The 64,948-nt window shown below is 33.2% G+C and overlaps 1 protein-coding gene and 1 long non-coding RNA gene across 9 annotated transcripts; both read right to left on the reverse strand.

The window, feature by feature from the left end:
- Positions 1-33,791: 33,791 nt before the first annotated feature.
- On the reverse strand, positions 33,792-41,789 carry LOC143229301 (hemocyanin AA6 chain-like). The gene is made up of 9 exons (XM_076461436.1): positions 41,464-41,789; positions 40,363-40,580; positions 39,715-39,920; positions 38,584-38,980; positions 36,803-36,931; positions 36,227-36,361; positions 35,440-35,626; positions 34,743-34,966; positions 33,792-34,107 (listed from the first exon to the last, which is right to left on the reverse strand). The coding sequence occupies exons 1-9, from the start codon at positions 41,657-41,659 to the stop codon at positions 33,916-33,918; spliced, it is 1,884 nt and encodes a 627-aa protein (XP_076317551.1). The 5' UTR covers positions 41,660-41,789; the 3' UTR covers positions 33,792-33,915.
- A 7,199-nt stretch (positions 41,790-48,988) lies between these two features.
- On the reverse strand, positions 48,989-56,640 carry LOC143229302 (uncharacterized). 8 transcript variants are annotated; one of them, XR_013015779.1, is made up of 4 exons: positions 56,278-56,597; positions 55,827-55,972; positions 53,195-53,568; positions 48,989-51,354 (listed from the first exon to the last, which is right to left on the reverse strand). It is a non-coding gene; the product is annotated as an uncharacterized LOC143229302 (long non-coding RNA). The 8 variants fall into 8 exon arrangements; XR_013015782.1 differs by having other exon boundaries at positions 53,422-53,568; positions 56,278-56,591; XR_013015781.1 differs by having other exon boundaries at positions 53,195-53,335; positions 55,705-55,972; positions 56,278-56,586.
- Positions 56,641-64,948: the final 8,308 nt, after the last annotated feature.

Here is a 64,948-nt window from a genome sequence, read left to right on the forward strand (position 1 = left end):
TTCATTAAAAATGTTTAAACAACGTTATTTCAAAATTATACATACATATTAACATTCATAATACATTATTGGATAAATTGAGGAAACATTAGTACTTAATTTGCACAAGTAAATAAGTATGGGAATTAGTAAATTAACTGCAACTATTTACATAAAAATATGTCTTTGTTTTGTTATTTAACATGTTAATTTTTACCTTTGAACCAAATGCTTTATAGGATTGCAGCATTTTTCTACGTGAAAGTTCATGAATTGAACTCTGCTAAGGTCCCCCGCTGGGACAACTGTAAGTCTTCGGATGTACTGTCCTAAAATCGGAGGTTCGATTCCCCTCGGTGGACTTAGCAGATAGCTCGATGCGACTTTGTTATAATGAAACACACACACTCTGCTAAGTTCTTTAATAGAACAGAATATCTGATTACAGAACTTTTTTTTCTCTTAAATACTATATGCAAACCTTACACATCTAATGATGGTTAATGTTTCTTATAACCCTTGTACGAAAACTTTCTTATTAAGAAATTAATGTTAGTATACACCTAAGAAAGTAGAACCAGATGCGGTTTATAGAGGAATTAAAAAAAAAGAACGTAAAACAAGCGTAGGTAACTAGAATACAGTGAAAGGTACATCAGAATCACAACGTAAAGAAAACTTGTCTAAGATAAACTGAGGATGCTAGAAAGTAGTATTATAGATAGTTAACTAAAAGTATATTATTAATGAGTTCCAACTCAGTATTGGAATGAGGGAAGCAAGAAGAGTTTACTTGTCCAATCTTAGGTGAAATGTAATTGAGTCTGCCAGTGCCCAACCTCAGTCGAGATAAAACAACATTATTTCTCCTAGTCACTTCATCAAACTAATGAACATTTATATACAGTAAACTAATGAACATTTTTATACAGTAAACTTATATATTAACTTCAACAATATCCGAATACTTAAGTCCTCTAACTTTACCACTGTAAATAAATTTAGTTTGTTTGTTGGCAACTAAGAACAAAGCTACACAATGATCTATCTGTGCTCTGCTCAACACGGGTATCGAAACCCGATTCATAGCGTTGTAAGTTCGAAGATATACCACTGTGCCACGGAAGGGCTGTATGTTTGTTTGTTTGTACACGAGAGCTATCTGCTCGCCGTCTGTAATTTAGTAGTGTAGAACTAGAGGAAAGACAGGTAATTATCACCACCCGCCACCAAGTCTTGGTCTACTCTTTTGGCAACGAATATTGGGATTGAACGTTACATTATAACGGCTGAAAGGACGAGCATGTTTGGTGTTACAGGGATTCGAACCCGTGACCTTCAAATTACGACTCGAGCGCCCTAACCACCTGTCCATGCTGGGCCTTTCATTGGTTGAAGAGGACAGGACTACATATGTATACGGTGTCACTTCGTGTCTTCCAATACACTAACCAGATCAGCTAAGCATGTATTGAACAAGACAGGACTTAGTGAAGATCCTTGTGGCAAGTTGATGCTGAAATAAAAATGTTTAAATCTCTATAGAGGACTGTCAATAAATACTAAAGCAAAGATTTATTACAAACTACTGTATATCTTTTAAGTTGTGAAATTATGGCATTCTTAAGATAATTATGTAGAAAATTAAAGAAAAGCTAAACCAAAATTCAGTAACTTAAATTTAGTAATGGCTGTCTGAAAAGTTCATGGCCCAACCTGAAAAAAAATGGAATGTATTATCTTTTTCTGATAAATATCAAGTTTCCTCTATTTTATAATGGGTGAAAAACAAGTAAGATATAACTGAGGGTATTTTTTGTGTTGCGGAGTAAAAGAAAGAAAAGAGCAGAATAAAATATGATGGAGAAGATAACAATAAACGAACGCTACAAAAATCCACTAGGATGCATAAACAGTGTTAGCAGAGAGTTCTCTGGTATATTCAAGAATGAAAAAATAGCGCACTGAGTTTAAGAGAGGTAGACAATCATGTGAAGATGATTCAAGGTAAGATCAGCTCTCGACAATTATTACGACAGAAACTGTGAATAAAGTTAATGAGTTGGTTACATGTCATAGAAGAATTGCCACTAGCAAATAAGGGAAGTGAAAATTGGTAAGTGTTCTGTGGCAAGCATTTTAAGTGACAATTTGGGAACAAGATTAGTGTTAGATGGGTTCCAAAATTATTGTCACAGTTCGGTTTTATGTATAGGTCTGTGACGTAATGATGATAAATTTTAAAAGTAAAGATATGACACTTGTTTTAAAATAATGTAATAAAACAAGTCAAATGTATATAAAAATGTTTGTTATACTCTTGGCTATGACAGTTGTATACGGAGCTTTATATAATTGTCTCCTTTTTGTCAAAGTTTACACAGGCTCTTTATTACAATACAGTCTCTGATAATTTAACTTTAAAATCCCTACTGTAACTGTTGGTTGCCACAGTTGTATCCAAAGCTTAAAAATATGGTCTCTTTTTCGTCAAATTCCAGGCAACCAGTTAATTACTTTATAACACAGTTAAAAAGAAGAATTGTTCTTCTATACTCTGTTATTATAATACACGTTATTATAATGATCAGTTTACTTTAAAAATCGTCGCTTTATGCTCTTTATGGCTAAATTCACAATCATGCAGTGTAGATCTGCATATCGAAATAAAGTTTCGACACGTATTTGTACCCCAAAAGAGGTCTAGAATGTTCCGTACACTATAGATATTATGATGCAACAATACGTAATTCAAACAATGAGAAAAACTTGGAATGTTCTAGTAAAAGATGCAGTAACATAACAATCACCAACTCATAACTATTGAACTACGCAATGTATGATTTATAAACAATTATATAAGTGAACTTATGATAAACTATTGCTCCTAATAAATAACTAAATTTAACATATGAGCTATATAATCTATCTAAATAATAACTCTCATATTAAACTGAAACAATAAGCTCCTCTTGTACAATATTTTTATATACAAACACTGTTTTCAGTTCATACACAACGTCTACTCATACAATCTACACAAAGTTTTGTAGTCCCTTGATACCCTCAGTGTGGTTAAAGCACTCGACTCGTCATCTGAGGGTCGCAGGTTCGAGTTCCCGTCACACCAAACATGCTCGAACTTTCAACCGTGGAGGCGTTATAACGTGACGTTCAATCGCACTATTCGTTGGTAAAATAGTAGCTCAAGAATTGGCAGTGGGTTGTGATGATTATCTGTCTTCCCTTTAGTTTCACACTGATACATTAGGGACGGCTAGCGCAGACATCCCTCGGGTAGCTTTGCGCAAAATTCAAAACAAACCAAACCCTCTTGTGCCAAAAGTATTTTTCTGTTTTATTTCTAATTACGTAATTCTCTCCTGAATTCTCATCTTTATAATCTTTTATCATAATTTTTGGGATTGTGTTTCCAACCAAAGACACTTTTTCGTTTGTTTATGTCAACTTTTTTTGAGTTGTGAGCACCTTTCAGGCGCCAAATGCTTAACTACATATCACATTCGTAGCGTAAAAAATAACTTTATATTAAAAATTTAATAAAAATACCTTGGAATTTTTAACATGTTATTTTGTAACATTTATTTAATTCAAATTACAAAGAAAAACTACTAAAATATCGAAACATAACTTTCTGTTTTTCTGAATATTATTCGTAATGCCTTTAGGATTATGAAACTTAGCACTTAAATTAACTGCAGGCAAAATGTGAATATTATTAGTCAGAAAAGATAATAAATTATTTACGTTAATATAGAGGGAATGAAGTGATGTAAGAATTACTTTGTGGTTTCGTGGGAAAAAAACGACTGATTTGGATTCTGCAAAGAAAAACAATATAATTTAGTTGGAGGTTTAGAAGATTGGGGATCACCACAGACCTAAAATTTGTAGTTTCTTTAAGTTATTTTTTTATCTAAAAATGTTTTTATGTTGCATAATATATTGAAAGCTACAGACATTTTATTTCATAACAAAACGTCTGGTAAGCCTAGTTAGGTTTACAATTTACAGTAGGTGACATTAGAATATTCTGATGTATTCCAGTGATTCAAATATGACTGAAACCTTTATTTAGTAAAAGCTATTCTTAGTTGTATCATGTTCAACAACATAAATAAGTAAAATAACTTGTTACTTATTGATAATAAACTAAGTTTATTAGATATAAATTTATCTGGAATAATAGTATTGTTAGCAAAAATATTTTTATCTAGCATGACTTGACACATTTTTAAAAGACTAGGTCCTAAGTCACCGAAAAATCTTTCCAAGCTTCAACGATGTTTTTATGACTTTTAGCCAAAATTAAAGAATATTGCAATCGGCAAAATGAAGTATCAGTATATATATATATATCTTAATGGGTAATGCAAATTTGGATAACGGTACTAAAACAACTAATTCTAAGATGAAATGAACCATTTCTGATGCTTATTTAATTTTATTAACTATGCCTCCCAGTAACGTCATGGAAATTTCTCAAAATAGTAAATGATAAAAATGAGTAAATCAAATAATACATTTTTTTTAGAATTAGACTGGATAATATTTAAATAGTTGTTCTAAGGTTCATGCAATATAATTATTTGTTTTCACTGTGAGTGGGAAATGAATCAATTGATATCAATCTTAACCCTAAATAAAGCGTTTATTCAGTGTACACAGATATTACCTTCACTAATTCTTAAATTAATGCTATTTGAAACATTTATAATAGAATCTTTCATTTGCGCAGATATAATACCTTACGGATGAGGACTTTAATAGCATTATCACAATAGTAAGTAAGTCACAAACATTATGGTACTGTAACAAAATGCTTTTTAGCTGGTAATCAGTTAGACGTTTATTTAGTCTAACACTTTGTTTCGCTTGATAATTTATTTTATTTGTTTTTTTCTAGAGTATATAAATCATGATCCACTTCCAGAAAAACACACCAACGTTGAAAAACTGGACATATTCTAGCCTGTGATTGTGATTAGCGGAGGATAGGTTATAATATTTGTATTTCAGGCCATGAGACAATCCTATTCTGTAACAGTTACTCTGTCACTCTTCCAAATGTCTTCTTCTGACCATGAATATCAAACCATTAAAAGAGGTATATTGTAGTTGCCAACATTTTCAACCAGCTAAAATACAACAAAGTGAAGGAAAATTAACCAATTATAGGAATTTGCTTTGAGAATGAGAGATTGGAGCATCCTAATATCACATAGGAAGATTCATTCAGAATTACAAATTGTCAGAATCAAATATCTGATATCCACCCCCGAACTAATAAAATCGAGCCGTGACCTAATGATGTTAGTGTGGTTGACACTTGAAAACTACATGATTTATCTCTTAACAAAGAGATATCACAAGACATGCAGTTCTCGATAAAAATGACACCACAGAGCATACACTTGGCGCAGCAATACATGATTCCTCTGAGACAGAACTAGAGTATTATACTTGAGGGTATACATGTATGTCCAGTTGAACCTCTATAGCACCACTTTGGAATGAGAAATATTCTTACTCTGGTTGAGATTCAGTGTATTAATGTTGAATAAAATGCAAGTTCAGAAAAACAACAGTGACGACTGCTATAGCTTTACTCACATCTGTACGTCTTAAGGGTTTTATGCGTCATATAGGAAACAAACAGTCAATGGTAGCACAACAGAGTGCCACAATTCAACAAAGATGAATACTACCACAGAGAGGGCAGGTTTATAGTACCCGTTGCACCCATTCAACTGTCAACACTGTAAGAGGTGTACTGTGAGTAATATTTTGAGCCACTAGAGACGCGTGTCATCAATACAGTGATGTAAAGCAAGGAGGCTATGACTGTTTGCATTTAGCTGGCAACAAAATAACAGTAGTTTTCCCTTAACTTTACAACAGCGAACAAACTGATAGCTATCTGGCCAGTTAGTCTAAAATAACTATACAAAATTAAATATAGCTCTAACCCAGGAGGAAGCACTTGACATACTCATAAGACAGGTAGTTTTATTACATAAGGCACTGGCTATGTCATATCTGGATTATTTTTCTCAGTCTTTGGTTTCTTATTTTGGTATGGAAAATGAAAAATTATTTATTGGAAATGGTTGTTAAAAAGAGTTACGAGGATGATACCTGGAAGGGAAAGGATTCCATGAGAGGACAAATTAAGATCTCTGAAGTTATTTTATCTTAAGAAACGAAACGTTATAATAATATGTATGAGTGCTTAAGATTGCTAAAGAACTTACCGCATTGTTGAATGGCTCTTTTTTATACTTTAAGGCAAGAATGGTGGAACTAAAGGACAAAAATAAAATTTCATCAGAGTAGAAATGTTTTTATTACTTTTAAAGGATAGAAACCATCTCGAATGAAAACGATAAACAGATTTAGATATATAGTGTTTTTATTTTACCTACCGTTTCGACTTACGTCATTTTCAACGGTCTATGAATGTCACGGGTTATAGAAGTGATTTTAAAATTATAGTAACCAAAAGAATATAAAACCACAACAATATTATAGAACAGTCATACGTAGCCCTACTAACAAACTCAGGGTTGAGTGTAACAAGTGCAGTATACTGTTTACTGTGTAAGCACAAAACTGCTTTTGCTACAATTATAATATCTCCCTAAACAGGATATTATATACTAGTAGTATGGAGTTATTCTGGATAAATACCTGTGAAGTTTTCAACTGGTCTGATGCTAGACACCATGTACAATAGAAAATTAAGTGTGACTAATTGCATAGAGGCTGCTAATTCTGTCACTTTTCATCCAAGAATTTCCATAACATCTGAGTAAAACGGATATAATCAGACAACATAAAGACACCACTGTATAGTTACTACTAATATACCCAACATGAAAAGCCTTCCCTAAAGTATTAGGTGCATAGTCAGTGCTAAAATAGCGTAGGTTTTGAAAGACAGAATTGCAGTACAAAAATAATTGTATGGTCATCATTATTAATCACTATAAAAAAGAAGGAAGGATACTAAAGTTCTGTAAGCCATTCACATGGGGAAAAAAGGGTAATTTTGTCAACATGTCTATGCTCCTTCATGTCTAAATATTTTAGTGTTATCACTGTGTCAGCATACTAAATATCGTGACTAGGTTAAGGGTAAGTTTAACAAGATGATCAAAGGAAACCGAAAAATAATTTTAGTAGTGGTCAACCACACAAGTAATGTTATTTAGACACTACTGTGCAAGATGATTTCAAGTGACATATTTGAAAGTTACCTCACATAATCTGCAAAGGAAAGTATGTCCAATATATGCATAGAGGATAATTTAATGTTTGGTTGCACATTTCAGGCTGATGTTGAAAGCATAAACAATGAAAATAAGGAAGGTCAGTCAGTATGAAATTGAAGTAAAATTTCTGAGACACAAAGTAAGTTAGTAAAGACAATGTGTTAAGCAATCAAGCTAAATTCAAACCACAACACAAGTAGCACCAACCTTCAACTAAAAGGGGAGCTTAACACTTTTTCCAACATACTGTCATTTGTTGTACAAAATTAAATTCCAGTGGGAAAAAGGACTTCTCGCAAGAAAAATGTCATGAATAATTAGCTGGTGAGGGTGAAAAATAAATAATTTTGAGAATAGCATTTAAATGCCTTGATTTAGCTTTAGTGCTAATTGTCGTGAGGCAGGCAAACCTAAATTACACAAGTCACAACTAATAAGTAAACTTATAAATTCAATCAATTATAACAAAAACTGAAGGTATGACAGAGAATACTTAACAAATGCTATGCTTCACAGATACATGGTGTATGTGTTCCTTGATGTAGCTAATGGTTCCAAAAGTTCTAAAGAAGGATAATATGCATAATACATGAGTCAAAGGGAATCCATTGTGTGACAATACCACAGCTAAATTTCAGAATCGGCTCTATTGACCAAATTTCTACAGAGACATTAAATGATGATGGTCTACTGTGTATGTGTGTGTGTGTGTATGCTACTAAACAAAAAATATAATCATGACAAAAAATTGAGATAAAGAATGATTCATTCTCTCATCCACACATTTATACGAATATATCTGGAGAGAGATTTTTTTTTCAATTTCACGCAAAACTACACGAGGGCTATCTGCGCTAGCCGTCCCTAATTTTGCAGTGTATGACTAGAAGGAAGGCAGCTAGTTATCACCACCCACAGCCAACTCTTGGGCTACTCCTTTACCAACGAATAGTGGGATTTACTGTCACATAATAACGCCCCCACGACTGAAAGGGCGAGCATGTTTGATGCGACAAGGACTGGAGAGAGAAAAGAACTTGATAAATTTTAACGCTTATCAATAGTTTTCTTAAATGAGCCAAAGGGTGTCCAATAAGCAACACTTCAATAAAGTCTGTCATGAATAAATTCACTAAGCAATGAGCAATTCGTCACAGAGTACTAAAGAACGCACTCAAGGAGATCAAGGAGCAAGATTAAATATTTAATTGTTCGTGGAATTATGTCACTTTGTAATAATGGTGAAGACTTCTAGTTCTCTATGTCGTTCCCAGGTTGATAGTTTCACTGAACAAATATTACAAACTGTTAAGTGTATGCTTGCAAAGGTTGAAAGCTTCAATCAGGGTAAATATGACGATAACTTTTCATTGTTACTTTTCATATATAGTGCTTTCCACACGAATTTACTCTCTACAATTTGGTAAAATTCAAATAATGCTGTAGGACTTTTTAGATAGATCTCCCCCACCTTTGCACAAAGGGTTAATGTAATTTTTACCAATCCGTATTGCCAAAATTGCTCCAGTTCTGAAAAGTTCGTCGGGAATTGTTGATGGACTACAATCTTAATGTCTCACCTCAAATTTTCTATTGGACTCAAGTCAGAACTTTAACTGAGTGACTCCAAAACATTCACCTTTTTCTTTTGAAACCACTCCAGTGAGGCTTTAGCCTTGTGCTTCGGGTCATTGTCCTGCTGAAACGTGAATATGCGACACAGTTTTTAAATTCTTGGTTGACTCAAGCATGTTTTCGTTTAGGATTTGCCTGTACCTCGCACCATCCATCTTCCCCTCTATTCTGGCAAGCTTTCCAGTCCCTGCTGATAAGAATCATCCTCAAAACGTAATGCTGCTACCATTATGGTTGACAGTTGTGATGGTGTTGATTAAACAATATGTTGTTTTGGGCTTGAACCAGCTATATCGCTTTAAATTTAGATCAAAAAGTTTACTACAAACTCTTCTGTATCGTATCATTTATATGCATTTTCGCAAACTATATACGAAATTTAAGATGATTCTTCTTTAGTAATGGCTTCTTTTTGTACACTCGCCTATAGAGATCAGCTTTTTGTAGGAAAGGGTATCGTTGGTGTATGAACACTGACTTCCATCTGGCACATGAAATATTGAAAATCTTTCAAAGTCATTGTTGTCTTCACAGTGATGTCTTTAACCAGATTTTTGCTTGCTCGGCTGCTTCGTTTGGAAGGACATCCTGATCTGCGTAATAACTGAATGGCATGAAACACGTATCATTTCTTTATGATTGAATAGTAGTTAAATACTTTTATCTAGCTTTAGTGATAATTGTCGTAGAGGAGACAAAACTAAATTCCACAAGTCTCAACTAACAAGGAAACTCATAAACTGTACTGAAAGATATAATCAGCAACTTTGACATTTTCTTTTAACCTTCTACTGAGTGTTCTTCTCTGCAGTTTCATCCCTGACTTGTTTGGAAAACTTCTTTGCCTTCATAACTGGTTTGTCATATCATTATGTCATTTGCGACTTGAGCAGATACATTTACTCTGAAGTTAAGTTAAACCACTTTGATTAGCACAGCCAGAGACTATTGAAATAGTTTTGTGACCTTTCATACTAATGTTTTGCACCTGAACTGATTTAAGGTTGAAGTAGCAAAGAAGTTGAGCACTTATACAAATGAGAATGTCCTAATGTTCTTTGAACATCTAACGTATTTACATATCATTTTTATTTTCTCAGTTTGGACTAAATTATGGAGACTCTAAATATAAAATTTCATGATTGCAAGCTTAGATGGCTACAAAATGTAGAAACTTTGCAGGGAGTTAATACTTCTGCAAGGCACTGTAGAATGACAGGATAACTATTTACTGACTTTACCCTAAACGCGCTGAACTTTCACTCGGAGGTTATGCTTTCTATGAATTCAGTGTATAGCAGCACGCGAAATCTAAATATCCCTAAATACTCACAAGAATGCATGCAGTGATTGTGAACCACTGTTTCTGATATATATATATGAGTTTGAATGGCAACATATAGTGACAGAAAACATAAAACCAGAGTGAGGTCATGATAAAATTTTCAAAACAAATAGTTCTAATGCAGAAATTGAATTTTGATGTAGCATATGCTCGCACGAGGACAGCGTTCCAGAATGAGGTAGACCACACTAAGTACTTCAACAACTTAATTTGTCGAACTACAAGCGTCAGCGATTATGTATTAAGTAAACGTAATTGAACACTTCAATAGGTTGACATGTTACACATGACCAACAAACATATGGTCAGTGTGATGAACCAAAACAAAATAAGAGAGGCAGAGAAAAAGCATCAGGTGGCAATTAGGAAGAAGAGTCTAATAACGTTTACTGTGGTAATGTGGACAGTCATACCATGAGTACTTTATTTTGCCTTTCTTGACTAGTTTAGAATAGTAAGAGCCAGTACCGGAATACCTGTGTAGCCCAAAAGTTCGGAAAATGAATACAGTAATGATATGTTAGTAAGCCTGCAAATAATAATTGGAAAAACTATACATGGGCAAGCTAGAAAGTTTAAAAGAATCTGATATACAATACCTTGAACATCTTGACATTGGAAGGGCTTTTCACTTGTTGTTAAATCACTCAAGAAAGATGATACTGAAAATGACATGAGAGATATTTATGAACAGAAAATGAAAGTCAGAAAACACACCCATTTAATGATATACATATATATACATGTCCCATTAACTTTTATTAAACTGTACCTTTGTTTTTTAGTTTTATACTAATGACTTCCCACTTAATATTTATCACTGGACAATTAAATTATCATAATAACTATCACGTATAATCTCTAAAGCACTAGTAAGTTTAGAGATATTTAAGTTTTCTTTAACGGCAGTTTAAGCGAGTAAAACTTGTATGATGACAGCTATACTCTTCAAAAAAAGAAACGCAAAAGGGATATTTTTGTTATTTTAAAGAGAAATATATGTAATAACGTTACAAGCTCAGAGTATGTGATGTTACACGTTTTAAGGCACTGATTGTCAGACCAAAATGACAATAAAAGTTGTGCACTTTGAAAACGGAGGAAAACATCGGATTTTTCGCCAAAACGCATTCGGTCCAATAAATTTGTTTGAGAGATCTGCATGTTCTGCAAGTGCAACATGTACAAAATCCCTATAAAAGTGACGGGTTCTTGGTTCCCATAGCTCAGTGTTAAGCCACCGACACGCAATACAGTTACGCCAAGACTGACTGAAGCACAACGCAACAACGCCATTGGTTGCTTGGAAGCAGGCGAATCTCGATCAGATGTTGCCAGAGCTGTGAATGTCCACCCAAGCACCATCACAAGGCTATAGAATCGTCACCTACAACATGGATCAACTTGTGACCGTCCACGATCTGGCAGACCTCGTGTGACCACGCCCGCACAAGATCGCTACATCCGGTTACGTCACCTTCGGGATAGGACCACCACTGCGATGTCTACTGCCTCAACCATACCAGGGCTTCGTAGGATTTCCTATCAGACCGTACGCAACCGTCGACGAGATTCTTAGGCCCCATGTGCAACCCATCATGGTGAACGTCAACGACGTTTTTCAACATGACAACGCCCGTCCTCAGACAGCCCGACTCACCACTGTCTTCTTGAGACACCAAACATCAACGTTCTTCCCTGGCCCTCCAGATCACCGGATTTAAACCCCATCGAACATCTTTAGGACGAGTTGGACCGACGTCTGCGACGGCGACAACCTCAACCGCAGACTCTACCTCAGCTTGCAGCAGCTTTGCAGGCTGAGTGGACACCCATTCCACAGGATGTGATTCGTCATCTTATCGCTTCCATGGGCAGGAGATGCCAAGCAGTTATTGATGCTCACGGGGGGCATACTCGTTATTGACGTTGAGTGACGTTAAACTTCAACTAGTGAGCGTGGACTTCGCCTTTGCAGACTTTGGATGTTCAGCAGTGAATGTGCAAAGTTCCACACATGTCATACAGAACTATCCGGAATAAACTTGTTAACAATATGTCTCAAATTTTGACTTTTACGTTTCTTATTTTGAAGAATATATAATCTCTTTCAGACATAACTGGTTTTCTTACTATACTATAGTACAATGCATTTAGGACTCAATAACCATAGAAAACTTTCGGTCAATCGTTTAGAACTGCCATATTTTTTCATCTCTTGTAATCGATACAAGAAATGCACAAATAAAAACAATATAATTTTTTTCCCTCACACATAGTGTAGCATTTTATGGTAATCAATATTTAACGAGTTCTAAACATAAGCCCCCCGCTAGTACAGCGGTATGTCTCTGGAATTGCAACGCTAAAATCAGGGGTTCGATTCCTCTCGGTGGGCTGAGCAGATAGCCCTTTGTGGCTTTACTATACGAAAAACACACACACTCTAAACATAAACGTTCTGCAGCTACATTTATACCAATCTGTCCTAGAAATACTAAAAAAAATACACAGATAAAGTTTTAGTGTAAATTCAAAATGTTTTAAGAGCCAGTTAAAATAAAATTATTTTAAAGTGGAAAGTCGTAATTAATCTCAGATGTTTTAAAGAATTTGCTCCACTTATTTGATGATCCGTAAAGAAGATTCCAAGAAGTAGAAAATTTTTGTTCAGATCTTTAAAATGTTAGTAGATGCAAAAAACTGAGATCTCCAGTGGCTCAGCAGTAAATCTGAATGCTTATAACACTAAAAACTGAGTTTCGATACTCCTAGTGGATACAAGACGAACAATCCAATGTGTAGCTTTGAGGTTAACAAATAACAAATAAACAAGTGAAAATTAATACCTTGATGAATTCTAACCGGAACTGGAAAAATTTAAAACTCGTGAAGCAGTTTAACAGTGCAAAGTAACTATAGTTTAAGGACAATGTAACAGCTCACAGTTTGAAGTTAAGCCCTTCTCTCTGATTCGTCTCTTCATTTAAACGTTACACAAGTACAACACCAGAAACGATTTGGTGAAGTCAAGACAATTAAAACATAAAACAGTTTTAAAATATACAAACTCGCACACACACACATTAGCTAGCAGGCTCTCATTAGTTATTAACTTCTCACAGCTATAACATGTTTGCCCAGCATGGTCAGGTGGGTTAAGGCGTTCGACTCGTAATCTGAGGGTCGCAGATTCGAATCCCCGTCACACCAAACATACTCGCCCTTTCAGCCGTGGGGGCGTTATAAAGTACGATCAATCCTACTATTCATTGGTAAAAGAATAGCCAAGATCTGGCGGTGGGTGGTGATGACTAGCTGCTTTCCCTCTAGTCTTAAACTGCTAAATTGGGGACGGCTAGCGCAGATAGTCCTTGAGCAGCTTTCCGCGAAATTAAAAAACAAACAAACAAAACTATAACATGTTTTACATTTACCCATGAAGATAACTCTGACTACCGAATAATTTTCAAAATATGCGCGAGCAAGAACAGTGATGTGGTTATATTTGTGTCTGATCAAAATCGATAATGTTCAATTCATTGAAAAATAAAAAATACCGAGGTACGTTCATTTTATTTATTTCACTTCTTCTACGAATATTAGTTGTTTGCTGTACGTTCCAGTTTCACGACTCTATTGCTAAACAGTTATGTATCTAGAGTTTTACTTCTAGAACAGATAAAAGATTGTATTTCGTTACTACGTGTTGTTAAGAAGGCTTACATAACGTTTTCTTTTACTGATATCACACTTTTCTAGAAGCACAAAATCAGGAACAATGTATGGATCTTAGAACTAGTTTCTTTATGTGTATTAATCCTTAAATGGTGGCCATCATCAATTGATGCTTCTACTTGCAATATTCCCGCTGTTTAGGGTTAATGTAATTAAAATAGCAGCCTTTATCTCCATAATGTACCCGTATTTGCTCAATATTTCACCACTAAAACTTCCTCGAGAGCGATCGATAAGATAAACATTCGCTGATCTAAATGAAACTGAACCGAAACTCTGTCTTCATTTTGTCGAACATTTAATAAAACGTTCTGGACTATATTAGAAACAATTGAAAACATTAATGATATTAAATTGTTCAATCAAACCGAACCAACAACAGCAAATAAACAATTTATATATATGTAAATCAATAGGTGAACTATAGGTGATGTAGAAGAGAATATGTTTCATATATAACGGAGAAGTAAATACTTGTATCTAAAATCATGTTTACAAATATATGCATTTTTCTATCCGATTATATCAATGCGTACACATTCTAATATCCATGTTATACATATATATCAACTATATATAGAAAATTCATTAACACTCAAACACGGTAAAACATTGATAATACAATCAACATCCTGACATTAAAAGTCAACATTTACATTTCTTTATTCTAGATTTAATTTCCTGGGTTCAAATGGATTCTTTAATTTTTCAGTGTAAAAAAACGAACTAACTTTTATATTCGTTATTAACATCTGATAACGTATCATTGATTTGTGGATTGAATACGAAGTATGTAAAAGAGAAAGGAAAAGTTATTGATAAAAAAATATATGAAACTGTTAATCCAGAAATCTAGTGCTAATATAGTCGAAATTTTGTGGTTCCAGTCAGAGCTGTCGCTTGGCATTGGCACACTCTTGTGCCCCAGTTCTGCTTAACAATGTCAAAAATCTCCCGAAAAATCAGAAAAGCCATGATCGATATCATACTGAAACGCCAAACGTTCCTGCATCTCAGGGCTCGAGCTCCGAATCTTACAAGCACCTAACGACACCTCTGGTTACAGTTGAAAAGCAATGTTGCAAAGGAAAAGCTAGATAATTTATAGCAACACTGATTATACAACAAAAACGGAGGAAAATATTGGTTGATAAAATTAATAACACTGGTAGTAAACGTGTCTCATCAGTATAACCATATAGACATGGATAGAGGAGAACACCCTAATTACTGGTTGTTCACACAGTTGTGCCAAATGTATATAGATACTATGTAAAGTTTCGTCCATTCTATAATTTAAAAGAAAATGCTAGTACTCAAGCAGTCATGCTATGTACAAATACGAAAGATCTTTTATAATTGTTCATTTCTTTTGCAAAATATGTATGTGTGTGTGTGTCACCAATAGCACCCATTTAAACAAAGATAAAAACAAGAGAATTAACTACGTGTAGTGAACATTAATTGATCCACAATAGTTGTAGCGACATCTATCACAAAATGTTACCAGGAACGCCCACTTGTAAAAAAGATAATAACAGGTGAATTAACAAGATGTTAACATTAGTGTATCCACCAAAACTGTCACACAGTGACATTAATCACCAAATGCTACTAGGAACACCCACTTGTAATCATGATTATAGCAGAGGTGGCGGCCATTAGTGTATCCACTAGAATTGTCACGGAGTAACATTAATAATCAAATATGCCAGGAATACCCACTTGTAACAAAGATAATAGCAGGGGTGGCGACCATTAGTGTATCCACCAGAACTGTCACACAGCGACATTAATCACCAAATGTTACCAAGAACACCCACTTGTAACAAAGATAATAGCAAGGGTGGCGACCGTTAGTGTATCCACCAGAACTGTCACACAGTGACATTAATCACTAAATGCTACCTGAAACACCCACTTGTAACAAAGATAATAACAGGTGAAATAACAAGGTGTTGCCAACATCAGTGTATCCATCACAGTTATAGTGCTGAAATTTGACTAAAGCTGTACGTTAAGAAATACAATGTGGGTCTAACATAGCTCTACAGTTGTTTCTTTTAAAATATAGTTTAATATTTGATGTCTTACAAGCAATAATTGAATTGTTTTCAATTGCGTTAGCAATATTTTCCTCAACACCACCTGTACAACACTAACTACACCATATGTATGCTAAGTTTCTCCATCCAGTAGTGTAATAACTTTACCCACCCGAGTGTATAGTAACATTAGCCCCACCCAACTGTATAGTAACATTAGCCCCACCCAACTGTATAGTAACATTAGTCCCACCCTGTGTAATCTTTCAGTTTCATTTCTCTATTGCAAGGTCATTGGCAGACATCTTAAGAAACATCATTATAACACAAACTTTATAGTTGCACGTGACGTCAAGGCTCTCTCAATGCGATCTTGCACATCTATTCATTTCTCTCCATCTGTCTTTCTTCAGCAGAAATATAAAAAATATAAATAAAAAACAAACGAGACTTGTTAACTTAATTGTGAACGTTGATAGGATAGACCTGATTCAACAACTTGTTACCCTAAGTGCTGGAATACCTTCCAATTATCGTTCTTTCGAGACGCATAACATTAGCAATATTACCTGACAACCTCAACACACCCTGGCGATAATAGCACCCCCTACTGTCTAAAAACCATAAATTGGGTGGGTAAACTTTTAAATTTCTTTCTTTGAGCGTCAGAAAGGGAATAATTTTCTGAGTTTTTTTCATCATTATTTTTGATGGTCAATGTTTTATGTCAACTACATGAGTAATCTTATACCACAAAGTTTATCAGATATACCGTAATGTAGAGAAAGGTAAAACTTTTGCTTAACTCTTACAGCAGGTAAAAACTAGACATTCAAGACCAACTTAAACATAAAAATACGTCCATAAATGAGTTAGGAAAATATATTTCAAGCACGCAGTCTTGAAGTTTTCTTTATTTTATATAAAACGTTTGAGTCAAAACGACCTTATTTCTGACGAATTTAACTTAATATCATATAATCTACTACAGATCACAATCATACGTATGAAAAAAAAATCTAGTTTTACTCAACCAATTACATAAGACATTATCGGTTATACATATCAATAAAATCAAGCGAAAACCCAGTAAGTAATTTTAAGTTTATCTGATCAAAACCATTTCTATTCAAATAACAGTCTTCTTCTCCAACACGCAATTGATAAATCATTAGCTCAAAATCACTTGTGTAACGGAAACTATTACTTTATTGTAACATAAAGCAAAGGTCAGATAGACAAGAAATGATAATGTTTATGTACTGATACTTTACAGTCTTTAACACCAGTGCATGCTTTCCTTAATTATTCTACTATTAAAGGAATATTTATTTGTCATATATATCAACCAAATAATAACATCGTGACAACATGTTTCTGGAAAGTATAAACATTAATTATCTTTGTTTAACAGTGGCTGCATGGACGTCAATTGTGGAAGTGATGGGTTGGGAAGAATGAACACAGCTCTCCCCCCCTTCAGAGCATAAGAAGAGCCTGACTGTAAAATACCACTTATACTATGTGTGTCGTAAAACTACAGTTCAAATCATAGTCACTTTAGTGTGCGTGTTTCCTTATAGCAAAGCCACATCGGAATATCTACTGTGTTATAGCTCCGAAGACTTACCGCTGTTCCTACGAGGACGATTTACTTTAGAAAAATATCATTTGTAGTACCAGTAACTTGCCGCCTAAATGTTTTATCACATTTTCTAGAATATTTTTCTACTTAAATACTTTGTTGCTATTATGCTTTTTTAAAGCTTTCATGGGGTGAAACGTGTGTGTAGGGATCAGTTATTATAGTGTAAGTCAGTACACTGAAAGAACATGTATTATGTGTGCTTAAACGCAAAACATAAATTCAGAGTTTTAATGAAAATTACCAAAAATAGTTAGTTTAACTAAGATGTTCAGTTTATATCATAACACATGCAATGTTTTAAATCAAAGGTAGAGGGGAAGCAAATGCTCCTCTTATCCATTCTAGTTAGCACACATGACTCTCAATCAAAAATTATTATTAATAATTATATGTATTACATGTTAAAAACTGTTGTTGTTTTTGAAATTAAATAAATCTGCATCATGGGCTATTTGTGCTCTACCAATCACGGGTATCGAAACCCGGTTTCTAGCAGTGTGAGTCCACAAACATACCGCTGTGCCACTGGGAGATACATATTGAAACAAACCTCAAAAAGTAATGATACACAGAGTCTCTCTGAATAATTGGTGAGGATTAATGCAGTACTTAAAGCTTCTATTCTCTGGTCACCTCTCGGAATGGCCTGGCATGGCCAAGTAGTTAAGGCACTTGACACATAATCCGAGGGTTGCAAGTTTGAATCTCTATTACACTAAAGCCTTTCAGTTGTGGGGCCGTTAAAAGCGACGATCAATCCCACTATTCGTTAGTAAAAGAGTAGCCCAAGCGTTGGCGGTGGGGGGTGATGACTAGCTGCTTTCCCTCTAATCTTACACTGCGAAATTAGAGACGGCTATCGCAGATAGTCCTGGTGTAGCTTTGCGCGAAATTCAAAAACCAAACCTCTCGTGATTCTTCCAAGCATAAGAATGCATGTGAGTGAATAGCATCACAGAAGGGACTGAAGTTTCCCAAAGTATAAGATACTGTTTGATTTGGCCTCTTTCGATGAACCAGTTTGTGAAGTCGCTTGATTAACTGAATATTAACAAAAAAAAAAAACAATCTTAAGCCTTGTACAAGCTGAGCAATGAGAATGAACACTATGATAATTCTGGTGTGTCATCTATAAAATATCATAATCAACTCTGAAGCACGAATTTCTTTCCAACACGAACAAGGAACTTGAATCGTGACAATGCATGTTTTACGCCCACGAGTGACCAGTAATTTTCAACATTGGTTTCTGACTCCTATATGTTTTAGAACACCTGAACCACCCTATAAATTTAACTTATTTTTCTAGAAATCTAAAAGTAAAATAACATGAGAGACGTTTGATCTTTCACCTTAAAATAATAATGTTTTCATAGGAAGATGGCGTAATTCTGACCCTTTTACAGTTGTTTATGAATGAATAAACAACAACTGACGGTTAGAGCTTCGACTTCGCTAACTTGATAAAATAATGTTTATCTCATTTAAGCATAAAGCTGCACAATGGGTTATCTGCGTTATGTTCACCGTAGCCCCCTGCGGACTTACATACTAAAAACCGGGTTTCTATACCCGTGGTGGGCAGAGCACAGATAGCCCATTGAGTAGCTTTGGGCTTAATTCTAAACAAACAAACAGAAAATGTTCATCGTTGAGATCAAACCATAAAGTTGAGCGCTATAAATCCTCATATTTACTACTGAGCCACTAGAGGACGTGATTAAACAATAACTTCGCGAAACACTTCAAATTCTAAAGTGAAACAAATTACAATATTCATACGTTATGAGTGTGTCAATGAAAAGTCAAAGGATTTTGTAGCTTGTACTGAACGACCATTAATTTGGTATAAAGATAAAATATATGTGTGCATTACAACATCAAACACTTAAACTTCACGTTTCGCACCAGTGACTTCAACATGAAAAGTCAAAGGATTTTGTAGCTTGTACTGAACGACCATTAATTTGGTATAAAGATAAAATATATGTGTGCATTACAACATCAAACACTTGAACTTCACGTTTCGCACCAGTGACTTCAACATGAAAAGTCAAAGGATTTTGTAGCTTGTACTGAACGACCATTAATTTGGTATAAAGATAAAATATATGTGTGCATTACAACATCAAACACTTGAACTTCACGTTTCGCACCAGTGACTTCAACAAATGTGTTTTGTAGTTTAAGTTTCTACGTTGTTTAAGTTTTATTCGTAAACTGTTTCGGGTGATCTCTCTGCCCTTCTTATTAAACTTGCGTTAAAATTATACGATCAGTCTGTAATGAATGCTTTCCTTGTGACATTCACCTTTTAGAAAACACGAAAACGAAAGGTAGGATTCTAAAATGTCGAGTTCTACGTAACGATCCTACTTGTGATTCTTAAAGGGGTTTTTTTGTCGAACTGTTCATCATCTAAGCAAGAAGCAGAGGACGACCACGTTCTACCCACGGAGTGGTCACACCTGCAGCCAGACGTGCAAGCTGTGCTACAAAATGTGACCTAAAATTATCATCTACGGCGTTGTTCAACGGGTTAGAATGCTACAGTTCCTTGCCACCGTTCAAGTTCAAAGGTCGTATTATCTACAGCTAACTAAAGAGCACGTAGCTGAGGTGCAATTTGGATTGAATCGCGATTACAAGCTTGAGGCACACTTCATCTTGTTAGACCCAGCCCCCACCAGAGGGAGACGGCGCCTGAGCAACTCAGAAGGGCGTGTTCTGGTATGTCTTCGCTTAAGATCAGGCCACAGATTAACTCAGCAGTTAAAAGAATGTTTGTTTAGTGGAGACTAATTGAATCCGCCATTTGTAAAAACCTTCGGCGTTAGGAAGGGCCTGTTCTTTCAGTTATCTCATCACGTGATTCTGACTCTCCCCCTCGCTAACCTGATAATTCGAGTTTGTTTGTCTGTTTGTTGTTGTTTTTTTTCTAATAAAATTACTGCGTTACAAACCTTTCCTGATAATTTTAAGGGCATCTTTCTACAAGTATAAAATTCTAAGGCATGATTTGTTGACGAAAATATTTTACTGCCTTTAGTAACACATAACATAATGTTAAATACTTAAAGAGCCGGTCCCTGGAAGGGCAGTGATAAGTGTATGGACTTACAACAATAACATTCGGCGTTCGCATTTCTGCAGTGGGTACAGCAGATATCTCAAAGTGGCTTTGCTATAAATCATAAACAAAAAACTTAAAAAAACTAGTAGCATGTCTAAGTTTTAAAATAAGTTAACTGGTTGAACTATAAATTTGGCACAAAGGTACACAAAAACTATCTTTGCATGCCCATCTCCAGCTTTGAACCGAAAGCCTAGTGGGAAAGCATTCATTCTTATAGTGTAAGCTTGCCCTAAAATGCGGGGCGCATTATGAGGGTAACCACGCAAATTATGAATTCGTTTATTGACATCTGAACACGTTAACCACTTAATTGCGTTCAACCCATTTTTTAAAGTGAAATACTTTCGGTGATTATTAAGAATTGTGAACTCTAAAAATCCCTTTATTCAATTCACTTTAGTGACTCCACTTTCGTGTTCGTCCGTTTTGTGTGTGTGCATACGTTTTTTTAGTTACTGTTAGTGGTTTGCGTGCTAATCTGTTGATCCTAGGTCCTGGAATCGCGCCCTGTTCCCGAAACAATTGTGAATATCTGAAGCAAATAAATAAGTCTTTTTTTTTGTTGTTGTTTTCAATAAATGTGAGCTCTGTGTTAGTTCTATGTTATCTCTAAACGTTCATTTTAGTTCATAATTACTCGAAACCTACACCTAACTAAAAAAAAAGAAAGAAAATCACATTAGGTTTGATAATGGGGAAGATGATGAGACAATCAAGGCATATTTCTTCACGATCAGTAGATTAAGGCAACTTTTATATTTACCTTGGTAAGTTACGGCGCCTCGTAGAAACGAGCAGTCATTTAAAATGTCTGAAATATGGTGGCCCAGTCGGATGGGGCAACTAATAAATCATTGTCAGCCACGCACTCTGGTGTCGAAGAAGATAGTATCACACAAATTTTTCTTTCATGAAGGAAAATTAGGTCTAATTAATCTATCGCATCAAGAATACATTGAAGCAAACGGATCTTTTAGATCTCCTTATCTTCACCCAAACTTGGTAGGTTCTAAGCAAACTGAAGAGGGTATCACACGGTGATTTATTTTCAAACTCTGTGATAAGGCAATCATTGGCAAGATTTAGAGGAGGTCTACCAATGATTTACTTTTATGTTTCAAAACTACTCACGTAAGATATACAGCTGTTCTAGAAACAGATTTAAATTTGAAACAAAATGTCTTACACCAGCATGTATTTTACAAACTTATAATTTATGTAAAAATTAATAGACTTGTTTTTATATTTTTCCCTAATCATATTTTATGCTTTAAAATCAAGAGACAACTTAAGTTTAAGTTTATATATTTATTGCCACCCAGTAGCTCAAGGGTAAATCTATGGATTTATAACGCTAAAATGTAGAGTTTTCGATATTAGTGCTGAGTAAAACTTATATAACCTATTGTATAGCTTTGTACTTAAAGAGAAACTAATACATTTATTACACTAAATTTACTGTTGGTAATATTGTTATAGATAATTTGAATGATAGAATTGTTATTGTTTTCGTTCCATTTATTTACTTAAATAAAATAAACAAGTTTGCTTGTTTGTTTTGAATTTCGCGCAAAGCTACACGAGGGCTATCTGCGCTAGCCGTCCCTAACTTTTCAGTGTAAGATTAGAGAGAAGGCAGCTAGTCATTACCACCCACCACCAACTGTTAGGCTACTCTTTTACCAACGATAGTGGGATTGACCGTTAAATTATAATGCTCTCACGGCTGAAAGGGCGAGCACGTTCAAATAAACAAGTCTTTTCTAGTAATTGAACAAAATAAAAATATTTGATGTAAAAAAAACAACAAAGGAGTAAAAGGCAAAGAACTATGTGAGTATATTAACATATTAGGCTTACATTCCTATAGAATTTTTATTTTCAGAAACAATGATCGAAATTTCAAAACAAAAATTTTAAAAAGTATCTTACAAATTATATTTTCAATTTTCTTACTATTTTAATACGTTACTGTAGTTGACGCCTTTGATTTTCCTTTTTCCTCTTCTGCGACGTAACAAGAGAAACAAATTTGACCAAACATATTGGACAATGAATTCACCAACTGATAGTTTGTTAAAAATAATAAACACATACCAATAAAGAAAAATGAAAATTATTTAATATATTATTATATCCTTTATTTGAAAGCTTCTATTGTAAAATGCAACAAGAAATTCATTGAAAAATAAACAATAACGTATAATATACCTACCGATGTATAGCTATATTAAAAAACGTATTAATGTGTTTTAATATAGCTGTAGAATAAAACATAATATAATATTATTTGATACAATAACGTGTTTTAAGACTTTCTCAACTGACTAGAAACTGAAGTAATATGAGGTAGTGAAAAATATCTTCCATAACAATAAAGATGATAGGTTTATGTGTTTTAAAGAAAGATTCACCTTAGCATAACAGTATGTTTGCGTATTTATAGTGCTAAAAACCTTGTTTCGATACCCATGGCGGGCAGAGCACAGATTACATTTTGTGTAGCTTTAAAATACAACAATTAAAAAAAAAGGTGCTTTCAGTATAATTAACATCTTGGAACACTAAATATTAAAGACTTCAGATTGTCTCCAGGCGGGACAGCAGTAAGTCTACGGGTTTGCAACAATAAAATCAGGGGATTCAATTCCACTTGATGGGTACAGCAGGTAACCCAATGTAGCTTTACTATAACAAAAACGCATACTACATATTATCATATGTCTCATACAGCATTAAAATTATGTTGAAAGTGTAAGGAAACCATGTTTATAATTTTAAGAACAACAAAGCCTAAATTTCTTCCATAGTTGAATTATATATATACATGGCTTACAATCAGTAGCAAAGCAGTTATTAATGGAAAATTATTTTGCATTACATTAACATACAGCTGCACCCCAATGGCTCAGCGGTATGTCTAAAAACCGGGTTTCGATACATGTGGTGGGCAGAGCACAAAAACCCATTGTGTAGCTTTGTAGTTAATTAAAAACAACAATAACATATAGTTCTGTCCTTTCTTCTAGACATCAGCCAATGTAATGTAAGAATTAGTTTTTGTCTAAAGTTACAGAATAGAAACTTAAGTCTGTTTGTTTGTTGTTAAGCGTAAAGTTCACGGATTGGCTATGCTCCATTTTTTTTCTTCTAGTAACCTTAATGATTTTTACTGAAAACTATGTTTATTCCGTACTGCTTTCCAAAAACTTATTTTGCGATTTTAAACAATTACACAGTTTATATATATGGTTATTTTTGAATTAACAACAAATAACGTTGAAATATTAGAACTGATGAAACGAAAGCAAGTAGAAAAACCTTTTTAATTTATCTTTTGTAGGTAGTCGAAACTTGGCTTTAAGCAACTCCATCTGTTACTGTCATCTAAAGACTGTATTAATACTGAAATCATTAATGTATTCTTGATATTTTAACTTAAAATGTCATATGCCAGCATATTATATTTTCACAGTATATAGTAAAAACCAAATCTCAATATTAATTATAATACGCATATTGACGATTTGATAACCTGCATCTATCTCTCGAGATATTGACCTATAAACTTCTTTACTATTGAAGAAAGAAGGTTCACGTATAGAAATTGCGAGGGTTCCATCGGGATTTTAGTGTTATTCGACGATTTTCTTTAATCGTTATATATTTTACAATCGTGAATAATTTGCGATTAACAACAGGAAAATAAGTTACATAAAAATAATTAAAATTACGTTATTGTAACCATTTAAGCTACAAATATGTTTCGAAGTTTCTCACTTTAAAGTTTAGCTTATAAGAGAATTCCCATAAAGAAATCAAGCATCCTCAAAATTTAGAAAAGAAAATTGTAATTTTCGAAGAATCGTACTGTCGCCATCTAGTGATAGTTATATACATTTTTGTCAGCTAGATTTATTTCATTGCGGACAAAAACAAAAACAATTAATAATTAATTAGCTATGTTCAGTCTGTTAACGTTTTAATGATAGTAGCCGTTAAAACGACTGATCTGCCTTCATGAAATATAAGGAGAATTAATAAAAATCCACTGATTACTTTTCAAAAGATAGTTGTTCTTTCTTACTTACATTTTCTGATCAAAATATATTAAGTTGTGTATATCAATATATACATTTCGATCTTTTAGTCCACGAAAAATAATTTAAAATTTTTCGGTAACTTTTACTAAGAGTTATGATGATGATTTTCCTGAATTTTGTGAACACACAACTAGCACGAATGCTTCTCATTTAGACATTCATTCAATGGTCATTATTTTACTTAATATTATTCATACTAGCTAAATAATTTTATACAGTATCACATAACGAATCACATTTTACAATCATTTTTAACTACAAAACAACACAGTTACAAAAAATGTGCAGATATTTTCCTATAACCGAACTTTATTAGATATTCATTGCATTGTTATCGTTTTCTAGGTCACTAGATGGCAATAAACGAGAGACTTTGCTAACTTTGAGACTGCATATATATCAATATTTACTTTCAGCAATAAACAGCTTTTAATTGTTTGACAAAAAAAAAAAACTGTTTATGTGTGTTTCATAGAGTTAAATAGATAAAGAGAAATATACAAAAGCAAATTTGTAATTTTTGAACTTGGTCTTTATTCGTTATATTATACCCTACAGACGTTTAAATTTGGCATTCGTTTAAAGAATGGCTCTCCGTTGGTTATAAATTTTACACAGAAAAATTAGCTTCTTAGGTATTATGAAATTAGAATTTCAGGTAGAGTAATGTAGGTATGAAGATTCTTGAAGCTTTTTAAACATATCCTTTTAACTGGATTTTAACATCTATAAGTGACATGTTTGGTATGAGAAAGTTATAGGTGGTTCAGTCTTCTTTGTCTATATATGTATACTCTATAGCATAACAAAGTAATTGTCGTTGTTAAAATACACAGCATGAAAACCATTAGCGTTAATCTTATGAGCAGACAGAAATACGTTAGACACGTAGAATATAACTAAAACCAAACTGAATAGTATTTTAAGACACAAAATGAAATACTATAAACATATTCGAATGTAAATGATATATAATTCGAGGAGTAAACTAACAAAAGAAATAAATTTATTTAATTAAAACCTTTTGTACAAACCGCCATCATGAAACTTTTTCAGATATTTTATTTTCACTATAGTTAATCTTTTGAAATAATATTCTTATTCTACTCAAATTGTCACATACAACTCTGACGAAGGAAGAGGAAAATTTGTTAGTGCAGGAATTCATATTCTCGCTTTCCATCGCGCAAAGATATACGAAGGCTATCTGCGCTAGCCGTCCCTAATTTAGCAGTGTAAGACCAGAAGGAAGGCAACTAGTCATCACCACCCACCCCAACTCTTGGACTACTTTTTTACCAACGAATAATGGGATTGACCGTCACATCATAACGCCCCCACGGCTGAAAAGGCGAGTATGTTTGATGCGACTGGGATTCGAACCCACGACCCTCAGATAACGAGTCGAATGTCTTAACTACCTATTCATGCCGGGCTGAAATTGGATTAAGAATGAAATATTGAAACACATAATAAGCTATGTCTTATAACACATATAATTAATTAAAATCATACTTCAGCAGCTTTTAAAAGGGGTTGTCACTATAGTACATTTATTTTATTCTGTCCTGCTATATTATTAATAATAAAACGGGCCCGGCATGACCAAGTGTGTTAAGGCGTTCGACTCGTAATCCGAGGGTCGTGGGTTCGAATCCCGTCGCAACAAACATGCTCGTCCTCCCAGCCGTGAGAGCGTTATAATGTTACGATCAATTCCACTATTCGTTGGTAAAAGAGTAGCCCAAGAGTTGGCGGTGGGTGGTGATGACTAGCTGCTTTCACTCTAGTCTTACACTGCTAAATTAGGAACGGCTAGCACAGATAGCCCTCGAGTAGCTTTGTGCGAAATTCAAAACAAAACAAAACAAAATTAATAATAAAACAGAGTTTCGGTTTAAGCTTATACTTTGTCTACGATAAAGTAAAGCATACAGTATGACCACATAAAACTATTAAGCGCTGCGATTGTTTATTTTGTTTTATTTGTTATTTTAGACACCACCTCTTTATACAAGTGAGCTAACAAAGTACGGATACTACTACATCAGATTAAATTACGGTACAACGTTTAAATGTATGTTTTTAACATTTAATGTCACAAGCTATAAGATAATTATTTTATATAAATGCGCTGTATAAACTAGAAAGTTTGTAAAACAGCACTTTATACTTAGATATTGTAGAAACATTTTTATGTTCTATGCAAATTCAAATTGCTAATGTATAAATAGAATTAACTTACGAAGTTTCTTTCTCATTTTTCACCTGCAACGTCTTCTAATTGTTGCTCATCAAGATGATACATTGATATTTGAAAATATACATTATTATACAATTTATTCAAACTGTAAAGATATTTATTTTATTTTGTACAACCAAACATGTGTCCATCCAAATAAAAAAAAACTCAATTCAGAACTTCTTTCAAAATAACAATAATTTGTATTCCAAGGCTAATTGCACTTGCTTCTTAAAGTTTACTATTTCTTTGCTTCAGAAATTTCTTTAACATTTTCTGTTGCCTGACATACTTTGATTACAATTTACTAAACCACCTTATTTATACATATAATTGAATTTCTAGAATTCCCTTCTGTTAACACCTTCAAACAATTTGTACAGTGCATTCTCTTGTGTGTCATTTTGACTACCTAACCAACCATATATCTTATACAGTTCCCTCATATAGTAAAAGGAATGTTAACTGCAGTTCCTCTTCATCTTGACCATTCTGTGTGGGCTTACATAATTGTGGGTTTTTTTCGTGGCATGTAAAACTGATGTTTCATCTTGGGTAGTGTTGTTTCCTTCTTCTTTTATTCCATGACGCATGGAAACCTTTTATATAGTAGGGCTGTTATTGAAACTACGAGATGCCTAACAGTATCAGAAAAAGTTCTAAGCGATCTTGACTTAGTTTTTTGTTAAAAAATTTCAAAGAAGATGAAAATGATGATTCTAACGTTTCATGTAATTGCTCAATAATAAAACTCAATAGTGACGTTTAACGTCAAGTTTCATATATTCCTTGCCGGATTATGTCTGTTAATCAAATTATACAATTTTATGTTTCTACTAGAAAATATTTCCAAATTAGAAATTTTCATTTGACTCTGGTAATGTTTAGCAGTGCATTTCTGGAACTGAACAAATCGAAGATTCTATTAGTGCTCTTATAAATTGGGGCCCGGCATGGCCAAGCGCGTAAGGCGTGCGATTCGTAATCCGAGGGTCGCGGTTCGCGTCCGCGTCGCGCCAAACATGCTCGCCCTCCCAGCCGTAGGAGCGTTATAATGTGACGGTCAATCTCACTATTCGTTGGTAAAAGAGTAGCCCAAGAGTTGGCGGTGGGTGGTGATGACTAGCTGCCTTTTCTCCAGTCTTACACTGTTAAATTAGGGACGACTAGCACAGATAGCCTTCGAGTAGCTTTGTGCGAAATTCCAAAACAAACAAACAAACTCTTATAAATTCAAGTATAAGCTCACTGACCTTAAATTCAAGTTTCTATTGTAAATTTCTGTAGCATCTACCACACTTGAACTTAAAGTTTATGTTACAAAGTTTACTTTCATGTATTGATTCTGCTATTGAATGTGTATGATCTTAATTTATTTCCTAAGTGTAAGCGTTTTTATTCTTGCTCTTTGTGCTAGTAACAATGAACTACCCTTTAATACACTAGCCGTTTTCCCCTTTAAAAATTTCGCATGTAAAGTGTTTTAAATTAGTTTTGTTACGTATTATAATTTATTTCTCACGAATCTCCGATTTATTATATTACTTACCTCGCGTATTATGACTTCAAATATTCAGAAGTTATAATATTACTTTAGCAGTTATTTGAATTTCGATATATATCAAACTTATGATATACTACGAAGTTAATTCATTAAAGTTGAACGGTTTGTAATGTTTCAGATCTATAAACGTTCATGGTCAAATTCTGTAGTTTCCAGAATAATAAATATTAATAACAATTATACCTTCCAAAGCTTATAGTATACTGACTGTAGCTGACCTATAATATTCTACTTGAGGTAACTAAATCTGGAGCAGCAGTCTGATTAAGTTGATTTACGATCGAACTAACAGCCCCCCGCTAGTACAAGGGGATGTCTACGGATTTACAACACCTACAATCTAGGGTTCGATTCCCTACGGTGGGCTTCGAAGATAGCTCTATGTGGCTTTGCCATAAGAAAACACACACTCGAACTACTATTTTCTTCTTGACAAATGTAAATAGATCACAATGTATAACTAAATCAAGAGTTTACAAAAATCATTAATATTTTTCCCCTTTTTAATAAGTTCTTCATTATATGGTCAACCTCGCTTATTGCTTTGCCATAGTAATTGTTATAATATTCTTTATTAACTTTTAACTTATTCACAAATATTATAGCACTGCTTAAGATATAAAGTACAATGTCTATTTATCTTTCGGTGTACATCGTTGGTACTTTAAACCAATCCCCGTTCCTGTAATGTTTATTACAATTTCAGATTTACTAAGTGTGTATTCACAAACTTTGATATGTGTTTAGTAATGTTGCACAAAAAAAAAAATCAGAATTTTTATTAAAGATATATTTGTGAATTATGGAATAAGTTCGAGCCAGACTGACTAATTTGAATGCCAGGTAATTTTCATGTTGAGAATAAATATTTTTAGCTTACAATTTTCATATTTTAATTATGCAGCCTCCTAAATGAATATCAGACTTTTCTTTTCAATACAACCTTGTATTTTATCCATTATTTTCTATGCCCTAACTCTACCCGTAGTAAAATCAACATCGTAAAGTTAAAATGAAATATTGAAAAATACGAAAGGAATTGTCTTATTATCTTTCTAGAATCTTCGGAAATTGGAACAGACATTTAATACTAGCTCCAGGCTCGTAAGGGTTTACGTCTGTTTTCATTTTGTTTTACTGTTAAATTTCTCTTTGAAATGTGTCTAATTACTATAGGTGTGTTAGAAAGCTAAAATCACTTGACATGACTCAAGTTACCGAAACGGTTACTGAATTACCCTGAGATTTATGTTTTCTTATAAAACCTAATGAGTTTCTAATTCCTACATTTTGGTAACGCTAATAACAGTAAATTAAAAACTATTCATAAAAAGCAAGAAATTTCGTCCTTACATTCGGTCTCATGTTTCTTCCTCTTGGATTCCGACAAAACCTTACTCTTTATATACCCTTCCCACTGGCAGAGAGGTATGTCTGCGGACTTACACCGCTAAAATTCGGATTTCGATACCCGTGATGGGCAGAACACAGATAGCCATTGTGTAGCTTTGAGCTCAATTCTTAACAACCAACCAAGTGTAACTGTTATAAATATAGTAGTAATAATAGTGCATAAAAATGTTCTTACTTATTTTAAGCATGCAACTTCAAATACAAAATTCTAACACAAAAATACAACGACTTAAAATTATTATAGTTTAACTGGTTTTATAACTAAGCTTTCAATGAGCTAAACTAATTTCCATACCTGGTCGAGATGAACTCATAAATAGCAACAATAAATATTTAAATTAGACAATCATAATAACGAACATTATATATATATATAAATTAATGTTCTTAAAAATTAACAGGTGCCTCCTAACTGTTTAAAAAATTTATATATGTTCGCACTGTTCTCACAGAGTCGTTATACTTTTAAGCAAATACGAAATAGATTGCTATGAGCATTTGATTTCAAATATACGAGCAATTTTTTGTCTTTAATTAATTTCTTCACAGTTCCCCGCTAGTACAGCGGTATGTCTGCGGATTTATAACGCTAAAATTAAGGGGTTCGATTACCCTCGGTGGGCTCATCTGATAGCTCGATGTGACTTTGCTAAAAAAAAACATAAACACAATTTCTTCGCAGTGTTATTAGACTTATGTGTGATTTTCTTTGATTATTTAGTTTTATTATAACAAACTTATGTTTAAAAAAGATTTCAACAAAAAAACTTTATGTATTAATTAACCACTTTAAACAAAATCAGACAGCTTAACATCAACAGCAGATTTCTCACAATAAACACATTAGGAAATTTTAAAGTTTAAAAATATTTTAATAATTAAGCCAGCCTTCTCCCCAGTCATAATTATAATACGCTTTTCCTAGGGGCTCTGGAAATTATGATACAGTGAGCAAAGTATCATCTCTCTCACGAACATTTGATCTGTTTTATCAAAACATTCTTCTTGAAAATGTTCAGAGCACAACCTGGAAACTATAGTCAGATAGTACGTGTCTCTTCGCATATTTACAGTACATTTTTCAATAGTTTGATTTGTCTCTATGGAAAAATGTGTGATATTTAAAAATACATAAAATAGACAACTGTCATATCATAATAAAACTAACAGAAAACTCCAAGCTTCACTGTTAAAGTTATATATGTTCGCCTCTGATAAAAAAAACGTTATGCCATTAGCCCTAAATTACTATATTTAACAACGTAATACGCTGTCAGTGGGAAACCAGTTTATATTAATTTATTTACGGAAACCATAAACCACAACCAAATGTGAAGTTTCTAGTGAAACGACACATCTTGGTCTAATCTTACAGGCAACACATTACACTAGATACAGGCTACATCCTGGAAACTAAATTATATCCTAGCAATTGAAAGTACAACTTGTCAACAAAATTAACACTTTATAACTTCACATAAAAAGGTCAATGCTCAATCCAGCTCAGCACAGAGATTATTGATCTGATCTCTTTGGTGTTTATCCAAGAAGAGCAATGTTCTTAGAAAAACCATTAAGGTTTGTTTGTTTGTTTGTTTTTTTGAATTTCGCACAAAACTACACAAGGGCTATCTGTGCTAGCCGTCCCTAATTTAGTAGTGTAAGACTAGAGGGAAGGCAGCTAGTCATCACCACCCACCGCCAACTCTTGGGCTACTCTTTTACCAACGAATAATGGGATTGACCGTAACATTATAACGCCCCCACGGCTGGGAGGGCGAGCATGTTTGGCGCGACGCGGGCGTAAACCCGCGACCCTCGGATTACGAGTCGCACGCCTTACGCGCTTGGCCATGCCAGGCCTAAACCGTTAAGGACCGAATAAATAATCTAGTGTTAAACTATTGTATTAAGCCTAACATTATTAATTAATGTAATTTATTGCCACCAGCTAATATTTTTCTAAGCATACGTCAGCTATAGTTCATGATGTATTGGTAGAAAATAGTGTTTGAACAAATTCATGAAATAATAGAATGAGCCTCTTAATCAATATCCTTGAGCTACTCTTTTTAACAACGAAGTGGGATTAATCGTAACATTACAACCTTCTACAGCTGAAAAAATGGGCACTTTCAGTGATAGGGGCTGTGAACCTGCGCCAGAGCAAGATATTAGCTTAGGATGAGTGTATGGGCATCTGCGCCTTCTATGGAATTTTTACCTTTATTTTCAATATAAATATAATGCATTATGTTATAGATTACGCTACCGTTGCAATGAAACATACAGTTTCACATGTTCTAATGACACCCCGACATCCATAACAAGTTAAAAACAAATACTGACTGTAAATAATACTCAGAAAAAAATTCATAAGTTTCATTTTTGCAGAAACCCTTTTATAATTACAGCCATAATAATGTAAATAGTGACATTTTTTCGACTTTTATTCTTCGATTGTACATTTTAATTTCAAAATCCTTGGTGTCTTCGAAAATTAATTTTTGTTATAAGTTTTGTTGCAGAGCAGTTTCGAGAAATTAATTACACGTTAGTCACCCTAAGGTGTCTAAAGAGTCAGAAAACGAACAGATTGCTCGGTGCAACATTACTGAACACAATGTCATGTTGAGAAGCATCAGTGTGAATAGCTCTTATTGCGCTTTCCAAAGACTAACTAATTGCTTCAATACACGTAACTGAGATGTTTGGCTATAATGTACAATCTTAATTGTGACGGCTTACCTTGAACAAGAAATTAAAGAAATTCTGAAGTGGCCAGAACTAAATCATAACCTAAAATAATCCAGTAGAACAACTTTGGAATCTATTTGGACATGAAACCCATCACATGACTTCAAAGTACTTGGAGTTGTACTGACTGAGGAACAAAACAAAATTACCAATACCCACATCCACCAGATGATCAAAAATATTATTCCTTGTAAGTGCAGAGACTTTATCAATATTGGTGGAGACATGCTTATGGATGCGCAATATACCTAAAGTTCAGCTCAATATTTTAATTGGTTGAATAATAATTTGTTTATAAAATCTGTCTCTTTTACATTGTTTGAAGTAATTTACCTTTTAAGTTTTAAAAATATTCCTCCTGCTAAAAGAAAGTTTCTTTAAATATATCTTGTATCTAATAGATATATAGCATTTATATTAGCTTTGTTTAATATTAACAAATACAAAATGGTAAATTCCGTCTGTTAAAGGTTTATGATTCAAAGTTAACGTTAATTGTATAAATTTGTAATTCAATGTTAATATTATCTGCATAGGTTCACAATTCACATGCTCGCCCTTTTAGCCGTGGGGGCGTTATAATGTGACGGTCAATCCCACTATTCGTTGGTAAAAGAGTAGCCCAAAAGTTGGCGGTGGGTAGTGATGACTAGCTGCCTTCTTTACACTGCTAAATTAGGGACGGCTAGCGCAGATAGCTCTCGAGTAACTTTGCGCGAAAATCAAAACAAGCCAAACCACAATTCACAATTATGAAGTGATATCATTTGTACAGATTCGGGTCTTTATGATAAATCAAAAGTGTTTAATTTATTTGTTTTCAGTTTTAATTATTTCAAGTTTTGTACAAAATATAGCTTTCTGAATTATGAAAGTGAGCAACAGATTCAATATCATTCAGAATAAACACTTTATTTTGTTTCGAATTCCAAACTGGTCATTTTTTTAGTATATTACAATTGCTTGTACGGACTGTATTTGTTTCAGATCACTAAAAAGTTACTTATTTTGGTTTTTAACCTTCGAACTTGATCTTGATATCAGTCAAGGTCATATTGGGAGTGAGGAATTCTTCAATATTGTGTGCATCGATTCGTCGATCGAAAGGAAAGCCCATATGCTTCTTATCGGGGTACTTGCTATCTTTGGCTCCACAATAACTGACAGCATCATCACACATGTGGTTCTCTTGTCCTTTTCCGCCAACCTGTTAGAAAACGAAAGAATATATAATAATATTACGTCATAGTCAATGCCCTCTCGCGGTAACCATGACAAAAAATGTCAAATTCATTCACTTGAAGCAAAAATAAATATTTTCGTATTTTCAACATTACCGTTGTTTTAAGTTAATAATAAGCGGTAAAGTAACATTCATATTTTCGTTTCAAATTGCTTTCCTTTGTACTTTTTATTTGAATTATATGTTTATTTACTTTATTTTTACAACACTTATTCTGCGATCAAAACCACTTCTCCACTTCTGTTTCCAAAAGAGATATATTGTGACACAAATAGTAAATTATTTTTAATAATGTTTTCAGTGGCCTTAATTCTGCAATATGTCCGAAGCCATACAAGTGTTTTACTAACTAATCTGTAGGGTTAGCCCACTAAGATTAAGAAGGAACTTTTTTTTAACACCTCAAATAACAACGTATCTTGGTTGTTAATATGCACTCTTTTCGTTAGGGTTTTTAACTTAAGTAACAGCTAATTTTAAGTGATTTTGTTTGAAATTTGGATGGTTTTGATGAATCTCTGAAATAGATATAATAAGTAAAGTTTCTGTTATTCATCTTGCTAGTTCCACCAAACTAAATGATTCAGGTTTTTACTTACATTGTCGTGTTCCCAGTCAGTCAGCATCACAAAGAGTTCAAACACCATTCCCTTATGGCTACCACGTGGTATCAACATGTTTTTCGGCCATCCACAGCTGCAATATTCATCAGCATTCTCACTCACTCCAACACCATCCTTTAGTTCATCAAAAGTACGTAGGGTGGAGATAGTCACACTGGAATCCACGGAATTTCGTGTGATTTCAGTTTTTCCGGCATTTACTAGAAATAAAGATGAGTGAATTTACTCGTAAAAAATATAATTTTGTAAATTAACTTCAATCAGTCTACACAGTCGTAAAACGTTGTTCAGCAATAAAATCGAAATCTGTAAAATTTAAAGACATAACCAAATCATAAGTTACTGTCAGTGACAATGACGATAATGCTTAAACATTGGAAAAAATAAGCTAATTTCACTCTTTCGTACTTTTCTGTTAAGAGTCACTAAAAGGTGACCCATATTATTTACAAACAGGGTATTCGGTTCTAATGAAAACTATATTACTTTGGCTTGTTCTTTGTTTTATTTTAGCCATTCTAAGTTAATATTCTATATATCAAACCTGTTACGTTCAACACCTGAATTATTATTTTCCAAATTACCGAATAAAAATATATGTATTTTAAAGATGTGATCTTTAGTTCTTTTATGTTTAGCTGTACTTGATTCATTCGTTCATCGGCACGCTTACATTCTTTGTGGAACTTGTCGAGTTCAATACAGTAACGTCGCTGTTCATTGGGGTGCAAAAGGTTACCCAGTTCATCATGTTTAGGAGCCAAGAAAATTCTGACAGTAGCATGCTTAGTGGAGCCGGAATTGTTCGATACGTTGATGTGATAACTAAATGGTTCGTGATCAAGATGATGGTATTTCACCTGTTGAGAATTCAAAAAAACAAATTCATAAAAATACGTTAACAGTTACCATCTTGCTACAAAGATATTTAAGCACTAAGAATACTTCCTGGTGTAAATAATTTAATACAACACGTGAACCACGTACATTAGATGTAGTTAGTCAGTTCTCTAGTACTGTTTAAACACGAAGTACTTATTTTATCTAATTATCACTAATATATTGCAAGTAGTTAGTCACAAAATATTTCCCTTAATTTACTTTATTATATTATTTACTTGAGATTTTAAGTTTCGTTGTAAGCTTTTAAAATAATTACTTTTTGCAAGAAATAAATTAAAATAAGTAAATACAATTTTTAACATTTAAATTAGAACTAAATCAGAAAACGTTTCTTATGGTATATTTTCTTTAATTCTTCATACGATTTCATGTTACTTCTAAAATGTGTCACAGAATATTACATTAATGTTTCTGTATGTGAGATAGAATAAGTACATATATTTTCCTACAATTGCTGGTCATGGATAAGTTTATAAACTACAACAGTTATCTTAGAGATAATCTCTTTTTCCCATATTCTGCAGTACTAATCTTAAAACTATTTGATAAAACATTACCTTCACAGAGTGGTCAGTACCGAAGTTGATTCCGTGGGAGAGCTCCAGTTCACTCTCAACTATGGATGTAGTTATTACATTGTTGGTCTTAGTTTTCACACTAGCACTGAGAACCTCGATTCCTGGGAATGACAGCTATTCACATAAAAGCATATTAATGAAATGTTAAAATATCAATTACATATTCAAGCTTGATGTGTACTAAAAATATAAACTTTACGACCAAAACCGTGTTGGTAGATGTTAAAATTAACTAATATTGGTAAACAAATTTTGTCAAAATATGAAATATTTGTATTGACGGTTGAGACTGTGTTGTGTGTGTATATATACCACTTAAATTTACTGCCTGCTTTAATTTATGACTTTACTGCTTCTTATAAAAAATATAATATTACCTAAGAATATTACAAAGATAGAAACATCTGATCTGTCGACTAAATTTTCATATTTTGTCCCTTTTCGTACTAGTTACATTGCTTATTTTAAATGGGCTTTTGGAAGAAGAAAATTACCGCTACATAATATTATTTAAATATACAAATATGTATGGTGAAAACTACTTATGAAACGTACCTCTTCCTTTGTGTAGGGAGACAAGGATTCTTTGTATTCCTGGAACAGGTTATCAAGAGTCCTGTGCCATCTGTAGAAAATTGGATCTCGTAGGGATGTAGAGGTGTCGCTCATTACACCTGGATTTTCCTATTAAAAATATCAGATTCTATTCAGATGCGTTTACTCAGGGTAGATGAAAAAAAAAACTTAACGCGCGAATACCAATAAATTAATAAAGTAAGTTAAGTAATGTTGGAAAGTACGATTAGCGTCTCTTGTGTTGAATTTATAATAATAATTGTTTTATGAATATTGGTTAAGTGAGTGCGAAATAACAACGATGATGCAGTTGGAGACAGATAATATGAATGTTATGATATCAATAAAAGATACTCCCTAGTTCCATAAAAGTTGTAGCCAACAAAAACAAAAATTTCATCATTGTCATATCAGTTGAAAATTAATGTCTATACAATATACTTGTTTTGGAAAGGGCAAGCTTAATATGCTACTGTGATAATCAATGTTTAACGTGTAGAAAACACAAGTGAGGCTCTGTAGACAAAAGGGATAAGTTTTGGAAAATAACATAAAACGTTAATGAGACTACCATTTGAATTGGTTGGAAAGAAGTAATGTCGTTGAGTGTACCAGTCGAAAATCACTTCTCAACAGAGGGAGCCTTAAACGTAACTATAATGTTTCACATTTTAAATTAAAAAGTAAAACAGGTTCTGGATCACTTATCCGGAAACACTTGACAGAAATTTACTTCTGACCACAGTTATATATTAATATTAGTAATGTGGCCTTCCACATGTTGCCATATATATATATATATATTTTTCAATGTATTTTAAAAACATAATTACGTTTTCCTTTAATAAAACGTTCTCTCTCTGATTTACCTTCAATTCACGATACGATGTTCACATCTGTATAGATTCAATATGTAAATATCTCTTGTACTTAATGGCTTTGGGAAATAAATAAATATTAAGTAATATGTGAAACCAGAACCATCCAAAAGTGAAAATTAACAAGTACAAAGGTCAGCGACAAAAGCCGCCCGCATGTTCCAGGCAGCAGTACACAACATGATCAAGAAGGATCTCCGTTTAAATACCAGCTACAGGGCATGAGTTTCAGTCACACACACACTCCGTTCAACCACTGCATATTTGAAACAAACAGAGAAAAAAAATGGTATTTGTGTTATTGCATATGTATGCCAGTCAAATAACTGGACGCAGTGATTATAGATTTCTGGTTGAATGTAGTGTTGAAATAGATACTGGTAAACTGTTGACCCCGTACACTAAATGGATTATAGAAAGCAAAGATGTTAAAGATGGAACATTCTGCAATGGAAATACTCTGTAGGTCTATTGTCAAGATATTCGGGCGTCAGACAGAGCATGGTCGAACAAGGCAATATTAGCTGTAACAATAGGGTGAGGCTCAAAAATCGTTTTAATATAATGAACTCAACATTTTTATTTATCGAACTGTTTAACGCCCTGGATGAATACTAATAACAAAGATATTAATTTAACAAAGTTCTGTAGCGTTGGAAAAAAAATATTTTTGGAAAGTAGTTATTATATGTATGTAACATTCGTATAATACGTGATATTGTTTAAAAGTATTAAAATTTATGAGAGAAGCTAACCTGTTGATCTAATACTATGTATCAAAATTTGTCTAAATGAATATCACACTAGCCGAACAACAACCTATTTGTAATTAACAGAGGTAAATGTGTTTTTTTTTTTTTTGGTTTATTCAGTTGTACTTACGTAAAACTTGCCCTCGGGATCATGAGCACGAGCTGTCAACACGTGGCCCCAGTTATGCAAACTGCCGTAGAAGCCCTGGTTAATGGATTCGTAACTGGACTCGACCAAGGCACCAAGGATGTCAATGCCATTCTCGTCATGAATAGCAATCTCTTTACCATCGTGGTCATGAACCATCTTCAAGTCGATGGCGTTATGGATTCTTTCCCTCCAGCGCTCCATATCTTGGATGGTGACGTCATGAAGATCATGAAGCTTCAGGCCGTCGGGCCGACTACCGTAATTCAAACCACTGATCAGGGAAGTCAAGTGAGGAGAGTATCCTTCGAGATCTTCATGAAAGTCATTGAAGGGACGCATACGGTGCATGCCGTTAGATAAACGTTCACAATCATATCTGAGAAAAAAGAAGACGAGTGTTTAGACATGAGGCATGGATTGTCTCATTCAGTTACATGTAAATATGGAATGTCTTCTCTGAAAGCCAACAAATATATCAGAACTTATAATAAGGAAATGTTTCGTTAATTACAGAAAATTTATCAAAACGATATTAAAAAAAAAGAAGAGAAGGTTCATGGCCTGATTTTGTCAAAAATATTAGTAAGTAAGCACAAAGCTACAGAATGGCTATCTGTGGCCTGCCCACCACGAGTATAGAAACCCGGTTTCTAGCTATGTGAGTCCGCAGGAATACCGCTCTACCACTGGAAGCACCAAAAACGTACGTATATTACATGTTCTACTACGTCCTGCATACAAGAGTTCATCATCAGCCTGAGACTTTTCTTATAATTTTTGTTGTTTCTTTCATATAATTTTCACATTACTGGAAATAAACTCTATGATAGATATAAATCTGTATAACCTGAAATATCAAAAATGTGCATTATTTTCGAATGTAACTTATTATTTTATAGCAAAAAAAAAAAGCTAATTATTTAGCCATCATTTTGAAACTAGTTTATTAACTGACCTATTGCCATATAGGTAATAATTAAATTTGCTATTCTAAAATTCAGAGCATGTTCTGTAATGACTGACTAAACTATATAATCAACAATATTCTTGTAATGAATAACTTACAAGCATATAAATATATTTGATAATATCATGTTAGAGTAATCTTACCGTGCACACATCTGTTGATGCATATAGTAGAAGAGTTCTCCCTTTCGGTCCTTCTCTTTGTCCATAATTTCAGGTCGCCAGGTGGCGGGATAAACAATATGCCAGTGCCAATGATGGCGATTGATGTTAACATCTTCCCTGTAGTAAGCCAATCGGTACTCGGGGTCCAAAATATTGCCAGTCTCCTCAAACTCCACAACAATATCCTGGGATAAAGTAAAAGGAATTATCACACAACCTAAATAGTAATTACAGAGGTATTACACATTCTCACGAGGTACTGAACGTGTCATCAGATGATCTAAAAATGTTTTGAATATAATTTAACCTAACCATATAAATTGAATGTGAAGACACACAAAGCTACAAATCTGTCGTTAACGTTACATAATCTAACCAGGTATTAAAATGTACTTACACTCACTGTAATATTTTATTATTGTGTGATTTCGCAGCTTATTAAGTATTTAACTACAGAACCTCATAAGGTGTAAAATATCAAGTCACCTTATCTGTGTAAGTAATATAAACTAAATTAGCTACAGTAATTTGATGTTAGTGTGGTTTTACACAGTTTAAATAAACAGTGAATTTGGTATTATAGAATAAGTATTTATAAGAGTACAGTTAGGTTTGAAACCCTTTTACCTTATCAGGATGAGCAGTAACTTCCTTATCAGCGTGTCGGATGGTTTCGGCTGGGATAAACCTGTCAGGAAACACTTCCTCTATCGGAGGGACGGTAACTCCTCTGCAATCGTCACGGTGAAGCACGGCTACTGTAGCGGCATACACAAACATACCCTCGTTGACAGTATCTCGTGCTTGTTCAAGCAGGTGGACGAGATCGTCAAAGTCTTTGGCTCCTAGAAACGAAACGAAAATACGAAATGTTCAATTTATTCTTTTAAAAGCTTGTCATTTAGTGTAAAACGAAAAATTATCTTCCCAACAACAACAATAAATGATTGAATTAATTACATAAAATATAGATCGCAAAACAAATCTGTTTGATATTTTTACAATGAATATACACATACATATATTTTGGCTTTTTCAAGTGACCAGTAGTTTTAGTGCCATATCTTTAAAATATAAGATTCTCACATTAAGCATTTTCTCAAAAATGATTTAAGATAGACTGTGTGCAACAAACACTTTAAAGCAAATCGTTTTAAAATTCAAAGGGACGAATGATTTTCTATTTAGAATCAGATTTTCGTCCCCTATCGTCCAATGACAAAATGAATTTACTTAGTGCCAAGGTTTACATTCTGATACATTCGCATACTAAATATTTTAGCTGTATTAGTGCTTTTACAGAAAAATATGTAATCCAATGTTTTAAATATAAATATACTGTTTGCTTTTGTATTCCAGTCATCTGTAACATTCTTCTCGAACTTTCGACTTGATATTTATGAAACGAAATTGAAATTTCCTCTAAGTATTCGTTTTAACACAAATGAATCATACTCGGATAATATAATTTGCAATTTAAAATGCGTCAAAGTTGTTTACGTTAATTCTTGTTTAAAAAATACCAACGAAATCGTAAAGTATTGGTTAGCCTGACTGTAATGATAAAACATTAATGGTTGGTTTGATTACAGTGATAAAGTGTAAATAAAAGAAACGAAACTACACATTACTCACACAGTAATTATGTTAGCCTTGAATATTATTTGAATAAGCATAACCCTCGTAATAACATAAAAAGAAAGGACTAAAGACATACACACTACTTACTATAGAGAATTTCGTACAGGTGTGTGGCTTCTTCTAGATGCTTGGCGTGAAAGAGAGAAAAAAGTGTGCCCCTGGGTAGGTGACCAACTTCTTTAAGGCGATCATCTCTCTGGCTCACAGGCAGCCGATCCCTTGACAAGCTGGTCAAGTGTTTGAAAAGAGGAAGGAGGCGACTCTGCTTTTCCTTGACTGTCATCGTTGGTTGGCTATAGAGAGAGACTGGATTTTCTGAACTCAATCCGAACTGTACCCTGTCACGATTTCAGTGGCTTTTATACTGGCATTAGCTTTTAATAAGGCCCTCGTTCTTGGAAGTATTTACGATGAAACTACCTTAACCAGCAGGAACACGGTAAAAATATCATCACAACGCCGGAAGGGAGCGGCTCTCTTCGCTAAATGTGATTTAGAAACCGGATGGCTAGCCACTCATACGAAAGTTGTTCAGAAATACGATATCAGTACACAAAACTATGGAATACAAACTGAACATTCGTTTTGATTTATTTAAATCACAGATGAATGAGTTTACATAATTCACACTAATTATAATTATAATATTATATTATATTATATTATATTATATTATATTATATTATATTATATTATATTATATTATATTATATTATATTATATTATATTATATATATTATTATAATATAACTTTTATATTATAATTATAATAATTCACAGTAATTCATTATTTCTAACGGATTATAATTTTTATTTTGTAAGAGCTTTTCTCTACTCTCAGTGATGTCGAGAAACCCACTTGTTGAGAAATTTATATGCAAAAACGGCTCGTTTGGGTTGAGAAAATATTTTACATAGAAGAGCGAACAACGTTTCGACCTTCTTCGAATTTACGAAACGTTGTTCGCTCTTCTATGTAAAATATTTTCTCAACCCAAACGAGCCGTTTTTGCATATAAATTTTCTCTACTCTATATGTAGATTTATTTGATGTCGGATGTTGAGATAGTAAAATACACAATATACTTTATACAAAAGAGGCTCCCAGTGGCACAGTGGTATGTCTGCAGACTTACATACTAAAAATCGGGTTTCGATACCCGTGGTGAGCAGTGCACAGACACCCCATTATGTAACTTTGTGCTTAATTCTAAACAAACAATATACAAATGAAGACAAACGCTTTATCATATTGATAAAAGTTTAGAAATTTTTCGAATAAAATGTTTAAATTTAGCAAGCGCAATAATATTGGAAGACAGGGTGTTCTAGAACCTGATACAAATGCTAAGATATCTACCTTGTACGTACAGGTTGTTCCAGAATTTGATACAAGTACTAAGATATCTATCTTGTAAGTATAGAGTTTTATAAAACCTAATACAAATGCTAAGTACAAGGTTTTTTCTATAAAGTTTTAACCTTCAGTTTCATAAGTGCCTTACTGCGAACACTGACATTGAACCTATCCCATATCTTTAAGATGTGTATCATCTGACTATGTTTGTTTTATATGTGTTTTAATATACTTTCATAAAAAATGTTCCATGTAAATTAACATTTCAATGTAAATGCGATAGTCACAGCTCTTTATCGATTTAAAGGGATTGAAGTTAAGATTTGGTTTTATTCTGCTTATATTCATAAGGACAGAGCTATTGTAAGTGATGATGTATATCTTTACCTTTATGATTCCAATTTTCAGTGATATGTTGTGGACAGAAGAGCATACAGTTGCTAAGTTTAGGTAAACATACTTCAAACATTAAATAGATGGTCAATGACTTTCGACACAATACATGATTTTGAGTTTTTCGCGTCGAGTTAATAACCATTGTGATCATACGTGTTTTACAATTAACACTAACTAAATTATATGTCTGACATGAGTTGTATCAAAAATTAAATTAATGCTATAAAGTTTAGGTCAAATTCACGTATAAAATCGAAGTCTTTGTGTATTTATATATAATAGAAAGACTACAAACACTTTATTACTGATACTTTTAAGTGTTTTATCTAATTTTTAGATCAGTTCATTTCACTTCTATGTCAATTTAACTTTATTATAGAAATTTTCACTACCCATTAAATTATTGAGTTTACATTATATACCACAGATACTACTCGATTTCTCCCTTACAAACAAGGCAAACGAGTTCGCGGTAATGGTGTTGTTGACCAGTTAATTTCCGACTAGTCTATCACTTCAAAATTAGTGACAGTTATGCGTTGCAAGCGCATGACTATCTTTTCTTAAAGATCCCAAAAACAGACAAATAGATTCCCTTATAGATAGGCCGAATGTCATCTAGTTGTTAGTTTGCTTAACTGTTGCTACAAGATTTTGTTCCAGATATTTCAGTTGTGGGTGTAATATAAAAGTGACAGTCAAATCCCATTATTCGTTAAGAGCAGATCCGAAGATGGCGATGGGTCTTGCTTGTTCTTGTTTATTGCATGGAATGAAATAAAACTATAGTATCAAATAAAACTGCTTTGAATTTTGTTTGAATTTCGCGCAAAGCTACTCAAGGGCTATCTGTCCCTAACTTAGCAGTGTAAAACTAGAGGGAAGCAGCTAGTCACCACCACACACCGCCAACTCTTGGGGTACTCTTTTAGCAACGAATAAGAGGATTGACCGTAAGATTATAACGCCCCCACGGCTGAAAGGGCGAGCATATTTAGTGTGACTGGGATTCGAACCCGCGCCCCTAAGATTACAAGTCGAGTACTTTAACCACCTGGCTTTGCCAGATATTTTTCTTAAAAGAAAAACATTATTATTCTTATTGGTACGTTGAGTTTGTTTTTAGGTTGTGTCACTACCATTTTATATTTCACTTCCAATACGCTGATATGTCTTTGAGTTTTGAAACACGGTTATTCACTGATAAAACAAGTTATTATCGCAGATAATGGTAATCAAGTTGAAGAGATGTCATTCGTTAAAATTGCTTACAACTGTTGGTAAGAAAGCCAAAATAATGCAATACGTAAGTTCCATTATTTAAAATACAATAAAAAATGACTAGTAAATTTGAAAAAAGAAACAAAGTTAAATAAAACTTGAAGGTATAATTAATAGAAACAAACAACGAAGAGAAGTAGGTAAAATGCTTTATAAACTCTTTCTAAATTGGTTTGTTTTACAACGTTTCGGATCACTTCAGGTAAAGAACGAAATACAACTATGGTGGGAAGAACAGCTGGAATTCGAATATGACACGAAACACGCAAGCGCGGAGCGAGACAAGTCGGTAATACGTCACAAAAGATATATGAAACATCGTTAGAGAAGTACAAAGCAAAAAGTATAATATATATATATACACACACACACACCTCTTTTTATACATTTATATTGTCTATTATTCATATTAAAATATCACGAGCTATATTGTATTTATTAAGAAACTACCGAATGTATCTGGCTTCGCTCGATTTATTAGGTTGATTTATTCCAGATAACTATATGATAGTGTGTATTCCTAACCCATTTTAGCATAAAAGTATAACTAATATACGTTTGTTACTTCTTTAGGAGATGTGACCTGTTTAAAAATAAAGGTAATCAACCCCCTTACTTTTACTCCGATTTTAAAATCAAATAATGAAAACAAATATTTCAAAACATAGCTGTGTAATTAACGGATATTCTGAATTTGAAAACAAATATGTTTTTTCAATTTTGTACTTTATTCATCTCATTTTATACTTTCACAACGTGCACTCTCAACAACAATAGTAGGTTATACTTTTATCGCTAAGCAACACAATATAAAAGCCATTTTTAAAACATATTGTTACCAAAACGCACTGCCTTTCTATACGTTAGAAATTACTATATAAACTACGAATTTTTTGTTGCTATATTGCCTTATTAAAATATGCGCTCACACGTGCGTGTCTGCTCGTCGATTTGTCAGTATTATATTATATATTAAGTTTTAGACAGTAATTAAGTTTCGCCAACGCACTAATTAAAATAACTAAAACAGTAGAAAGACTTAAAGTTATACTGTTAAAATAATGGGTAAGTTTTATTACATATACTCTTAAATTATAGTAACTTTCTTTTTCATAATATATCAATTTTTGTAAATTTTAGTCCAAATATATCTTTAATTTTCGATCAGTCATAGAGTACTCGTTTCCAATTGACAAAAAGCTAAAGTACTTTAGTTGCTATGACATCAATGCATGACCGTGAGACAGATACACTCTGTGCTGTATACTTTATAGTATCAAATAGCAAGGTGAAGGCATAATGTTTATTGTAATCTGTTTTGATAGTTTCTTCAAAAATGGTTTTTGTTCAATGAAAATTTAACATATTCGCTATTGTAGATAGACTATCAAAACAATTAAATTTTATTATTAAAACTGGCCATAATAATATTTCATTATTGGCGCATCTTTTGTGTTTCTGCAGCTGTAATGAGCCATACTGCTTTGACGGCAAATTACACCGAGTAAATATATATGTCGAAAATAAACTTGTAATTGTTCTTTCACCCACTTAAAACTATGATTCAGAGTTGAAAATTTGGTTTAAATTTATACGTAACAATTTTTTCAGTTAAAAATTTTGATTTTAGGTTTATTTCAACGTGCTCCCTGAAAATATTAGATAATAGCAAATTTCTTGAGGCTTTCTAAGCGTAATAAAATATCCATAGTCCTCAAGAATAAAATTCGAAAAGAAATTTCAATAAAAAAGCGGTAACTTCAATGCAAGAGTAGTTTATCGATTTTAACCAGTCTCTGTTTCTCAACCTTATTCGTTATGGTTTGAGTTTGAGAAGTCATATGCTAGTGAGGTACACAAGTAATAAAACATAATTAATTATAATATTTATGGGCTTTTTTTATTACAAAGACTACATTTTAAATTTTTAGTAAAATCTGTAATATAATAACTAATTGCACTATTAATATGACATTATTAATACTGGGATTTTGAATAAAGAATATTTCAAGCATGAGAATAGGTATAATACGAATGTTTTGTGTCAAGTATAATTAAATATAATAACGTTTTCTTTTTTCTTCATATATTTAAGCCAGTGTTGCTCACAGTTTAAAGATCGACACAAATTGATATGTGAACTTGATGACATGTTGATAGAAGAAACTATTTGTTGTAAATAACTTCCAACATTATACAGTTCTATAATATGCTTTTTAAAACCAAGCTTTATCATTTCATACTTCGTCTAGATTATGAAGTTGTCATCCAACAGGAAAAAAATGTTTTTCGTGGAATATGAGTATCACCTTACATTCGACTGTGATCGATCATAATATATGAAGGGCATAAAACTGTCGAAAATAAATATTAAACTATATTTCTATAAATTAACAAAAACAATTTTAATGTGGTAAAAGTTATTTTTATTGTTCATTTACGGCAAGGATGTATATTCATGTTGTTGTTTTTCACAATGGATGATGTAGTGCTCCATTTTCTGATTAAGAGTGATTTCTTTAGCTTAAAGATATTCTTATATTCTAAAGTGTAACTCTTCACTGGAATGGAGAAAAACGCGGATCAAACTGGACAAATTCACATCACTCCAGTTTAAACAGAGATTGATGATACTGTTGGTTTTTTATTACAGAACTTTCTAGTAGTTTATCCCATACATCCCCGGTTTCACCATGGGCACGTGAACTAGTATACAACTATCGTGGTATTTTTCAAAAATGAAGAACCCTTTCAATTTAAAACCTTCCTTTTATAAAATTAATTTGTGATAGCTATTTCACAAATTTCTTGATTTTCCCCATAATAATATACAAGAGCGTCATTTCACAAAGGAACTGAGGTCAAAAAGGGCTAACCTGATATTCGCTAGAGTAAAAATATACAAAAAACATGGTAATTCCTTTTTGAATTGGCAACAAAGTCTTATTTAGTACCAGTTCTAGTTACAAATTAAGAAACTCTGACGTGGCCCGGCATGGCAGGTAGGTTAAGGCGTTCGACTCGTAATCTGAGGGTTTGTGGGTTCGAATCTTCGTCGCACCAAACATGCTTGCCTTTTCAGCCATGAGGGCGTTATAATGTGACAGTGAATTCCACTATTTGTTGGTAAAAGAGTAGCCCAAGAGCTGCCTTCCCTCTAGTCTTACACTGCTAAATTACGAATGGCTAGCGCAGATAGCCCTCGAGTAGCTTCGCGCGAAATTGTAAACGAGAAACTCTGGCTTGTACAAAGAAAGGAAGGGAATGTTAAGTGTAAGTTGTATTAAAAAAAAAAACACGAAATAGTAAATTGGTAATTGTAAAAATAAGAGCAAAACATTGAAAAAAACCAAAAATAAATGAAATCCAAACCTATCGCTTGTTATCAAATCGAGTTTGTGTTAAAATACACATTCTGTAGCACCTCGTAAAGAACCTCATATCACGCGACTATAGAATTTACAATGTGTCCTCGTTTCTTTTGCAGTTTAAGTAGCTTCTGAACAGAAACTACTATCCTGTACTATCACTGTAAACTCACTTCTATGAAGTACTTGCAATGTTATTTATAGATTTATTTTATACAATAACAGTTTCCAGAAGATGCTTTATATTTTTTATAGCGTTCCTCCGTATATCATAATTGTAAACACCAAAACGTCATTTCCTTTAATCGAAAGCGTCTTTGATTTATCTTTGTTACGTTTTTTTAATTATGCAAAATAGTATAACCTAAATTTAAAAATTCAATTATGAAAAGGTCTGAGCATATTTCAAGGTAAACAAAGTGGGCAAAGGCGTTTAGAAGAAAACGGTATCAATTATAATTTTGATGAGAGTTTTCAAGTCTTTAGCCCATTGGTATAGAAACCAACGACGAACGTACCATAGCCCCACGATATGTCTGTGGATTTACAATGCTAAAATTCTGATTCCGATATCCGTGGTGGACGGAGCAGTGATAGCCCACAGGTTTAGTTTTGTGCTTAATTCCAAAAAAACAAACCAACGAATGACATAAGATGATCAGTGAAACATTATTTACCGAGTGCGATTATAACTTCTACTGTACAAACTGAATCTGTGTGTGGGTGATAAGGAAACGAAGTTACTGCAAAAACTAAAGCAACAGACCACCATAATTCTAAATCAAAATAGTTATATTTTGTATTAATTGATTTTAGTAAAGGTCTGATAATAAATACCATGCATAGGTCTTAATAGTTAATTCTTTATTATACTTTATTGATACTCTACTAGTTTGTTTCAACAAGCCTTATCATTTCACTAATGCTACTATTATGTCAATGCATCATTGAGGTCTTTAAATACATTAAACAAACTCAAATATACTTGAAAATAAGACAGAGATTTTCAGTTTTAGAATATATAATACAACCTATTATCCATCTTGCCAAAGTTGTGAAACCATCTCATCCAATTACAATTTCTAAATACTATGTATTATTAGACATTATTGTGATGAAGAATAATTCTTTCTGCTTTCCTAAGGGGGCAGTAAAATGCCATGACTATTTTGATTACACTTTCATATTTTAATAAAATAAACAAACAGTATTTTACAATAAAACCAATGAGCTTTATTTTTTTACATGAAATACAAAAAGCATAATACAATGAAAATATTTCAATATTAATACATGTTTCCAATACCTGAACAGGTTCTAAACATTTACTATGTTCTTGAAGAAATTCAATACCTGATCACTTAAACTATGATCCTCAAGGAGGATATCCTCCACTACAAGTGACAAGTACTGTGTTTAAGAACAAAAACGTACATCTTTCAGAAAATGATATTAATATCATGAACAAGATTTTCAACTTTGTGTAGTTTCTGACCCTTTTATAGTGTTCATAGTTTAATGAGGGCTTATTAAATATTTACTATTTTAATTAACTCCTAAGAAAAATAATGTTTGATATTCAATATTATTCTTTAAATGATTGCAAAACAGTAACATAGATAAAATAAAAAAATACATAACTGAATAGTCAGAGATACTAGTTGTATCTTTTAATGTAAGATATGTGTTTCACTAGCTAAGTTTACCCAAAACAAAGTACTTGTTTCATACTAAGTCTCAGAGTTTTATTTCAACATAAAGAAATAAGATTTTCCAAAACTAAATTTACAATACAGACTCTACATAAATACATCATGTCACTGAACACATTTACATTTAAATGCCACATAAGCTTCAACTAGGTAACTCTACTATTGACTACTAACATTATGGATTAATTCCTGCAGGAAAAAACTCTTAAACTGTTCTGTCACAACTCTGAACTTTCTTTTACAGTACATGATGTAAAAAGAAGACATTGAAATTAAAATCCTGCAAAGAAATTGCATTGTTATTAGCATAAACATATAAAAGTTATACAAAACAGCCTACTATTTTTATAGTATAGGTACAAGACATTATTATATGATGATCACTTTTAAAGAAAACAATATGAAACATTCACCATTTTCAATATATGTAAAACCTTTCTTGCCATAACATAAATTGAATAATTAGAACATAAAAATTAATTTTCTTTAATAATTGAAAGTTTTGACATGAATGAATAGATAGACACACAAGATTTATAAAATATGGCACTAGGTCATCAACAATGCCTCAACATCCTGAACTAACAAGTGAAAAATCACTCAATATGTAAGCACTTTCAGTATAGGTTGTAAGCCAATATAAACAAGTTGAACATAAATTATGATTAAAATTCTATACTTCATAAAAAAATCAAATTAGTTCTACAACAGCATTAATAGATTCCATGTATATTCATGTAAAACATAACATACATAATTGAATAGTTTTCAATCTACAAAATAAGAATTAAATCACATAATACTTTTTTAGACATTTATTTATTATCATACTAAGTGTCATCTACAATACCATGCACTCTTATAGTGTGATCTAAACACAGGCATAATAACACAGTGTACATTATAGTGGTCCTTAATTGTAGGTAAAATTTCAGATTAAAAACTCTCCTTTCTAACTCTATCCATGTACAAAAAAACACATTATATTTCACACTTCATCCATTTTGAACCATATTTACAGGTTGCTCAACAAAGTTAAAGTTCTAAACTGCAGTGTCTTGGTGCTATATGTACCAATATCATATAAAACCATATTTGTTATCTTATAAATTATACTATAAGTATATTATTATTTTATTACACATATAATAGTATGGATACATAATTATATGATTTTGGTGTGGTTAGTTACTTTTGAATTACCATTTCCTGTTTGCTGTTAAAAACTATCTCCTATTATTCTACACAACTTAAAGGAGTTTTTATCTTCTTTCTTTGTTATGATGACATTACACTTCTCAGTAAGGGTTACACCCCTTTTGACACTGTTATTTACCACATTCAAGTGTTGAACTGTCTGTAGTGTCTCCCTTTTGTCCTCTCCAAACTTCAGTGACTCAGGGTCATAGTCCAGAAATCCAAATTGAATTCCAAGGTACCTGAAGAAAACCTCTCTCATTCTTTGTGTTGACATCTTCTACTGAAATGTCTTCAAACTTTATATTCAGTTGAATGTAACTTTGGAGGTTCATCCATGCCTTTATCATTGCTTGTTTTGTCTCGGTGGATACAGCTGAACCAAAGAATGCCAAACCAATGAATTCCTCATTGAATTAATGTAGATGTCCAGTAAATGTCCCACAAGGTTTTGAAATAACAGACATGTTTCAATATAGAATACAGGAGGTAAATATGAATGACAATTATAAACAATGTTGAAAGTGACCCCCGTTGGCATCAATACAGGTTTGGTTCCTTCTTATTTTGATTCTAAACACTGCTATCAGTTGCTGGTTTGAAATAATAGACTGAATGAATGCTGTTATCGCTGCTTTCAAAACTGCACAGTGACTTTCCAAACACCCTGTAGAAAGTTAAGGTCATTGAAATGAACAAAAATGGCAAAAGGAGCAGAGAAACATTCTCAAGATAGACTAAAACAACAAAGATACAAATGTCACAGAGCACTCTTCCTTCATGTCCAGTAAGCTTAAACTATCCCATAAACATTCAAATCTTGAAGGCATGTAATACCTTGACCATTCATCATGCATGAATGAAGAGGAATGACACCAAGAAAGGTTACAATTAGTTCAAGAAGCTCTTGATAACCATCTCTAGTTTGGTTTACCTGAAGCTGTCTTATAGAAAACTCAGAGGCAATGCCCTTAACTCCCTCTGTGATTTCTGCCACTTCATCGTGGACAGGTGCAGTTTCATAATTGATCTGGTCATGTATTCTTAGGACTGATGGAGTGAACTTAAAATTGCAATATGTGAGCCACAAAAAAGCCTACACAATCTTTAAAAACATGTGTCATGACAAGATATGATACCAGCATGACAAATACACAGTATATTGTCCAATATTTATTCTCACAATACACATGCTCCATTTCTGTGACCGGTGTTGTTTGCTATTTAATTAAGGCAAGTTGCCCTTACATGATCCACAATTCTCTATTCTTCCAGAAAATGTGTCAGCACAGAAGTTTGAGCCTCTTTAGCACAAGAAATTAACTTTGGAATATGAAGGATATGAAGATATAACATGAGCTAAAAGGTAAACTTTTAACCGCCTTGAGCAAATCCCATGTTATTAAATCTGTGTAAAATTTAAGGTGAATTATTTACACATTGGGACCAAATAAGAAGGTAACTGCTGTAAATCAATTCAAAAATAACACTTCAGTTGTGTATATTTGGTAGTGACAGTATAAATTTATATTATAGTATCATAATTCAGTAATTCCTTATTATGTTGAAAATATTCATTAACCCTTTTGGCGCTGAATAACAACTTTTAATGTTTGGCATGGTGCTGAATAAATATGTTTGATACTTCAACTAATTATGGTATCAGTACTAAAAGCATGATATCTTGGCAATAACTCAACAAAAGTCCCTGAAATATTCAGTGATTGTACCCAATACTATATATGTTAAATTCAATACATAAGAATAACAGGAATAAAGGAAGGTTGCCTGATGCACTGAGCCTTCAAGTCGACTGTGGTCGCCAACTGCACCGAAAGGGTTAATTAAAAATAACATTAAGATGTAATAATAATGTAATGATATAAAATTCAGTGATTTATAAATTATTCAGATTAACAATAACTTAAAACTTAGACCATAAATTATAGCAGTGTCAATAATTTAAAATGACTTTAGCTTCCATTAAAAAATTTTAATTCTTAACTATTGGTGAATTATCTGAGAATTTTCATTAGCCCAAAGTAAGTGGTAATATTTGAATTAATGAAGTGTTCAAAAAACACGTTCATTAAACGTTTTGGTCATGTTAGCTGAAGGTGATATAGTTGCTCTCATTCTCACTATGTACCTAGTACTAAACAGGATATTTAAACCGAAGTGTATGTGTGTGTGTCACTTCCAGATTCCACATTTTGGGTAATCCTTTCCTCTTGTTCCTACCAGCTTATTACATGCTCAGAAACATTTCAACATTTACCAACTCCTAAATATATGGCCCAAGAGTAACACTAACAATCTGTCATGAGTGTTGCAGTTTTGCTATTAAAAAGGCAATGGAAGAAACTGCTACTAAACATTTCAGAAGAAAGATTCACAGATTCTTATTATCAAATATCAATACACACTTCATGTATGTATTTAATCTTTTATATTACAAGAGTACAGAAAGGTACTACAATTGTGATTAATAAGGACATTTCACTCACCAGCCTAATAATTATCAGAAAATTAATGGGAGATAATAGCTTCAACAGGTTGCAAAAGCAGTTAGAACATGGGCCAATTGGCTAGATTCACCATCTAACCTCTGCAGTATTATTAGAAGTACTGTGACCAAATCATTGAACCTAATAATAAAACAGAAGTCACATAAACTGTAGATATTGTTTCTATACTTCATTTGTACATGAATAACACAAATGTTAATACCTACCAATTACTAACGTTTTGTCAGTTTCATGCTTTAAGTGGTAATCTGTAATAATAAAATACTTTTTTAGTACAATAAAGGGTGGCCATCAGCAGTGAGACTATGTAAGCTTTGTCAATGTGCGAGCTTGTAGTGGAGAAATATCAGTTCCTGTACAAATAAGACATGTTTTGAAATAGTTACAATATAAATACTTTTCTATATAATCAAAATGAGTTTTGATGTTTTGAAAAGAAAACAAGATAGAGATTATATATACATATTAATTATGTGTGTGTTTATAAATACATCATACTTTATTTACGTTATAAAATCAGTCACTTCTATAAATTAAATACTCTGCAGCATGAAGTAGCTTTAAACAATGTGTTTTATTAAAACAACTTTTGGTAATCCCACTGTCAGTCATGTTACTTTAAAAAATTAGCTGAACTGTTACATAAGTACTGTTTTATAGACAAGTTAAAAAACTTATGAGAGAACAAAAAGTAATTTACATACTACATCATTATTAGAACAGTGGAAAATATTAGTTAAAATTTAAATATCAGAGTTAAATTAAAAGTTGTTGATTTCTTCTTTAACAATGTATGATTTTTGAGAACTACCAATTTCAGCAGCAACTATCTGGTGTTTTATTAGCAGTATTAGGCACACTTAAAAGTTTACAATGACTACAAAGAAAAAAAAGAGCTTAACTTAAAAAGATGAATTTTATTAGAGAATAACTTTCACATTTTTATGTTTGAATGGTTAATAACATCTCAGCATATCTATTACTGGATGCCTAAAATCCCATCATTTTTCTGTTTGCACATATTGTTAACCCAACACACCATACAAATCCATCCTATACTCTTAAGCAAGTACATGGAAATAAGACTTGTTACCCCAACTCCACACTTCTTGAAAAAGTACACTGTTGGATATCTGTGTTGGGTCCGCTTCATGTGCAGTTTCAAAATGCAAAATAAACATGAAAATTCAACATAACAGTTTTAATGCATTTAACCTAATTTACACCAATGGAAATAAATATGATGTGTGTATAAACATAAATATGAACACATACACATTTTCTACAACTTATACACATGTAAAGAGGAACTTAAGTTAATTTTAGTAAATGGTCTCTTTCCTTAATTCATACTAATGAAAACGTCAGTTCTGAGTAATTAAGCAACTGAATTAATAGTTTTATATCAATATTAGGCTACTTTGTACATATTAGAAGATAAAAATATTAATATTACAAATTTTAATTTGTTGCACCCATACTTTATGTTATCCATTATCTAATAAAAATTTATATGTGGACACAGTGATGTAGATCTACTACTTTAAACTATTTTTATACAATCCTTACTTCAGGTAATCACCAGAGTAAAAATGCTGACAAATAAAAGTATAACACAAGGAAAGCCTTCAAAAACAGTTTAATCAGCATTAACATTATTTTAATAGTACAAATTCAATCCTACAAACTAGCTGTACTACTAGTATATATTACATCAACCCTACTAGAAGTAGATATTACTAATAGACCTACATAAAAGCCAGTGGTTTATAGCCCATTTTGTCTGCTTTACTGTAATAATATTTGATATTATTTCTGTAAGTTCAGTGTACCACATTACTGAAAATGATAAATTTTAAAGCAGTATTATAATTTGTTAAGATAAAGCTAGGTTTATATGATATATATATAGGATATATATGCATGTACATAAAAAATATTGATGCATGAATCTTTTAAAAGTCTATTGCATTATACTGTAAACAGTGTAATTAGAAAACTACTTTGTTTCTAAAACTATGCCAAAGTGACTCTTGCTTCTAAACCTTATTCTATATTTGACAATTTGTTGATTGCAATTTTTTCAGGTTTATTTCAAATTTGTCTATCACCAAAGGTAGTATACAAACTGGGATGCAATTGAGCCAGACATCGAAAAAAATACCTTGAAAGTTTAACTGAATTCGTTTAGCCTCACATACCCAGTTTAGGTCCAGTATCCCAATAAGATCAGTCTTGTATTGTTTCCTAACCCTATTTATATTTTTCTCATATTTTATACACTAGTTCTGGTTCATTCTTAATTCTAAGCTCATTTTGATTTGTTCTAAGCATAGTTAATTATTATAGAAAGTTGTATTTAACCTGTAATTTATGTCAACTGTCATTTCTAACTGGCCATACCAAATCAGCAACAACGCTTTTACCGTTTTAAATGTACAGCCAAAACATAAAAAAAAAAAAAAAAATGGTGCAGATGTAATCCATACCCATGATCACTGAAGATCACATTATCGACCAACTTTACAAATGCTACATAATTAGATTCATTAAGTGGAGTGGCAAAACCCTTTTCCCTCACTCTTCACTTCAAAATTCAAAAATGTATTACTATTTGGTAGCTTTCTTTTTCCTTGAAATTCTCTTTGGTTTAACTTTCCCATGTCAATAAGTGAAAATACTGTTTGTGCAGCACTTGGGTCTAATTGGTTTTTTCCACCTTGCCCTGTTCTTTATGAACTGGTCTTCAAAATATCTCTGTCCAGAAAAATAACATGATGCATACAATGTTTTATAATAAAAAAAATAGTTTTCTACGATTTAAAATTTTTAATTTAATTTTCAAATTTCACAAGCATCTAGTGAATTTGATGAATTCCTCGATACTCATTTTAGTAAACAGCACTGCAAACCTACAAAAAGAAATTAACTTATTAAGACACCTAAAGTTGAACACCAATACATTGTTGTATTATTTAGTAATAAGAATACATACACAGGGCGTTAACTTAAAAGTCTGGTTATACTCTACCTAAGAAAAGACAATACAAGTAATATTATACCTTCTTTTATGTTCTCAAATTAACTCTGAACATCTCTGGTAACAGCAATACTACCGAAGCATATTACCGTGTTTCTCCGATAATAAGACCTAGTGTGATTTTTGGGGATATTTTTAAAATAAGCCCTAGTTAAGAGTGGCAGGAAGAGGAAAGAAATAAAAAAAAATAATTTATTAATTAGTTTAATAGTTAGTTAATTAGTTTGTTTAAGTATTAATCAGTTAGTTTAATAATAGTTTATTTTAAATGGTTAGTTTAATAGTTTTACTTTGTAACTTCAGTTTTTTAATATATCAAAATAAGACATCCCCCGAAAATAAGCCCTAGTGTCATATTTTGGAGTGAAAATTAATATAAGCCCTGTCTTATTTTTGGAGAAACACGGTAATTTTAGGCCTACCTCGCATAACTAATGAATAATTCGTTGTCAACCAGTTCTTTCGTATAACTTTAATTTTCTTAAGAATTATTTTTGTTTGTCAGAAGAAAACATGTCTAGTCGTTTCTCTTTTTGATAACGAATGCTGAAAACAATTGCAATGCAGTATCAAACTTTCATTTGTTTTCTCAGTCATAACTTAATCCTAGTACTAATACTAGGATTAACCAAACGTTAACAAAAATGCAATATACAGAAGTAAAGATGGCCGCTAGCAAAATTAACCAATTACAATGCAATTTTTGGATGCTAACTCTCTTGTGTAATTAGTTCTGGGTGGACCAAAATAATACCAAAAGCATTTACTTTGTTTCTTTTGAATTTCGCGCAAAGCTACACGAGGACTATCTGCGCTAGCCGTCCCTAATTTAGCAGTGTAAGACCAGAGGGAAGGCAACTAGTCATCACCACCTACCGCCAACTTTTGGGCTACTCTTTTACCAACGAATAGTAGGACTGACGGTACATTATAACGTCCCCACGGCTGAAAGGGCAAGCATGTTTGGTGTGACAGGGATTCGAGTGCCTTAACCACCTGGCCATGCCGGGCCCCAAAGCCCATCATACTTGTTAATAAACAAGTACAGTGTAAAACTACTTAAAACAACCTAAAATCTTTCATTCCCTATTTCATTTTATCTTTTTGCCGCCGAGTAGTTCTGTGTAAATGTGAAAGCTTTTGATAATAAAAACATGATTTCGATACCAGTGGTGGGGACAGTGCAAGCATTCCATCGTGTATCTTTGCGTTTCATAACAAATAAGGCCCGGCATGGCCTAGCGCGTAAGGCATGCGACTCGTAATCCTAGGGTCGCGAGTTCGCGCCCGCGTCGCGCTAAACATGTTCGCCCTCCCAGCCGTGGGGGTGTATAATGTGACGGTCAATCCCACTATTCGTTGGTAAAAGAGTAGCCTAAGAGTTGGCGGTGGGTGGTGATGACTAGCTGCCTTCCCTCTAGTCTTACACTGCTAAATTAGGGACGGCTAGCACAGATAGCCCTCGAGTAGCTTTGTGCGAAATTCCCAAAACAAAAAAACATAACAAATAAACACATTTTATTTCTTATCACATATAAACATAGCGGTAAACGTGAAAACCTAAGCAAATTATTAATTATAAACAGAAGTAATAAAATGCACGTTCGTTTCTCGGAAATGTGAGAAGCAATTTCAATAGGGTTTGCTTGAAATTAAGCGTAAAGCTATACAATAGGCTATTAGTGTTCTGCCCACTATGTTATTCAAGCCCAGTTTTTAGCAATGTAAGTCTATAAAATACCGATGTGCCACTGGGCGGCCAATAAAGTTTGTCAATATAAAGTTTATGTTTGACTTGTCACTGTTCAATAATTTTATTTTAACTAATATAATATTTCAGGACAACATGAGACCTGTTAGTCCATCGAGGTTGTTTCAGCCACTAAACTAAATGAAACTTTAAAAATCTTAACGCCAAATTACATCATTTAAATATATTTAACTAGTCTTTCTTTAGGTTTACTGCCTCCACCACATCTGAAAGCAACCCATTCCAAGGGCTAATCACCCTATCAGAAAAAAAAAAGACTATGACTCCTACCCTGCAGATATTAATATTTATGTCTCTTTGTCCTACCATTTTATCGTTAATCAAAAAAAAAAAGTGCATCGACACTACCAATCCTCATTAACAATTTGAAACTCTTCACATATATTCCCTCTTACTCTTCTTATCCCAAACTCTTCACATATATTCCCTCTTACTCTTCTTATCCCAAAAAGGCAATTTCGAAGATCTTACCTATCCTTCTATGAAAACCGTTCTATCAAATGCACGATTCAGAAGCCCTTGTTTGAGACCCTTTCCAAATATTCTTAAGGGAAAGAACCCACGATGGCCCGGTATGGCCAAGCGCGTAAGGCGCGCGACTCGTAATCCGAGGGTCGCGGGTTCGTGCCCGCGTCGCGCCAAACATTTTCGCCCTCCCAGCCGTGGGGGCGTTATAATGTAACGGTCAATCCCGCTTTTCGTTGGTAAAAGAGTAGCCCAAGAGTTGGCGGTGGGTGGTGATGACTAGCTGCCTTCCCTCTAGTCTTACACTGCTAAATTAGGGACGGCTAGCACAGATAGCCCTCGAGTAGCTTTGTGCGAAATTCCAAAACAAACCAAACAAACAAAACCAAAATGTAACATCCACAAGCAGGCCCACAGAGAAGATGACAATACGGGGGACAATCCCTGGCATCGTAATAAAACTAGAAAATAATAAAGTAATTGATTAAATAACAAAGGAACAACATAAGTAATATATTTTATAAAGACTATCATTGGTTGCCGACAGTTAAAATACGCACTGTCACAACCAGAATCAGTCAGGAGAAAAAGGTGCTGTGTATGAGAAAATACTGACTACCGCATCACGTTAATAGATTGTTATGTTGCTTAATTCATCGATATACCATCTTACTGAAGCCCGTATATACATTTGTCAAATGCATGTGTAATTATCAAAAACTGACCATGAGGAATTTTGATATTATATACCCAAATTGTGAGATTTGTCGATACATGTGTGATAACTTATTGTGGTTTGGTTTGTTTTGAATTTCGCGCAAAGCTACACGAGGGCTATCTGCGTAAGGTATGATATGGAAGCAAAATTGTGTTTGTGCTGATACAAGCAACAGAATACAAAACATAGGAAGGTGGCATATTACAGAGAATTTGAGTGTTACAGAAACATTTTAACAAATAGCAAAGATGTCACATACTGTAAAGAATGAACATGGAGAAGAGGAAATGGAATCCCAGAAGTTTATAATTGTGTGTGTGTGGAATCCAATGATAAAAAGATAAAACTATTATGCCTCTGGTGTGATAAGAAAAATTAGGATTAATTGTTAAAAAATAAAAATTAGTTTATATGTTATACAGTTTATTTTCAATAGATAAAGAGTCCATTTGATCTTAGGCTTGGCATGACCAGGTGGTTAGAGCACTCGACTCATAATCTGAGGGCCACGAGTTCGAATTTCTTTCAAACTAAATATGCTTGCCTTTTCAGTAGTTGGAGTGTTATAATTTCACAGTCAATCCCACTATTCATTGGTCGAAGAGTAGTCCGAGAGTTGGCATGGGTGGTGATGACTAGCTGCTTTTCCTCTAGTCTTACACTGCTAAATTAGGGATGGCTAGCACAGGTAGCCCTTGTGTGGCTTTGCATGAAATTCAAAAACAAACAAATCCATTTAGCCTATCTCGACTACTGAATTTGCTATACCATCTTGCTCAAAACGAAATCCTTTTTTTTTTTAATATAAAATACTAATCCAATCTTCTCTTAAATTCCTTAAATGTTGCAGCTTCTGATTACATTGTAAGAGAAACTAGTCCATAGGCCAACCACTAAAAAAAAACAAAATCTGCCTTAATTAGAGTTGTATCTGAGTTTTTACATTTTAACTCTGTGTCCTAAAATCTTTCTGCTTGCAAAAATTACTCCAGAGGTTAAGGACAAGTTTATCAAATTTTAATTTCCCTACAAATCAAACTCAACTTGGATCTACTTTATATAATTTGTTACTTCTGCAAGTTGTTTTGGGTAAATACAGTGGCCAGTATGTATTCTAAAAGTTTTAAATTCTTTATAAGTTTTGCAATAAATACCATTTTTATTTTATGTTGAACACAGCTGGTATATTTCAAATTAAACACTTTGATAACAGTAGCAGTAATTCTATTTTTGGCCATGAGATTAATAGTACAAATTGAGGCAGTATGTAATAATGCAGATAAATACTACAACTTTAAAGAGTAATTTTATACGTTGGTTAACAAAATATTTTCATGTGTGTTTCTTCAAATATATATTTATACACACACCTGTTTTGAAAATAATTTTAGCATCATATGATTAAGAAGTCACACCATCAGAAGCTTTTTTGTTGACCCAGTGTGCTGAAAGAGTAAAAGATGTCACTACAGCCAGAAGGTAAATGTGTTTACAGCTATTTAAAAAGTAAATTTTGTTGTTTCCATTTTTAAATTAATATTAGTTACTTCTTTTCTTTTTGAGATTTTACAGATATTGCATTGTTTCTATTGTAGGATTTCTAAAGTAAAAAATTGTCATCATTATCAGCTCTTACTAAAATCTTTTCCAGTGTAGATTTTCAAATATTGACAGTTTGAAGGCTTACCTGTATAGCATATTGTGAATTTGAAGGAAAAGTCACCAAGAATGGTTAAACAGTACTTTATTGTATATAGTGAAATGACAAAACTCAAGTGCCATAAATTATTGCAAGCTTTGTGAATGAACCATTGGTATTCACCAAATTATAAAGAATTTTTAATTTGTTGTTATATGTGCCAAAACAGTCTACAGAATAAAACATTATGTGATATCTTATTTTATATTTTATTGCATATACCACACTTCCTAGATTTGCAAACTGAGGAGATCAGTATCAACTAAGACTGTATTATCATATTATATAACATATTTATTATATGAATACTAGAATGTTCTGCACATATCCAATTTAGTTTACACTTATATCAGTTTTTGTTTCCAGAACTTATTTACTGTTTCTTAAGAAGTTCAACACAGAGCACAAAGCATTAGTTCATGCAGATATTTTTCTTGATTGGACATATTTCATTTTTTTGATACCCTAATAGGTTTTAACTATTTTAAGTAAGTGTTTGCTATCATTTTTGTTACCATCAAGTCAAAATTTATTAAAAATAAAACTGGCTGCAAATATTGATATAATCCATTGATAAGCTTTTTTTATGGTAACTTACTACATGTTGTTCTCATATTTTCCAGTTGGATTCCCCAAGTTTCAAATAACAAGTAAAAGGAGTACACTCTGGTGATGTTTCAGTTGTTTTTTAAAATATGTGAATGAGAGAAGATATAATATAGGGATTTCTACCTGAGTTATATGACCATAGCCAACATGTATAATCTTACACTTCCCATAAATAAATGCCATCTGCCATACGTTTGTCTAGTTAATATAAATCTGTTTAAATTGTAGCATGCTAGTTACAGACTGCCAGACGTAATATTTTATATCAGCAAAATTAGCTAATGAATAATCATATTTACAGAATTTCTTTCCAGATTGTGGTAGTATCAGTAATGAAAAGGCCTTTGATAAAGAAGAATGCCAGCAGTTGTTGAATGATATAATGATTGAACATCTTCTATGGCAAGGCATGCTGGAAATAGCTGATGAACTCATTCAAGTAAGATAACAAAAAGAAAACTTTATCTTTGTTTATCATTTTAATCGATATTGATTCAGGTAATCTACTTTTGATTTAGGTCAAATAAACGAATACATACAAAAATTTAGTTTTGGGTTGTATACAAATTTTATGGAAAGTTGTAATTCACTTTGGTAAAAAAACAGTCATAAATGCTAAATTCCCAGAACTTGAAACTTGTGTATTATTACATAACACAAATTCCATAGATGAGAAATAGTGTAATCATTTTTCTGACTTATTACAAAAATATTTGAGTATACTTTTAAAAGACCTATGTACAAGAGAAACGTACAATCTAATCTTGTTGCCTGCCTGTCTCAGTCAGAGTTCATTATGACACCTTTTACAGTTTCTCATTCTTTTTTACCCTTACCTGTCCATCTTTCTCAGGTCACCTTGCCTCATAGTTTTCTTCAACAATATATATCACATCACCAACAGTTTCTTCTGTGGTGTTCTGGGCTTTTGCTTACATCTTCATATTCTGGAGCTGTGATTGCACCAAAATATTGGCAACTGGTTTCTTCTTGCTCATTCTGAACTGGAGCAGGCCAGCCATACTTATCAGCTTCTCAAGTGGCTGCTTGGGTGGGTTTGTTAATCAAATTGGAGAAGTCTATCCACTATCATGTCCATTTAAGTATCTTTTTCAACATTCACCTCAGTTGGACCCAACATTCTCTTGAATGACTTTGTTCCATGGAATTGTTAAATTGCCACACCCTTTCAGTTCTCTCACTTTCTGCTCATGAGGTTCTATTGCTTGTTGGGATAAACTCCTAATGACATCACTGATCCTGGTCATGCACAGACACAATTCTTTCAGTGGTCTCTTTGAGATCAGTGGAATCTTGCATGGAAATCCTCAGCAGTTCTCATCACCCTTCCTCATAACCTGATGGACAACTTGCTTTGGTAGTTGAGAAAGCCCATATTTTGGTTGGCATCCTGCTTCCTCCTCATTTGGATTTATATCTATTCATGGATGCGTTCATTCAGGGCTGGGGTACATGAGTCAATTACCAAGAGCTTTCTTGTCACTGATCTGTTGACAAGAAGTCCTTACGTATCAACGGCTTCAAGATTCTTGTGGTCAATCAGGCTTTGAATCATTTTCTTCCATTCACTACACATTGTCTGGTGATAATTCATTCCAACAACTTTGTATACACATCATGACAGCACATATTGATCACCAAAAAAATATTCAGCCAATATCTCTGTTTTAAAACATTGGAACTCCTATATTAAGCCCATGTGTACTATATTTATCTAATTGCATGTCACATTGGTGCTTTCAATTTAATAGCATATTGTCTTTCCTGCCCTGACAAAATTTATTTGACAGAGTGGTCTTTAGAACCCCTTGTATTTTAGTGGCTTTGCTCTCTTTAGGGTTTCCACCAGGTAGATGCACTTGCCACAACACTTAATCACAAATCACCTTTCTTTTGGTTGTTGATATCTTTATCCAGGATTAGTCCCACAAATTCCTTTATGTTTATCCTGCTATGTATGGTCTGTCTTATCTATACCACTCCATTTCCAGTTCTTCTCATCACTTCTTATCAGCCATTCAAATCCTTCATCTTCACACCTAGCTTTAATCTGGACCTTGCTGAAGAAATCACATTTCTCCCATTGAGTTGCCTTCCTTTTGACTTATTGCATACATCCTTCTTCAATGGACCAAACATGCTCACCTTTTCAGCTATGGGGGCATTATAATGTGATGGCTAATCCTACTATTCTTTGGTTAAAAAAAAAAGGTAGTCCAATATTTGGTGGTAAATGATGATGACTAGCTGCCTTTCTTCTAGTCTTTCACTGCTAAATTAGGGATGGCTAGCACAGATAGCCTTCATGTAGTTTTGCACAAAATTTAAAATGAACAGTTGGTGGAGGAGTACTATTGCAAATGGAAGTTATTCTACAGTTGGTGTGCAATTTGAGGCTTCTCTACTGACCAGTCTACAGTAGCTGAGTTTCCCATATGCCTTTTCGACTTTGACCTGTGGTCTTCATTAGGCTGTCTTATCCTATACGTTTTGTCTTTCCTAATACCGTTGAGTTTTTACTTTTTTTCATTACATATGTTAATTTATTCTTTCCAGAGCCATTGTGCACCTAAGATAGCCTAGTTTTTCAGACTGGGATCTTAATGTAGTCCTTCATTCCCTGGCTTTACCTTTGTTTGAACCTATTTCCTTGTGCTCAATATTTCAAATTTCCCCCTAAAACATATTTCCTTCTACTCTTAGCCTGGGTAGTCAAAGGTCTGATTTGTTTACCATTGATTTTTCACACACTCTTTATCATTCTACCAATCTTCTCCTTTATTCAGATCATTCCTTCCTCCCTGAGACCTTGTTGGCCAGGGAGGGTAACTTTTACTTTTTATCTATTTTCCTTCCTTCTACTTCTTGTCTCTACCTTTGTCTCAATCTAAATAAACTTGTATGTCTGCTCTGTACCCTACATTGTTATATTGCTTGTAATACCCTCTGTGATACCCTTTCCTTACTCTATCCCTTGTCAGTCTTTTTCTGTTTAGGATCTTTCTCCTTTTATCCTTACCAATTAAATTTAATGTTTGATTTAAATGGCTTATTCCTCCTTCTCTTCTTCCCACTAGAATTTTTTCAGAGTGCCTTCTTATCAGATTCAACATCTCACTTTTTCCCTCGCTTTTTTATCTTTGTCAGCCATTGGAAGAAATCCTACAATCAGGCATGTAACCTACATCTAATATATTCATTTTCTATTATTTACATCATATCATGGTTTCTGTGTCAGGTTCTCTTCTTCCTCTTATAGCCTCTGTTCTTTGTCTTTCGGTGCAACTTTGACTGGGTAAGATTATATTTATGCTTTCTTTTCCTTTCAGGGGTCCTTGTTTCATTTATTATTTATATGGATTTCACTCTGTGTCAGGTGGGGCTGACCAGGTATTTTTCACTTAAAAATC

This window comes from Tachypleus tridentatus, chromosome 10 (genome assembly GCF_004210375.1).
Source record: "Tachypleus tridentatus isolate NWPU-2018 chromosome 10, ASM421037v1, whole genome shotgun sequence".
Lineage (NCBI taxonomy): Eukaryota > Metazoa > Arthropoda > Merostomata > Xiphosura > Limulidae > Tachypleus > Tachypleus tridentatus.

Bases quoted from the DNA above. Each gene is read 5' to 3' on its own strand.
- LOC143229301 (XM_076461436.1), bottom strand. From the start codon at position 41,659: ATGACAGTCAAGGAAAAGCAGAGTCGCCTCCTTCCTCTTTTCAAACAC. The intron at 36,932-38,583 runs GTAAGTACAACT...TATTTTTAATAG, and splicing joins ATCCCGAGGGCAAGTTTTAC to GAAAATCCAGGTGTAATGAG. The intron at 36,362-36,802 runs GTACGTTTCATA...TTATGTGAATAG, and splicing joins CTCCCTACACAAAGGAAGAG to CTGTCATTCCCAGGAATCGA.